This window comes from Aegilops tauschii, chromosome 7 (assembly GCF_002575655.3).
Source record: "Aegilops tauschii subsp. strangulata cultivar AL8/78 chromosome 7, Aet v6.0, whole genome shotgun sequence".
NCBI classification, from domain to species: domain Eukaryota; kingdom Viridiplantae; phylum Streptophyta; class Magnoliopsida; order Poales; family Poaceae; genus Aegilops; species Aegilops tauschii.
Genome location: NC_053041.3, coordinates 527,902,157 through 527,973,688, shown reverse-complemented (window position 1 = coordinate 527,973,688; position 71,532 = coordinate 527,902,157). Strand labels below are relative to the sequence as shown.

At 47.0% G+C, this 71,532-nt stretch overlaps 3 protein-coding genes and 1 pseudogene across 4 annotated transcripts; 3 read left to right on the top strand and 1 right to left on the bottom strand.

Moving 5' to 3' along the window:
- Positions 1-355: 355 nt before the first annotated feature.
- On the bottom strand, positions 356-5,520 carry LOC109742553 (uncharacterized). Of its 2 annotated transcripts, XM_040394509.3 has the most exons (5): positions 5,328-5,520; positions 4,133-4,300; positions 3,776-4,042; positions 3,596-3,678; positions 356-1,723 (listed from the first exon to the last, which is right to left on the bottom strand). In XM_040394509.3, the coding sequence occupies exons 1-5, from the start codon at positions 5,413-5,415 to the stop codon at positions 548-550; spliced, it is 1,782 nt and encodes a 593-aa protein (XP_040250443.1). In that variant the 5' UTR covers positions 5,416-5,520; the 3' UTR covers positions 356-547. The 2 variants fall into 2 exon arrangements, with proteins under 2 accessions (XP_040250443.1, XP_040250442.1); XM_040394508.3 differs by lacking the exon at positions 5,328-5,520 and having other exon boundaries at positions 4,133-4,642.
- Positions 5,521-15,932: 10,412 nt separating this feature from the next.
- Positions 15,933-21,442, top strand: LOC109742541 (protein FORGETTER 1). Its single transcript, XM_020301631.4, has 2 exons — positions 15,933-19,951; positions 20,924-21,442. The coding sequence occupies exon 1, from the start codon at positions 16,011-16,013 to the stop codon at positions 19,935-19,937; it is 3,927 nt and encodes a 1,308-aa protein (XP_020157220.1). The 5' UTR covers positions 15,933-16,010; the 3' UTR covers positions 19,938-19,951; positions 20,924-21,442.
- Positions 21,443-48,551: 27,109 nt separating this feature from the next.
- LOC109742545 (mitogen-activated protein kinase 12) lies at positions 48,552-53,730 on the top strand. Its single transcript, XM_020301637.4, has 11 exons — positions 48,552-49,373; positions 50,481-50,889; positions 51,021-51,148; positions 51,228-51,287; positions 51,685-51,834; positions 52,096-52,251; positions 52,339-52,476; positions 52,567-52,640; positions 52,739-52,840; positions 52,949-53,180; positions 53,324-53,730. Exons 1-11 carry the CDS (start codon positions 49,164-49,166, stop codon positions 53,399-53,401), a joined length of 1,737 nt encoding a protein of 578 aa, XP_020157226.1. The 5' UTR covers positions 48,552-49,163; the 3' UTR covers positions 53,402-53,730.
- Positions 53,731-53,799: 69 nt separating this feature from the next.
- On the top strand, positions 53,800-55,180 carry LOC109742546 (uncharacterized; annotated as a pseudogene).
- Positions 55,181-71,532: the final 16,352 nt, after the last annotated feature.

Below are 71,532 nucleotides of genomic sequence, written 5' to 3'. Positions count from 1 at the left end.
GCATAGCTTTTGTTTACCTCTACATCTATGACGATGACCCACTCCAAATAATCCCCACGTTAATCTGAATCAAAAGGAGAAGACCAGAACAGCATACATGATTTTATTCATTGATGGTTGATTTAGTAGGTACAATCCAATCAAGTGTGTCCAGCTCCCAGATTGTGTTCCTCTCCAACCTTTGAAACTCAGTTTTCAAGTTTAGCAATCCAGCATTTATTCTAAGGACTCAAATCCTCCCAAAGAAAAAAAACTTGCGTTGGATTGAATCAAAGAAATCCAGGCAAAAAGCCTGGTGCTCCTTTGTTCGAAGAACAAAAACCCTAGACTAGATAGAACTGACACACATATGGAATTATATAAAGTCATAATGCATCACAGAGGAAGATAATATGTAGAAGTCTGGAAACCGATTAACAAATGGGTTTAACCAATGCCACAGAGCACTGGTAACATGTCCGAGCATCAGCAGCTCTCCCATATATCTCCTGGGGATTTCTCCACATGAACCTTTATTGCTTATACTTCACCAGTCTTATTATTGTTACTAAAATAAAAGCAGTTCTTGAGTTGCCCCTCTTCTGGCGGGTCTAGAACGGCATGCCGTAGTCGTCGCCGCAAACTGGGGGCTCCAGACCCCGAACACGTTGTCGGCGACGCCGGACTGGTTCGCAGGATCGGACACCGGGGCGTCTCCAGCGGCGGGCTCTTCAGCCATGGGTTCGTCCTCGACGACGTTTGCCGGGTTTGCCTGCTGAAGCGCCTGGTTCCAGGCTTCGTCTACCTGGAGCAGTTCCTCTGGTGAAATGCCGTCTACCTGGAGCAGATCCACTAGTTCAAGGCCTTGCTGCTCCTGCCCCTGTCCTTCCATCTGGTTCGTCAAGAATTTCTCCACCTCTTTCCAATCCCAGTCACTGAAAGGCTCAGACTGCGCATTCTCTGCGGCGGGGTGGTAGTTGTCTATACCGTCAAGCAGGGCATTGCCTGCTAGATCCACCAGATAACCAGCGCCCATGGCTGCAGCAGGCACCTCGTTCACTTCATGTGGAGTAACTGCAGCGTGCGCCTCGTCCATGGTGTCTTTCTGCAGAGTAACTGCGGCGTGCACCTCGTTCATTGTGTCTTCCTGTGGAGTAACTGCGGCGTGCACGTCGTCATTGGTGTCTTTCTGCATGTCATCGCTCTCCAGGTTGATGACAATCTTGCCTGCTGTTTCAGTAAGACTGATCTCCTCTCTCTCCAGGTTGATGAAAATCTCGCGTCCATATCCATCAAGTGCTTTGCTCTGTACAGGCAGCACCTCACGTTTGTATGACAGGCTCTCATTATAGTGCTGCAGGCTCTCCTGGTACCAGTCCCAGATAGATTTGGTACCATGTATCAGAACTGGAGGTGGACGTGCATTAGTCTGAGAAACTCGTGCTCCAGCCGAACTCTCCCCCACTTGTCCCCACCGCTTTCCGGGGTAACTGTACCACATAGCAGAGGCTGCTGAACTTCCCTCCATGTGTGGCCACACCATCCCGGGGTACTTGTCCCAGATAGAAGAGGCAACCCCATGCGTGAACTGCGTCTGGGTTGTTGCCAAATGATTATTGGGTTTAGCACTGGGTGCCTTGTATGCTGATGACATCATCTCAGATAATTCCTTCATTCTGGCATAATGTTGATAGCCCTCTTCATCGTGAGATAACCTCTGCCTCTGCGCTCGCAGCCGGTGTTTCTGCATCACAATACAGAACAGAACATTCAAGACAGGGATCACACATCACAATATAGAAAGTGAGCGTAATGAAGAAATTATAGCGTTTTAGCATAACAACGCTGAAATAGATGAACTTGAAACTTGTGGAGTATGTTTTTTTTCTCAAACAAGCGCCCGGACGTGTTTCGTTTTGTATTAGAAGGAGAGTGCCAAGAAAGCACAAACAGTCACAACAAGGCCAAAAAGAAGCCAAAAGCCCTACTGCTAGCATCAGCTAAGGGTAGACCAAAGTTACGTCAATAAGCCCCTAATTTAACCAATAAAGGAGAAAATACCTATAAAGTAGTACATTGTTCACAAAATTCCCATTAACATGATAACAATTATTAATCAGTCGATTTGGTAAACTGGGTTATAATAATGCTTTGGATAGTCTGATTATTTACGAATTCGGTGCTAACATGCATAAAGTTTGTTTTTCCAATTGTGATTGGTTCTGTAACAAAATCTACTCCTGAAGCTGCATGGTTTGGAAATTTGAAATCTTATCTAGAGCACCATATACAAAACTTAATCTCCATGGCATGCAGAGACAGAGAGTACAGACTACTGAGTACTGACGCAGGTATGAGACATCCATGTACATGTGTTTCTTCTGGAAAATAAAGAAATAACAAAGGACACACAGTAGAGTATCACGGTGGAAACATTCTTTCCTTCCAAGTTTATTCAGTTAAAATGGAATCTTGACCCTTGTATTTAGCATACAAGCCTGCCAGTAACTGTGTGAGCTTTTACTGGGGTATGAATTAAAAGGTCAAATATTAAATAAAGTTCTCTTCCTATTTGTTTCTTCAACAGTTCAACAGTGTGCACATAGTTCTTTAAAATTTTGTGAAGTCGGACACTGTTGCCACAGAAAATTACCCAATTGATTGAACAATGCAGAACCTATATTTACACAAAATAAATAGCAGAGGGAAATGTTTTATTTTTCACACTAAGATCAAACCAATAATAAAAAATTAATTATTATGTTGTTGTTGCTATTCCAGTAGGTGTTTGTTTCTCTTTTACCTTTTTCCCTTTTGCCCAATCACTGTATGTTAATGAGCACATGAGTTGGTAAAAGGACTCATCTGCACGTAACATCAATTTCTTTGGTCACTCAGCCTCCATGCGTTAGTTACCGTGTTCCTCAAAATCTTGCCGAATCAGAAATCCGAATCCGAGCCAGATTCGGAGACCGTGACTTTGTCCGAGCAGCACTAGCTGCTGGTACTTAACGTGCCAGGGTACAAAACAGTGATAAAGGTGATGACCAAGCGGTGGCATACACCTACAACTTCAGGAATCGTGTAATGATGACCACCGTGATCAGATCTCTTGCAATTAGCTGGTTCTGCAAGATTAGTTTAGGCAATGCTGCAACCATTCTGTTGGTTAATCAATATATATGTGCAGAAATGGCAAGTGCATAGTAGCTTCCATCTCTACCAAATATTCATTCATGGGGGGATCAGGTTGGCAGTGGCAATTAATAGCCAATGGCCACGGAAGGGGGATAGTCAGCTGTAGTGGTGGGAACCAATGACTGGACAGAACAATGGCCATGCCATAGAACTTCAAGGCTATAGCAGAATGACAATATCATCTTAATTAGTGGCAAAAACAAAAGGTTTCGTTCGGGAAAGTGCATAGGATGAAAGAAAAATATAAGGCTCAAATGCCAAACGTTCAGTCAGTTTAAACTAACTAGCATGCATAGGTTGTCAGCTTCTACTACTTATGATCGTCTATTAAACAAACAAAATTTAACAAAAAACGTACATAGTGCCTATTGATGTACCGGCAATACCACAGTTGAGGTAAACTAAATCGATCACCCACCTGGAGATGGCTTGCAACATGCTGTATGGTCAAATTCAAATCCTTGGCATTCATGTACTGGTGAATGTTTTGAGCCATAGCAGCTGTTAGCCAAAAAGAAAACAGACACTCAAAGGTCATGCTTTTTCAGCTGTTAAACATAACAAACGACTAATTTATGCCAAGTGCAGATAGCCTTACACGCCCCAAGCACTTCAACAGCCTGCAAGAACTTCTCATGGAGCTCACTGCTCCATAAGAACCAACCCAGATTCTCTGAATAGACATTCGCGTTCAACGCATCTTGTTTTTCATCCTCAGTTTCAGACCTGTGATTTTTAATAGACCTGTGTTGAAGTGCTCTCATCCTCAGAAAATTGACGGTTTCAGTATCCAACGGCTTAACCACATTGAAGCATGTTCCAAGGGTCAAGCGTGTAGAGACTGCCTCATCATAGGCACACATAGCTGCAACCAAGAAACAACACTCCTAGATTAATGAGTTTGGAATGGAAGAAAATTTCTTAAAACAATACAGCTCTGAATACAAATGCTTACTGATGAGAGGCACTTTAAGTGCATTCAGGATGTGGTGAAACAGCACCAAGGTGTCCATCTCTGCATTGCCAGGATGAACTTCCGCTACTACCAAATCAAGCTCCTCATTTTTAGCAACCCCCCTTTTAAGGGAATCTAGAGCCTCTTCCACTGTTTCGAATGGAAGAACTACAAAACAGTAGAAGTTAGACTCAAAATTTTGGAGAGTAAACACCGTGTTATCATGTCCAAATATAGTTATATTAATATCCCAACCTGCACGTACTATTGCAACAAGTGAGTATCTTCTAAGGACTAATATAGCTACTTGGTATGTGATTTTTCTCATTTGACCACATAATCCAACACTTTCTGCAATCTAATAGCACTTGGAAGGGTGGCCCAGTAACTAGCAGCTAGCTACTCCCTCCGTCCCATAATATAAGAACGTTTTTGACACTACACTAGTACCAAAAACGCTCTTATATTATGGGACGGAGGGAGTATATCCCATTACGAACTACATATGCTGCCTCCGTTTAAACTGTGAAGTTCACACAATATATTACACACATATGCTATATAATCTAATGGTCAGGGTGACGCAGTACCTATATGGGAACTGCATCTGTTTCCTTTCTGTTTAAAAATGTCATAGATCTACGGAAATGCTCCACATATATATGATGGTCGTACGAGCTATACATGATACTGAGGACAGGTTCACTGCCATGTAGGGCCATAGCTCGCCAAGCTTCACGTCATGAGAAGCGTTCTATATCCACACACGAAAGCCATCCAACCGTTAATTAGTGGTCCAGATCATGATGGATAGAACGTATAAATTGTCCCACCGGACGACCGTACACCCAAACTTCACGCCAAGCAGCCGTACACCCAAACTTCCCGCCAAACAGATGTACACCCAAATTTCCAGCCAAACAGCCGTACACCCAAACTCCCCACCAAACAGCAGAAATATGAAATATGTGAAATTTGATCAGATGTGACTGTGGATAGAAGACACCAACAGATATCAAATCGTGCCTTTTATAGTAGCCCCATGAATATGCAAAATCTTGTGCAACAGATATCAAATCGTGCCTTTTATAGTAGCCCCATGAATACTACCTTTCTTCTCCCTCTAAAAACAACTTCCTTTTTGGACAGGAAGGGGAAAATACGAAATGGAGATGCTTGGGATTGAAGTGTGCACCTTTGAAGTTGAATCTAGCAAGCGTATTGGAGATGGTCCACAGGGAAACCGGATCTCGATCAAGAACTAAAACTGAAAGATTTTCCATCAGGTCAGTGAGACCCTATGGGGCGGAAACGAAATCTGCCAATGTTTGTGGTGGATCTAACCATATATGGATCTAATACCTTCTTTCGGCGTGAGACCTTCACCAAGGGCAAAAGATACACACTATATACCAGACGATGTCAGAAAAGGACAAGAATTTAAGTAGACTCCATCTAAGTTTTTATTCAAAAGCTGACCTGTATTTGGACAGGGAGGTTGAACAAGATATACTTACTTGAGAAATACAAAAGTTAACATCATTATTTTGTCCTCTTGTGCTTCTTCAGTTTCCAATGTAAAGAACATGCAAGACCATGTACAATGCAAGCCGATGCTTATCTGTAGAGAGCAGATGCTTAATTATGCACCCCTGTCACAGACATAAGCACCGGTGCTTAAGAAAAACACAGTTTGTTTTACTAAGCACCTCTCTAAGCATCTTGCATTGTACATGGTCTAAGAAGGAGTGAACCCTTCCCGTCATGACTTAATGTTATCTGTTCTCTATCACCACGCTTGCTTTTGGTGACTAGTGATGAACGATGTAATAATGATGGCTATATGTTCACATGTATTCTCAGTATGTTCATGGCTCCAAATTTACCTAAGGCGCATGTAGGGCACATGCATGTTCTCCCTAGCTCTAGCCCACAGTACTATTTTTTTCTTCTTCATTCAGTACCTAGTGTTCATATGAAAGAAACAAAGCAAGCAGGCCATTCACCTATTAATTAGCAAACATATCAATACTTCAGTTGCAATAATTAGAACTTCCAAGTCCTAAAGGGTCTCAAGTCTCAATTATCAAATTTCAAAACAAACCAAATGGTGATGTGCTGCTTTAAGATGATTCCTCAAGAAAAAGTCTGAAGGGTAAATAAGGTAATTTATTGGCCAGCTTCATTACTTATAACATGCAACAGTTTCACTGATTTATGGCATGCTGTCATGCATACCAAGAATTCTACTACAAAGAGTCCTCCTGTGGACAGGTGTCGTGATGACATGTCATATAATCAATGGGTTAATGCATGCCGGTAAATTTGATCTTCTGGTGCTATCTGGCGCATGGTTGGCAATGTTGCGAGCACGCAATCCTACATGATGTATGCATGAGCACTAATTGCACCGATGTACAAGATAACTTCACAAAAGACAAAAAAAACACTAGTTGTAGCCGCGATTGCATCACTATCTTAATGCCGCAACAGACACTCACCCTAGCCCCAATTGCATCACCACATCTGCTCTTTTTAGGCAGCAAACCTACATATCTATCCACACGATAATGTACCAACAAAAATAATGAGATGTGCGGTTGATTTCTACAAAGAAAAAAAGGTATATAACCGATTCCTTAACAAGGAAGATATGCGAATGATGTTAAACATTATGCAGCCTCTAAGTGGGATGGGACAAACTGAGGAGGAAACAACCAGGGCAAGCCTAAAATCAATAAAAACTTCTAAAAGAGAAAGTATCCACGCTACGGGCGACCGCCCTGGGTTCCAATGCTTGTCACCACCCCTATCCCAAAAGATATATGACATGGCCTGTGCCCAGTGTGGTGCATGTGTTTCTTGGAGGAACTGATTGCACATATATCATTTTTGAAGGAACTAATTGCCCATCTCGAAAACACAACACCAGGAAGAGATCCCAGACGAAATGCCCTTCAAATCGAAACCTGGAAGTCAGCTTTTTCTTCAGATAATCGAACCTGGATCCACATACTTCTAAGCAACAATCGAAGTAGGCGCGACACAGATGCTTTAATAATAACCAAACTAAATCGAAGTAGGCAGACGCTTCGGAATGGTGCGCGCTTACTGGGGGAGGGATGGCCAGGGTCGAGGGCAGCGGCGCCACCGGCGAGCGCGAGGCGTAGGAGGAGGAGTCGCGCCTCCCGACCGGGCGACGTCGGGATCCCTCGTCTCTCTCGCCGGCGGTCGCCGCCTCGCCATGCGCCGCCTCGCGAGTAGTACGGTCGTGGCACACGGGGATTCAGACGGAAACGGATGGGCCTGGCTGCTCATGGGCTCAAAATGCTTTAGCAGAGTGGGCCCTGACATGGCCATATGAGCTGGCCCGGCCATAAAAGGGCCTGGCACGACACGGCCCGTATCGTGGGCTTTTAGATTTTTTTTTTTGTGGCTCACATATGGATCGAAAGAGACGAGCCCCTAAAAAAAATATGGATCGAAATGCCGAAGGGAGAGCAACTAATCAGCGAGTACTCTTTACACACAAAAAAATATCAGCGAGTACTCCTTCGGAAGCCCCCGCAAAAGTCGCCGCCACGTGTCTTGCTCTGGGCGCTCCGTTCGAAAAAAAATTCCAGTACACCTTTTCAGCTTTTATATTTTTTTTCTTTTCGGATTTCCCCCGTTTTTTCTTAGGTTTTGCATAGAAAATCTAAAAAATTACGCGAAAAACGTCTTTTTTTCTGCAAGAGGCACAGATTTAATTTTTGTGGAGGCACGAATTTGCTTACGTGGGAGGCACAATCGTGCCTCTCGGAAAGAAAAAAAATCATTCCGCGAGAGGCTTAAATTTGCTTCTGATGGAAGTATGTATTTGTTTCTGCGAGAGGCATAACCGTGCCTCTCAGAAAAAGAAAAAATGAGCTTTCTTTTTCTCTCCGCGAGAGGCATAGATTTACTTCTCGTGGAGGCAAGTCGTGCCTCTCAAAAAAAGAAAAAAAAAGAAAGTTTTATTTTTCTTTTATGGGAGGCGCAGATTTATTTCTCAATGAGGCACTGATTTGATTTTGTGAGAGGCACAATTGTATCTCTCAAAAAAGTGGGCATGCGCATGCTTCTGTTTAGTTTTTTCGTCTAGTTTTTTGGTGAAAAAATATCGTTGAAACCTATCAACATGGGATCTAATTTTGAGGATCTCGACGTGAGGAATCCAACAGTGAAAACTGTTCGAGATTTAAACACATGGTTTAAGAGATAAAACATTTTAAATAAATGAATTTATTAAAAAAACTTTCGGGTTGCGGCAAGTGGCGCCCTGAGTACTCCTTAATTGGTGATTTCACGTGCTTAGCATCGTTTCCTTCTACAGTGATTTCATCAAAATTGTTCGTTTGAAAATTTCCCGAAAAGCTAATTATAGGTTCTTCTGTTCATCGAAACAATAGGGTCGTTATGCTTATTACTAAACTTGTTGAAGAGATGAAATAGAACCGAGGTCTATCTTTTTTATTAGAGGTTGAATCGATCATCAGAAGAAGAACTGGGCCAAAAATTAGGATACATTATCGAAAAATGAAACTTCCATTGAAGAGAAGCAAATGAAACGCTTTCATAAACATTCTCGTAGAATCGAGAATGAAGTTTTCATTCCATACATGCCAGATCATGAATTAGTAACTGCATCCAATCTCCAAAAAGTCTTGATTGTTTCGATTTCTGAAATGGGATATTTACGGAATCCTCGTGAATAGGATCAAACCTTATTGCGTGCTATTTCCATAAGATTCTTCTTTCTTATTCTTAAGCAAGCCCTCGAGAGGGCTTAGTTGATCATGATTTCCCGTAATGCTCTCTCTCATTTTTAATTTTTTGCCACATCATTTTTTGTCTAAGTGGCACCCTTAGCACCAGTACACCTTAGAGCACTAGAAGGACCTAAGAGATGATCTCTTAGCATAATATGTCTCACCATATTTTCAGGAATAGCTAGTTGTATTTAAGAAAAGCTAAAAGATAATCATTGTAGACATTTTTTTATTATCATCTCTAAATTACATGCAAAACTTAGATAAAAATATCTTATTAACCTCTATACATGCCTAATTCGTGTGTTGTGCGGGCCTGTGTCGGAACAAAGATCCATGCACGCAGGTCGGCCTTACAAACACGGCTCATATTGCCAGTTTTGAGTGGGCCGCATTTTTTTTGGGATCAACATGCTCCTCCACTGCCCCAATTTCTTTCACCAAACCCTCATGCGAGCAAAAAAACTCCATGACCGAAATCCTCGCCCCCTTCCTGCGATGGCCGGTGGCGGCGCTTCCCCTTCCCTGGCGGCGGCCGCCCCCACGGTCGTCCAGGTGCGCTGCGCCGGCTGCCGCGGCGTCCTCGCCGTGGCCTCCGATATTACCGAGTTCATCAGCCCCAAATGTCGCATGGCGCATCGCCTTCCCCCCGAGCTCATGCCCTCCTCCTCCCCGCCCAAGGCATCGCCTACCCCGTCTCCACCCCAGCCTCCTCCCCTTCCTCCTCGGCCTCACTCTCATCCCGCGCCTCCTCCTCCCCCTCTCCCTGCTGCTTCCCGCCGCTCTGGGCCATGGGTGCAGGGCGTGGACCCCACCAAGATCCAGCTGCCCTGCGCGCGCTATAAGGTCATCCTCAATGTGCCGCACGCCCTCGCCCGCTTCAGCTGCCCACAGTGCGACGTCGACCTCGCCGTCGACATCTCCAAGCCCACCACATCAATGATGATACGTGTTTTTGTCACAATTATCATCATAGAAGTGTCATAACCATGACAGAAAAAAATTGTTCGGGCCGTAATGTCACGGGTGTGTCTTTTTTTTTGTAGTGCTAGGCACCTACTTCTAAGGCAAGAGGGAAGACAATCAGAAACATATTTGCTGCTGAGAACAAGGCCGTTGTGCCTGAGAGAGAGAGAGAGAGAGAGAGAGAGAGAGAGAGAGAGAGAGAGAAGAAGAAGAAGAAGAAGAAGAAGAAGAAGCCCCAGTGCTAATGAAGCTTAGACCCAGACTGCCAGAGCATAATGATGCTCATCCTATTGATGAAAAATATGAAGAAGAGAAAGGACGAGGGATTGAGTAAACAGAGAGAGGCAGACCCCTACTCCATCAGAAGGAGAACTGCAGTTGACTATTGTTTCTACACCAAAGAGTAACAAGATTTCTATGAAACAATTTTGCTTGATAAGAAGCCCATTGTGAGTGACATGAAGTGGGTGGACTGGAATTACATTGACCTTCATGACGACAACTTCCCCCATGTTCATGAGGCTTCGGGACCATTGGTGTTGATGCATTCGTTGGGAAGAAGCTGACATCATGGAATGATGAAATGATTATGCAATTCTACTCTTCATCTCACTTTTATCCCAATGAAAGAATTGTCTGGATGACAGAAGGAGTGAAGTACCAATCCAGTGTACTTGAGTGGGCCACTTTGCTTGGTGTGCCCGAGGCTGATGAAGATGACATAGATGTCTATGCTAAGCCCAAGATGGATTACAACTCCATGGCCAACATGTACACTGAGGTACTGGAGAAGTACAAGGAATCTCATAAACTTGGCTCGGTTTATTTCTTGTTGGCAGGACTTGCTACCTCCAACACTATTATGAGGCATACCTTGATACCCAAGTCACGTGATGAGAGGATGATTCGAGGTCACTCCATCAATTTGCCGCATCACATTAATGAACATGAGAAGATCAAAGTCATGGACCTTATTGTAGAGACTATCAAGAGGACAACTGCTGATCAGAAGAGATCATGTGGATTTGCCCCTCATATTCAGATTCTTATCAACTCCAAGGGTGCAAACAAGAACCTTCTGCTGGATCGCGAGAATTTGCCACTTCGGCCAGAGTTTGAGGACAACACTATTGTCATGGATCCTTCACATCCTACTTCAGCCGCAGCTCATGCTAGTGCAGAGGCTGCAAGGGCTTCAGCAACCAGTGCCCCCTCAGCTCCAGTGCTCAAGCCAAGACACACCAGATGCAATACCTCATTCAAGCCACTCAGAGGATCGAGCGGAGCCTGGCCAGCCTCGTAGAGAACCAGAAGCGCCTTGAGAGGATTATAGAAGAAATTTTTTATGATATGGATATTAAAGTGATAGAAGTTCAGTCCACGGTGGAGAAGCTGAAGAAAGAGGTGGATGAGGCAAGGCATGCTAGCACTAATGAGGATGAACACCATAGCCCACTGCTTCCCACTACTGCTCAGTTCCAGAGGATGCCAGGTCAGCTGCAGTGCCAAACACTTCCAGAGGCACAGTTTCAGCTCCAACTGCTACTCCCTCCGCTGCTCCATCAGTTGCTCCTGCTGTCTCCACTCCTCCAATTCAGCAGACGTCATCCGAGGCATTTGCCGACACACTCATCTCGACTCCGACATCGACGCACACCGGCACTGCAAGTCAGAGGACTTCACCACCCTGGAGCTACCGGAGATCAAGCCTAGAGAGACGATTAGCTCTGTACTTATTCGAACTTTTTTGGTACTTGTTGCCAAGGGGGGGAATTTGTATAGATCATTAGGCTTCGAGTGAGCGAGTGTTTTGTTTTTCCTTGCTTGATTTTCTTTGACTTTTTGCTACAATTTGGTTTGTGCTACTTCGAGATACTATTGTGCGATGCTTGTATGAGACTACGTTATTGTGTGCTTGATCATATCGTACTTTGATGATATACTTGCGTGGATATTCATTCCATATGCTTTTGTATGATCATTCACTTGCTTACCTGGTGATGAGTGTCATTTACATTGCAATCCTATCATTTCGAGCGCTCCACCAAGATGTATGTCGCATGGAAGAGTAACCCATGGAACCTTGATTGTGCATTTGCATTCAAACGCAAATTTTTAATAATGCACAAATTTAGGGGGAGCTCTTGTTTATCACATACTTCTCAAAGCGACAATGTATTTCATTCATTATATCTTTGATCGAAGCTTTGATCTATATGTTGTCATCAATTACCAAAAAAAGGGGAATTGAAAGTGCAACTAATCCTCGGGAGGCTTTGGTCATTAATAATAACATATATGTCATTGATCTAACAAACATTGATGATAGATTTCAGAAAAGATCAATGATTGGCATGGCATGAACTAGTGTGGACCCCTCAAAATGTGAAGAACAAATTTGGCTAGCCCAAGACTCTACATTTTTAGTTTACTAGTCCAAGATCACATTGAGTCCCTTAGGAAAGCCAATACTATTAAAAGGGGGTGAGGTATTGTTGATGAGGTCGTTGCTCAAAGTGCTCAGTGAAAATGCTCCAAAAACCCTCACTCACTTTCCCAAAACACATCTATCCAAAACCCTAATTCGTCATTTCGGACCCACCGACACAATCCATTCTGGACCCACTGAGATGACCCTACTACTGCCACATCCAAAACCCTAACATTTCGGTCTGACCGAAATGGCTCTCGGTCCCATCGAGATGCCTGGCCAAGTTTCTGTGATGAAATCACTTCATCTTGGAATCACAGAGTGAAAATGATCGGAATTACTGAAACGAGGTTATGCCTTTGCCATTGCACTTCGGTCCCACCGATATGGTATAAACGGTCTCACCGAAAACGCTAACGTTCAAGTCTTTTGCAGTAATCGGGCTCACCGAGTTCATCACTTCGGTTCCACGGAGTTAGGTCAAAAGCTTGTAACGGTTGGATTTTTTATGCTGCCTATTTATACCCCTCCACCACCACTTACTCTCAGAGAGAGCCATCAAAACGAAACACAACTTCCACCATTCATTGTCTGAGAGAGAACCACCTGCTCATGTGTTGAGATCAAGAGATTCCATTCCTACCATTTGAACCTTGATTTCTAGCCTCTTCAAGTTGCTTTTCACTATAATCTTTCTCCTACCCAAGCCAAATTTGTGTGTTAGAGAGAGAGATTGAGTATTGAGGAGACTATCATTTGAAGCATAAGAGCAAACAGTTCATCACCAACACAACATCTATTACCTTTTAGAGAGTGGTGTCTCCTAGATTGGTTAGGTGTCACTTGGGAGCCTCCAAGATCATGTGGAGTTGAACCAAGGAGTTTGTAAGGGCAAGGAGATCGCCTACTTCGTGAAGATCTACCCGAGTGAGGCTAGTCCTTTGTGGACGTAAGCCATGGTGGAATAGACAAGGTTGCTTCTCCGTGAACCCTTCGTGGGTGGAGCCCTTCCTGGACTCGTGCAACTGTTACGCTCCGTTGGTTGAAATCTCCATCAACGTGGACGTATAATAGCACCACCTATCGGAACCACGCCAAGAATCATCGTGTCTTCAGTGCGTCTGAAATCTCTGAACCCCTCCTTTACTTACATGTGCAATATTTTACTTTCCGCTGCTTCATTCTTAGAATTGCATGTGTAGGGTGATACTTGACTTGCTAAAATTGCTAAAATCTGCCTACAACAAAAATTGGGAAAATGTTCGGTTTTATTTGAACAAGTAGTCTAATCACCCCTAGACATATTTTTTATCCTACATTAACAAAAATGGGTGCAGAAAAAAATTGTCCGCATGGGTGCGGCCAACATGCGACATGTGGCGGTGCTAGGGCACACCACATGATGCCCTGGGGGTACTTCGCAAGGGATGCCCCTATATTTCGCCGAAAGCGATTCTAACTTCCGACTCGGAGAAGGGGACGAGCTAGGTGGGGTGGCCCACGAGCGCGGGAGGGCATAGCCTGTTTTTCTCGGGTTTTTACGTTTTGTGTTTTTGTTTTTTGTTCCTTTTTCTACTTTTGTTTATACTTTAAAATATTATAAATTTATATATTAAAAAACACTCTATAAAAGCATTTGAAAAATGTTGAACAAGTATTTGAAAATGTTTAACAAGTATTTGAAAAATGTTGAGCAAGTATTTGAAAAATGTTGAATAAGCATTCCGAAAAATGTGGAACAAACATTTTAAAAATGTTGAACAAGTATTTGAAAAATATTGAAAAAGTATTCGAAAAACTTTAATTAAGCATTTGGAAAATGTTGAGAAAGTATTTGAAAATGTTAATCAAGCATTTGAAAAATGTTAAACCTGTATAGAAATATTGTTGATCATGTCTTAAAAAAGTGATGAATTTTTTTATCATGTATATAAAAATGTTAATCAAGAATTTGAAAAAAATGTTTAACAACTATTTGAAAAATGTTAAACAAGCATTTGGAAAATGTAAAATGTGTATAGAAAAAATGTTGATCCTATATTACCAAAATTATGAAAAAATTGAACATGTGTATAAAAATGTTAATCAAGTATTTTAAAATATGTTGAACAAGTGTTTGAATAATGTTAGCACTTGAAAAATGTTAATGTGTATAGAAAAAATGTGTACATGTATTAAAAAAATCTTGTTATTTGAAAACTGTTAATCAAGCATTTGTGAAAAGTTTAAAAAGTGTGTATAAGAAAAATCTTGGCCAATTATTCAAAAAATGTTAAGTCTTGTATTTGTAAAATGTTAATAAAGCATTTGAAAAATATTTAAAATGTGTATTAGAAAAAATTGACCATGTATTAAAAATATATTAATTTTTTTGGAAAATTGTTAGACTTGTATTAGACAAATATTGTTGACATATATGAAAAATGTACTTTGAAACCAAAGGAAACAAAGAAATATTATATGAAAAAGAAAAGAAAAACAGAGAAGAAATAAGAAAACCAAACAAGAAACAAGGAAGATGAAAAAAGCAAACGAAAAAACTGATGAAAGACGAGAAAGAAAAAAAACAAAATGGAATTAAAAAGGAAAAGAAGAAAAACCCCAGTGAAAACCAAGAAAGCAATAAAGAAAAACAACAAAAAACAAAAAAAAACAATGAAAATAGAGAAAAAGGGTGAAAAAATGAAACAAAAAACCGGAAAAACGGAGAAGAAATAGTGGAAACCCCTCTCGATTCGAATTAAGTAGGTCCGACCTACTAGTTTAGCAGGAACGTGATTCTAGCCCAGCGGCAAGCAGCCCGTGCAATCAACCATTACATTAATGTTCGAATGCCCCAGCACATTTCCTTTTCTCTTCTATTTCTTTTTAAATGCCCCCTATTTGACTGGCCTGTTACTATGCGGTTCGACGCGAGAGATCGTTTTGTCTCTAAAATGCGAGATATAGTCGTTGTGCTTCGCAAGGGTACCCGCCAGTTAATTGGTCCCGACTTTAAGGCTTGGCTTCGAGAAGCAGTCATGTTCCATGACACGTTGAGGGCATGTACAATAGCGCTATCCTAGAAGTGACACGTAGGACTATTTCTTTTAAATGACCCCTATTGGGTTGGCCTGCAGTTCGATGTGAGAGATTGTTTTGTCTCTGAAATGCGAGATATAGTCGCTGCGCTTCCTAGGGGTATCTGTCAGTTAATTGGTCCCAGCCTTAAGGCTTGACTTCGAGAAGCAGTCTTGTTCTATGACACGCTGAGGGCATGTACAATGACGATATATTAGAAGTGCCATGTAGGATAAATGTCGAGGTGGATGAGAGAGAAATCATAAGAAAAAGCTTGTCTTCTCTTATTTAAGAAATGATCTCTTAACACAATATAACTCACTATGTTTTAAGAAATAGCTAATTATTAAAAATAAGGCTAAGATATACTTTTTCCGTTTCATAATATAAGAGCGTTTTTGACATTACACTGCCTTAGGCCGGCCCGGCCTTTTTAATCGCGTGTGTTGGAACAAAATTTCATTCTCGCAGACCGGCACGGCCCGTATGGCCAGGTTTGAGTGGGACTGTGGGAGGCATATTTTTTTTCGATCAACATGCTCCTCCACGGCCCCATTTTCTTTCACCAAACCCTCCTGCGAGCAAAAAAAAAAACCCCTCCACGGCCGAAATCCTCTCCCCCCTTCCTGCCATGGCCGGCGGCGGCGCTTCCCCTTCGCCGGCGGCGGCCGCCCCCGCGGCCGTCCAGGTGCGCTGCGCCGGCTGCCGCGGCGTCCTCGCCGTGGCCCCCGGCATGACCGAGTTCATCTGCCCCAAATGCCGCATGGCGCAGCGCCTTCCCCCCGAGCTCATGCCCTCCTCCTCCCCGCCCAAGGCGTCCCCTACCCCGCCTCCGCCCCAGCCTCCTCCCCTTCCTCCTCAGCCTCACTCTCAGCCGGTGCCTCCCCCTCCCCCTCTCCCTGCTGCTTCCCGCCGCTCCGGGCCGCGGGCGCAGGGCGTGGACCCCACCAAGATCCAGCTGCCCTGCGCGCGCTGCAAGGCCATCCTCAACGTGCCGCACGGCCTCGCCCGCTTCCGCTGCCCGCAGTGCGACGTCGACCTCGCTGTCGACATCTCCAAGCTCCAGCATTTCCTTGCCGCCGCCGCCCCTGGGCCTGGCTTCGTTCCTCCGCCGCCTCCGCCCGCGCCTCCAGTCCCAATGCCGCACATGCCCTTCCTGCCGATGATGCCGCCGCCGCCGCGCATGCCGATGGCCCTGCCGCCTGAGCCGCCGGAGGAGATCAACGAGGTTGCGTTTGACGTTGAGCGAGAGGAAGAGGAAGGTGACACTGTTGGTGAAACTTTCATGGATTATAAGCCTCCTAAGCTATCTCTTGGTCTTCCTCATCCGGACCCTGTGGTGGAGACTTCATCTTTATCAGCGGTGCAGCCTCCTGAGCCTACTTACAACCTGGCTATTATGGATGAATTGGATGAGACCAGGGCATTGTCATGCTTACAGATTGAGACAATAGTGTATGCTTGTCAGAGGCATCTTCACCATCTCCCTACTGGTGCTAGAGCAGGTTTCTTCATTGGTGATGGAGCCGGTGTTGGTAAAGGGCGTACAATTGCTGGGTTGATCTGGGAGAATTGGCAGCAGGGGAGGCATAAGGCATTGTGGATTTCCATTGGTTCAGACTTGAAATATGATGCCCGCAGAGATTTGGATGATGTTGGTGCAAAATGTGTGCAAGTGCACGCGTTGAACAAGCTGCCATATTCTAAGTTAGACTCGAAGGCCACTGGGATCGCAGACGGAGTTGTTTTTGTTACTTATAGCAGTTTAATAGCATCCTCTGAGAAAGGGTATTCACGTTTGCGGCAGCTGGTAGAGTGGTGTGGATCTGAGTACGATGGTCTTGTGGTGTTTGATGAGTGCCACAAGGCTAAAAATCTGATTCCTGAGGCAGGAGGTCAGCCCACTCGCACTGGTAAATCAGTTCTTGAGATCCAGGAAATGTTACCTGAAGCTCGAGTGGTTTACTGCTCAGCAACTGGTGCATCAGAGCCTCGGAATTTAGGCTACATGGTCCGGCTTGGTCTCTGGGGAGACGGAACATCATTTCAGAGTTTTCACCAATTTCTAGGTGCTCTTGAGAAAGGTGGTGTGGGTGCCCTTGAACTTGTTGCTATGGACATGAAAGCTAGGGGCATGTATGTCTGCCGCACACTTAGTTATAAGGGTGTTGATTTTGATGTTGTTGAGGCACCTCTAGAGGACAGAATGATGAATATGTACAGAAAGGCAGCTGAATTTTGGGCTGAGTTGCGTGTTGAGCTCCTATCAGCAAGTGAGTACTATGCAGAAGACAAGAGCAATTCGGCTCAGATATGGCGGTTATACTGGGCCAGCCATCAGCGTTTCTTTAGGCATATGTGTATGTCTGCAAAGGTGCCTGCTGTTGTGAGGTTGGTGAAGGAAGCCTTAGCAGAAGAAAGATGTGTGGTGGTTGGTCTCCAGAGCACTGGTGAAGCTCGAACAGAGGAAGCTATCACAAAATATGGTGTTGAAATGGAAGACTTCATTTCTGGCCCTAGAGAGTTGCTTCTTAAGCTGGTAGAAGATAACTATCCCTTGCCTCCAAAACCTGATTGTTCTCAGCAAGGTGAAGAAAAGGTTACGGAGGTCCAGCGTAAGCGGCATTATGGACCCGATGTATCCTTAAAAGGACGAGTTAGGAAACTTGCAAAAATGGAAGATAGTGATGATGGAATGGATGCGCACTCTCCATTGGAGTCAGACCATGAATTAACAGATTCTGAAGAGGAATTGCATATGTGTCAGATCTGCAATACCGAGGAGGAGAAGAGCCTGTTGCTTCATTGTTCCAATTGTGCTACAAGTGTTCACCCTGGCTGTCCAATTCCACCATGGACTGGAACGTTGACAGATGATTGGTTATGTTATGCATGCAAGGAGATAATAGAAGGCTATTTTAAAGAGAGAGATGCTTACATGGCTGAACTATCAAAGAGATATGACAGTGCAGTGGACAGGAAGTTAAAGATTTTAGAAATCATCCGTGCTTTAGATTTGCCTAATAATCCTCTAGATGATATCATTGATCAGCTAGGTGGTCCAGAGAATGTTGCAGAAATAACTGGAAGGCGCGGCATGCTAATAAGAGCATCAGATGGAAAAGGTGTTGTTTACCAGGCGCGGAACACGAAAGAAATTGCATTGGACATGATCAATATGCATGAAAAGCAGCTATTCATGGACGGAGAAAAGTTCATCGCAATAATATCGGAAGCAGGATCAGCTGGTGTTTCCTTACATGCTGATCGAAGGGTAAAAAATCAGAGAAGAAGAGTACACATAACACTTGAACTTCCTTGGAGTGCAGACCGTGCAACCCAGCAGTTTGGGAGAACACATCGTTCTAATCAAACTTCTGCACCTGTATATAGGATTCTTTTTACCAACCTTGGTGGTGAAAAGCGATTTGCGTCAATTGTGGCAAAGCGACTAGAGTCTCTTGGAGCTTTAACACAAGGAGATCGAAGAGCTGGACCATCACTTAGTGCTTTTAACTATGACAGCAGTTATGGAAAAAAAGCCCTGACAATGATGTACAGGGGTATAATGGAACAGGATGCATTTCCAGTTGTGCCTTTGGGATGCTCTGAGAATCAATCTAGTCTCCAAGAATTCATCACTAGATCAAAAGCTGCATTAGTGGCAGTTGGAATTATCAGGGATGCTGTAATCTGCATTGGAAAACATGGAGGAAAGCTTACTGGTAGGATTGTTGATTCTGATATGCATGATGTGGCCCGTTTCCTCAACCGTATTCTGGGATTAGCTCCAAACATCCAGAATAGGTTATTTGATCTCTTCACAAGCATACTCGACGTAGTAATTCAGAATGCACGAAGTGAAGGACGGCTTGATTCTGGTATTGTTGATATTAAAGCAAAAAGGGTTGAAATGAAAGAACCACCGAAGACAGTTCATGTTGATAGCCTGTCTGGTGCTTCCACGGTGTTGTTCACTCTTACAATTGACCGTGGAGTTACTTGGGAGTCGGCTAAGGCAATTCTTGAAGAAAGGCAGAAAGATGGTGCGTGTTCTTCTAATGATGGGTTTTACGAGTCCCGGAGAGAGTGGATGGGCAGAAGGCATTTCATGCTAGCGTTTGAAGGCTCAACGGAAGGAATGTACAGAGTAACTCGCCCTGCCGTCGGGGAAGCTTCGAAGGAGATGCCTTTGGCTGAACTAGAAGGAAAGTACAAGAAGGCCTCATCGGCTGACAAAACTGGGGAAGGTTGGCAGGAAGAATATGATGTGTCGTCCAAGCAGTGCATGCATGGGCCCAAGTGCAGACTTGGAAGCGATTGTACTGTGGGCAGAAGGTTACAGGAGATTAATGTTTTGGGTGGTCTAATACTTCCTGTGTGGGGCGCGGTAGAAAAGGCCCTGAATAAGCAGGCCCGACTGGCTCACAAGAGGATACGTGTCGTACGCTTGGAGACAACAGATGACAACCATCGGATTGTTGGGCTTGTCATTCCAAACACAGCAGTGGAGTCGGTGTTAGAAGGTCTGCAGTGGGTCCAGGACATCGACGAATGATGTGGAAACTACAGGTTATTTCTCTGCACATTCTTCGGTCTGGTGTTGTGGACCAAATTTCTGTAGCTAAGGAGGTAGCTTTCGAGGTTTAAGCTTTCTTCTTCTTTCTTCATGGGGTGGAAGAGCACAGCTTGGTGTGATGGATGATGTTTAGCTCCAAAATTAGGAAAGTAAATACAGCATCTTCTGTTTATTGGAGTGTTTTTTCTTGCTCAAGTCTTGCTAAAAAACATATTCTGTCACCCACAAGTTGAAGGGCCGTCAATGAATGAAGAATAGTGATTCCCCTGTCAACGACATTTAGTAAACTGTAAAACTGCTCATTTTTTGGGAAGATATATGGTTTGGAAATTCCCCATTAGCTAAACAGTTTGGGGACTTGCACTGTTTAGTTAATGAAAAGAACAAAAGTGTGTTTGATCTCTGGGATGGGATACAGTTTAGATGTAGTACTCCTACTAAATCAGCGACAATTAATATGAGTCGGAGGGTACCTTTCTGAGAACCTTTTCAGTAGAGCTTTGAGTCTGTGGTATGATCCTGAGTCAATAGCTAAGTCTGGTTTACTTGGAACAGGAAGATTCTTTAATTATGGTAATATGAATCTAAGGGGGTGTAGTCTTTGTGTGCCATTGTTAATTTTAGAGGTGTCCAACCTATCTTTCTTCCTGTTGTGTGGCATGTGAAGGTGCCACCCAAAATCCAAGGGGTTTTTGTGGCCTCTATCCCAAGATAAAGTAGACATATGACATTATGGCTAAACCTCTTTAGTGCATCCACTGTACTGAAATCGAATAAATATGCCATCTGTTGTTTGAGTGCATTGGTTGTTAGGACAGTTTGGGATGATGTTAAGCAAGTGCTTTTGAAGTTGCCATTGTTGATTTTAAAACACTTGCTAGTCATTGATGATTATGCAACAAGAAGTTCTTGCGCTTAAACAATCTCTAGTTTCTGATTGAAAAACCTGGATCTCTCTGAAACAGGTTTGGCATTTGATGGTGGGGGCTACCTGGTGGAGTGTTGAGGGATCTATTACTGCTCAAGAACTTAAGGTCACCCCTGGTACTAGAACCATGGATTCATCTCGGGCGGCAGCCGTTGGCGATGCAGACCATGGAGTAGCTTCGCTGTAGTAGTTGATGGAAGGAAGGGATGGGGGAGACGAAATCCATGGCGTCGGATTCTAGCTGTGGCGACTTCTCCTCCCTCCCTGGCTTGGCCTTTTGGTTGAGTCTGCAGTTTACTGCCTTGCTGTAATAGTGCTTGGGTGCCCTGATTTGGTTGGCCTTTTAGCCGTTTTGGCTGCGGCCTGGGGGTAGAAACATGTATGTAGGCTTAAAGTTTGGCTGCTTGAAAACCTGATAACATCTTGCACTTAGGGGGACGTTCTATGGCATGTGGCCCCCTGATGTGACTAGAGTTCAGTGTTGCGGATGCATCCTTGACGCTGTGAGGTTCTAGTTGTGAGTTCATTTTAGATTGTAGCTGGAAACTTATTTCAATTGTGAACTCAGCGTGATACTTTAGGTGGCCAACATACATTTCGCTGGTCAAAGTGAGAGCCTAAGAATATGTGCATGAATTATAAACCCAGATAAAGCAAAACTTTTGCCCCCATTTCAAAAAATATAAGAAAACCCAGACAAAGTTGTTAATAATCAAATCAAAATCGATGATCTGTTACCGCATCCTCAGGCGAGGAACTAACGCTCTCCGGATGCAAGGGCTGAGACTAATTGCCAACTATAGCTTGAAAAACACTCTTATATTGTACTCCCTCCATTCCAAATTACTCATCGTAGAAATAAATGTATTTAGAACTAAAATACATCTAGATACATCCATATCTGTGACAAGTAATTCAGAACGGAGGGAGTAATTTGAAGCCCCCAATTCTATGGTGCATGTAGCTGATCAGCACGTAGTCCCACTGGTTCAGCCACCTCATGTTCGTGGTGTCTTCCAGTACCAAAAATCATCAATCATCTCCTTAGAGCATCTACAGCCTGACTCCTCAAATTGACTGGGCGGACGCAGGAACCACTGACCGTACAGGAGAGAGAAGCAAAAAGTAGCAAAAAGTTGACCCAACTGGACCCCTCAAAGTTTTCTTAAATGTCCGGGCTGTCTGGCAGCCCTCGTATTCATCTCATATATGGGATGAGTATGAGGAGTGCCTGGGTGTGCCCGGTCAGTGGTCTTGCGTCCGCCACATAGAATTGGGCCCGCCATAAAGCATCTTTTTTCTTTTTTTTTTGAGGGGTGGAGGGGAATCTTTTTTCTTTTTTATTATTTCTTTTCTTTCTCCCTCCTCCACCAGTCACATGTATGTGACCGGACGTATAAGAAAAAAGTGAGGGACATGGCTGCGTGAATGGAAAAATAAGGAGTTAGAGCGGACACGCCTCGACGCTGACGGGACGCGTCCGCGGACGTTTGAGGGGCCAAATTTGTTCAGTTCAGCCGTAGATGCTCTTAAGCGCATGCAGAGAGAGAGAGAAAAAAAGAGGAAAATCCACAATACACGGGGCTACGGGGAGGTTGAGAGAGTCACTGACGCGCTGGGTCGCTCTGTCAGCAAGAGAAGAGAGACAGAGAGAGAGCCCGCGGGTGAGCTGTCTAGCGGTGCTGGGCCAGCCTGGCTGGGCTCCACGCGTGTGGGAGGGAGAGAGAGAGACAGGGCTGGGCTGCCTGGGTAGGTTTATGTAGGCCTAGTGTTTTTTTTTTCTCTTATGAGTTTCCTTTTTTTATTTCAGTTTGGTTTCAAAACAAAATATGCTGTAAATTCAATTTGGAATATTAACATAAGGTCAAACATAATATATTTGGACTAATGGGAGTTAGTTTTCTTGCCAAATAAAATATAAAGCCCCCTTTTAAATAATTCCCTTTTTGTGATTTTTGGATTGATTCAAAAATCAAATCCACGTTATCAGAAGCTTAAATATTATTTTGGACTCATTAAAAATACTTTTATTCCCAACTAAATTAGTTAATTTGTCACCCTATTCTCGGACTTCAATTATTCCCTAATTTTTACGGTTCATTTTAATTTCCCAATTTTGAATCAGGGTTCAATATTGATCGTCGAGGTTGCCATCAAGCGTCAAACTCCTCAACGGGGCGCGACTTCACCAATGACCATCACCAACGAGACCTCATGTCACACATCAAAGACTCATGCCAGCCTATAATATCAGACCCTTGCAACTGACCTCCCACCATGTGTCATCACCACTGCCAATGCACCTTGTTAGTAGCTCCAACTTGACGGAGACACGGTGAAGCACAAGGGCCCCTCGAATATGAGGGATGAGACCGACTACCAGAAACCAGCCGCGGCCCAAGTCATAATAGATGTAACATTTATTATTTCTGGTGTTCGTTGTACTGTCATGATTGAAAATGAATAGATCGAAAGTTTTTTCGAAAAAAAAGCATTGTTCTTGTGTCATAATACTCATGTATAATTATCTATTTTGCGAGGGAATACTCATGTATAATTGTTTTCGATATTGATGGAAACCGTAGGACTCTGCTGTGCATTTTGCATATTTACCATTTTTGTTTGTTTGGGTGTTTGTAAAGCACAAATGTACAAAAAGATAAACAAAATTAGTTGCTTTTTTCCGTGCCCTGATTCCTGGTTGGATTTGAGAAAGACTCAAGGAAGACATGCTCTTGTTGATCGAGAGTCGGAGTCGTCGTGCTCAGATCACTTCCTGTCCGACTTCATCTGCTTCCAATCTCGAGTCGGATCGACGTACGACTGCATCTGCACTATATACGTACACATACACAGGTCTTGGCGCCAAGAGAGGTTCATCGTTGCGCACGTAGGCTTGGCTAGCTCCCAAAGTGTTTCTCAATCAACGATGATCCATCAGGCAGCGGCGTTCATCGCTCGCCACTTCGTCCGTCTGCAACCGAGCCCGACGGCCGCCGCCCACGACGCACCGCTGGTGCGGCTCTCATGCTTCCACGGCGACGCCAAGTGGACGGAATTCGTCCGGGGCAGGTGGGCGGCGGACCCGTGCGCCTACGTCGACGCGGTCGGCCGGCTCCCCGTCGACGAGATGCCGGACCTCTTCGACTGCCTCTACCGCGGCGGGCACTGCGTCGGCCTCCTCGACCCCGCCTCCAACGTCATCCTCAACGGCCTCACCCTCCTCTGCCGCCGCCGCAGCGGCGCCTGCTCGTCGCCGGAGGAGAGCTGCCTCCCGCTCCCGCCGGATCCTCGGCACGTGGGCAACTGGGGGTCCATCGCCTTCAGATCTTACAATGGCCTCCTCGCCTTCATGCACACGTACTTCCGGTACCTCACCGACGACCAAGCTCGGTTCTACCTCCACCTCTCCGGCGGGGACGTCCTCGTCGCCATCCGGATCGCCGAGCTCGAGCAGTTCGCGGCCGTTGAAGGGGCCGTTGATCAGGCCGTCGTCGGCCGCCACCCAGACCTCCTCCGCGAACGGGCCCAGTTCGCTCTCGCCGTTGCTGGCATCAAAGCAAAGCATCCCATGCCCGACGACCTCCTGCTGCTCTTCCAGCCGGCGCTCCAGGAATCGGCGGACGACATGAAGGCCGTCCTCGCCACCTTGGCCGAAGGGCGGCGCCTCGCCGTCCGTGACGTCGAAGCCATCCTCGCCGTTCTAAAATCGCAGCTGCGTCATCGCACGGTCTGCCCCGGTCTGCAACTCACCTTCACACAACGAGGACGCGGCGAGACCTTGCATTACCGCCTCAACGGCCAACATGGAGGAGGCCTGCACTTCCAGCAGTGCGCGCCATTCAGCCTCGCCGGCCTACGCTCCCCCGAGGCCGTGCGGCGCAAGCTCGAATCCTGCCTCTCGCTCGTCCCCGAGCACACTCCGCACACGCCGGCGGAGGTCGCCGACGCGCCCCCGACATGCGGGCACGTCGAGTACCTCAAGATGGGGCTCCTGGACGTCATCCACGCCTTGTACGTCGAGGCGCTCGCCAGACTGCCGCGCGCCGCGCTCCGGCGTCTCCTCCGCGGCGTCCTGGTCGCCGGGCACTGCTACGGCCCCATGGACCCCGTGTCCAACATCATCATCCATGCCGCTTGGTACAGCGTCATCGCGCCCCCGTCGCGCCCCACCAGCGAGCCGGACGTGCTCGGCGTAGACGCCCTGCTTCGCCTCGAGGTCCGCTCCCTCGCCGGCCTCGTCGCCGCCGTTCGTGCCGCCACGGGCTTCTCGGAGCACCAGGCCGTGGAGCACCTCAGCACCAACCGCTGCGACATATCTTCCATGCTTCGGAGGGCGGCGCCGGAGACACGCGGCCCAGCCTTCCGTCGTGCCAGCGAGGCCGCCAGGCACCCCCTGGGAGAGCACCACTCGTCGTTCCTCGCTTCCCTGGCCTCCTCAGGGCCGAAATTTCTGGACACCGTGAGCTCATTGCTGCGCTCCGGAGAAGACAAAGCGCCGCGCCACTTGATCTCTGATGCCAGCATCACAGAGCTGCAGAAAATGCTAGGACGCCGGTGCTCGCCCATCACCCCACTCCCAGCACCAAGTCGCTTGGATAGTAGTCTTCCAGCAAGGAGGCAATGGCTGGAGAAGAGGCAGAGGTTTCTACGGACAGAGCTTGAGCAACTCCTCCGCGGCTACGCCGATCAGCGCCCATGGGAACCAACATTTGAGCTGGAAACCATCTGCGGCGTGGCGAAGGAGAGCGCCTATCTGTCCTCCCATTGCTACCACATCAACTTCCTCGCCGCAGCTGAGTGTCTAGGAATCAGTCGATTGAGCCCAAATGAGTCTCAGTTGAGGATTTGGGCCACATTCCAGTGACCTGAGAGATCCAGGGCCACACCGGTGCGACTTCCCGTTGTCCCTTCCAACAAAACAAAGTCTAGATACAACGATGTTGAAAAGACATGCAGTTTCAGTCGGGGGGAGGGGGGGGGGGGGGGGGGGGGGGTGACACTTGCAGTCGCGTGCCTTGTGTACACATGCAACTGTCCCCGAGCAAAACAAAGTATACTTCATCGTATTGGAAGACATGCAATTGCACTAGGGGATGACGCTTGCAGTTGCAAGGCTCGTGTACACATGCAATTGCACCCCTTCTCCTGATGCCCTCCAACAAACCAGAAGTCCAGTTGCAACCATGTTGGAAGAGCCTCGCATGGCATCACATGTCCAGGAGGTGGACATGCAACTGTGGGACTAAATGAGTTATAAAACCCACCCTCTAGTGATTTTGTGAGATGGCTTGATCAAGGATCTACATGAATTGTAGTCGGGTACTGACACTCGCAGTTGCGGGTCTAGTGGCAAACATGAAATTGCAATCTACATGGCCCGCATGCAGTTACAACTCAGGGAATGGGCATGCAATTGGCATCCAACAAAAATAAAAAATAAAAATACATCCTTATTGTCACTCCGGCGGCGGTGACACACAAGACAAGCTATAACCCATATGAAAATGCAGCTCGGGGTGGACATGAATTGCAATCGGGTGCCGACGCTCACAATTGTGAGTCTTGTGGCAGACATGCAATTGCAGTCGACATGGCCCGCATGACTTAGGGAATGGGCATGCAATTGGCACCCAAAATTTTGAAAAATAAAAATGCATCCTTGTCGTCACTCTGGCGGTGGCACACAAGACAAGCTATAACACATATGAAAATGCAGCTCGGGGGTGGACATGAATTGCAGGTGGTTGCCAACACTCGCAGTTGCGAGTCTAGTGGCAGACATGCAATTGCAGTCGACATGGCCCGCATGCAGTTGCAACTCAGGGAATGTGCATGCAACTGGCACCCAAAAAATGCATCCTCATCGTCACCCCGGCGGCACGACACACAAGATAAGCTATAACCCATATGAAAAATTAAGCTCGGGGTGGACATGAATTGCAGTCGGGTGTCGACACTTGCAGTTGCGAGTCTAGTGGCAGACATGCAATTGCAATCGACAAGGCCCGCATGCGGTTGCAACTCAGGGAATGGGCATATAACTGGCCCCCCAAAAAATAAAAAATAAAAATGAATCCTAGTTATCACTCCGCCGGCGTCGGCACACAAGACAAGCTATAACCCATATGAAAATGCAGCCAAGGGTGGACATGAATTGCAGTCGGGTGCCGACACTTGCAGTTGCGAGTCTAGTGACAAACATGCAATTGCAGTCGACATGGCCCGCATGCAGTTGCAACTCAGGGAATTGGCATGCAACTGGCACCCAAAAAAATGCATCCTTATCGTCACCCCGGCGGCGGCGGCACACAAGATAAGCTATATCCCATTTGTAAAATTAAGCTGGGGGTGGACATGAATTGCAGTCGGGTGTCGACACTTGAAGTTGCGATTCTAGTGGCAGACATGCAATTGCAATTGACAAGGCCCGCATGCAGTTGCTACACAGGGAATGGGCACACAACTAGCTCCCAAAAAAGTAAAAAATCAAAATGAATCCTAGTCGTCACTCTGCCGGCGGCGGCACACAAGACAAGCTATAACCCATATGAAAATGCAGCAAGGGGTGGACATGAATTGCAGTCGGGTGCCGACACTTGCAGTTGTGAGTCTAGTGACAAACATGCAATTGCAATCAGTGGCGAAGCCACATTTAGGCTGTGTAGTCACTTGACTACACAACTCTTTGGCAAAAATGTAATGCATCAAGTATAAATCCTGCAATAAAACATAAAATTATTATATTTGACTACACAACTTTAAAGTGACTACACACATAATTTTATCCTGGCACCGCCACTGATTGCAGTCGACATGGCCCGCATGCAACTGCAACTTAGGGAATGGGCATGCAACTGACGCCCAAAAAATAAAAAAATAAAAAGCATCCTTGTCGTCACTCCGGCGGTGGCACACAAGACAAGCTATAACCCAAATGAAAATGCAGCTCAGGGGTGGACATGAATTGCAGCCGGGTGCCGGCCCTTGCAGTTGCGAGTCTAGTGGCAGATATGCAATTATAGTCGACATGGCCCGCATGCAGTTGCAACTCAGGGAATGGGAATGCAACTTGCACCCAAAAAACAAAAATGAATCCTTGCCGTTACTCCGACGTCGGCGGCACACACAAGACAAGCTATAGCCCATATGAAAATGCAGCGGGCAATTGGCGCTCCCTCTCTCTAGTTTTTAGACGTGTTGCGGTCCTTTTAATTGCAGTCGGCATAATTACGTGCAAATGTTGTGCAACAAAAAAATTAGTAAAAATGGTGAAAAATGAATATGCTCGTTTATAGACTACTACAACAACAAAAACACACAGACTTTGTCTTCCACGTCTAGTTAAAAAAAACTTGCATGTGGCCATGTGAGAGATGAACGAACTTGCATCTGGCTATGTGAGAGAGATGAACGGCCAGCACGAGAAAATGGGATCATATTGCTCGCTCCTGTCCCCAGGCAAATACTAGCACCGGAAAAAAGCCCAGCCTAGAAGAAAGCCTAAAAAGAAGAAAAGGCAAAAAAGAAGAAAAAAAGAAGACAAAGAAAACGCACACAACACCCGTCACGGTCAGCCCATGGCGTATCCCTGTCCAACACAGATGAAAAGGCAAAAAGGAAGAAAAAAAAGAGAGATAACGGGCCGGTCGCACCACTAGAACAGGCTGATACTCCAATACAAGACATCAGCGATCGTTTAAATCTGGAAACGATCCAACGAACGGGGGCATCGACTGAGACTTCGCTAAAACTCAGTCGACTGAGTTTTAGCGGTCCCCTAAATAAAACATCTTATGAGAAAACACCTCTCGGCTATAAGAAATGCCGTGAGTTTGTTCCTTTTCGTAAAATACCTTAGTCCTGTCCAATCCTGGATGTATATATCTGGCTTATTATTGTACTCCACAATTTAGCATGGATGTATTTGTTGGCATTATATTCCATGTCTCACGCACACGTGTGCCACCACTATTAGCTTCTCTACGAACAGAAGAAATACAGAAGAAAAGGGCAAACTGTAGAGAACATAGTCAACATGTTGCAATCCAACCACTCAATATGATGTGGCTTAACATATACTAGTACTAGAGGGGTTGGGTGCGCTTTACTGCGTCGTTGGTGTTGTTGGGTTTCTTAAAAAAAACTCACTTTGTTTTAAAATTTGAAGGTGTATTACTTTTTGAAAAGTCAAATCTCTTTAAGACCAAATTCATATATAAATATATCAAAATCCATAATGTCATGTCGATATCATCAGATTCATCATGAAATGAATTTGCATATTTCTCTTGTTTAATATTGCGGACCTCGATTTTTGGCTCTGAACTTGGTCAAAGTTAAAGGAATTTGACTTTCCAGAAAACTATTACACCTTATATTTTGGAGCTAATGGAAGTTTTGAGGGTGAGGCCGATGACAGAGTGTTTTTTTATTTATAATGCAGTGATTTGATGATGTGTGATTCTGTGTTATCTGCTAATCAACTAATATTTTTGTGGAGAAATTTCTGCGTCGGTGGCTGGTTTTTAGGTGATGGGAGGCTGCACGGGATTGATATGTTTCTACTGGTGTTGATTGATTTGAAAAATTGTTGGTCCCATCAAAATCGTAAAACTAAATTCAAAATTGAATATCTCAATCAGATGAAAGACTTTCAAAATTAGGGAGCACATTATTGACCCAATCAAAATCGGATGATTTAAATCAAAATTGAAGGGCTCAATTAATTACGAGGCCTTAAAAATTAGAAAGTATAATGTAGACATTAATTGATTGTGAGGCCTCGTCACCTCAAAAATTAGGAAGCATGGTGTTATTGAAAAAATTAGGCTTTGAGAAATTGTTGACATGATTAATATCAGGTGATTCAATTTCAATTATAGACATTAATTGATTGTGAGGTCTCGAAAATTAGGAAGCATGGCGTTATTGAGGATTCCTCGACATATTTAGATGGGAAACACTTCTAATCTATATTCTGATCAGAAGCACCGCGTCAGACCGATGGACAACCGTCCGTTCTAGTTGAATTCCACGACCAATACATCTTATCTATTTGGTCGTTTCCAAAGAAAGAAAAAAAGCACAACGCCTCATTACTAGCCACCCGCATCTGCCGCATAATCCCATCCCGCTAATCACTCACCCGTTCATCCATCCTAAGACCCCCTCGCATGAACCTCCCTAGCTCGCCATGGCACTACTCGCCTTCTCTACGATTGCGCTGCCCATCACCTGGTTAGATCCGTACCTCCGCTTCTCTCCACCTCACTGCCCAGATCCGTTCCACTGCTCCTCCCTTCTTCCTCTCCGTCGATGCGCCCCCGGGCAACATTGCAGGTGTGCAGGTGCGCCTTCCTGGAATTAGATGGCCGAGCCCAACTTCCCCTTCGTGATTGCTGCTTCGACGGTTTACCTCCCAGGTTGAAGTAGCACCAGAAGGCCGAACGACAAGAAGTGGACTCCGGTGTTCCCCTCTTTGAAGAGCCCCTGATCGGAGTTGAAGGTTAGTGTGTCAATCCCCCATGCAAGGAATATTTCCATTATTTTAAGCATTGTAGTTCTTGAGATCTTCTTCCCCATCTCTTGGATTTGTTCATCAGAGTTTGCTAATCCGTCACATGTTTATGTACTCTGGTTGCAGGAAGCACATACGAAGTTAGGAAGAAGCATCACATATGTCCGCATGGCAACAGTGCAAGGGACAAGGTCCTCGCACTTTTGATTGCCGTGCGTGTCACCGCGGTAGATGGTGTGGAGCTTACTGACCATCATTGGCGTCATAGAAGCAAATTCTATATTTAATTGAGACACATGATCATCACCATGGGAGCACTCCCCATGTTATTTGATATGATATAGTTTTTCTTTTTCTTTTTTAATGGAGACAAATCTATATTTGTATGGAAGCAATTCTTCTAGTCTATGAAAATAGTACATGTTGATTCGGAAGCAAAGTATATCTCTCTCGAAGCAAGGCATCGGTTTTGTTGCAAGAAAACAAATTCTGAGTTCTTTGATTCATATTCCAAATCCTATGGATGCAAATACTCATTTCTTCAGATGCAAATTCCAAATCCCGTGGAAGCAAATTCGTATTTATTCCGATGCAGATACCAGATTGCAAGGCGTCTGTGAAGGAAATATGCCCTAGAGGCAATAATAAAGTTATTATTTATTTCCTTATATCATGATAAATGTTTATTATTCATGCTAGAATTGTATTAACCAGAAACATAATACTTGTGTGAATACATAGACAAACAGAGTGTCACTAGTATGCCTCTACTTGACTAGCTCGTTAATCAAAGATGGTTATGTTTCCTAACAATGGACAAAGAGTTGTTATTTGATTAACGGGATCACATCATTAGGAGAATGATGTGATTGACTTGACCCATTCCGTTAGCTTAGCACTCGATCGTTTAGTATGTTGCTACTGCTTTCTTCATGACTTATACATGTTCCTATGACTATGAGATTATGCAACTCCCGTTTACCGGAGGAACGCTTTGTGTGCTACCAAACGTCACAACGTAACTGGGTGATTATAAAGGTGCTCTACAGGTGTCTCCGAAGGTACTTGTTGGGTTGGCGTATTTCGAGATTAGGATTTGTCACTCCGATTGTCGGAGAGGTATCTCTGGGCCCTCTCGGTAATGCACATCACTTAAGCCTTGCAAGCATTGCAACTAATGAGTTAGTTGCGGGATGATGTATTACAGAACGAGTAAAGAGACTTGCCGATAACGAGATTGAACTAGGTATTGAGATACCGACGATCGAATCTCGGGCAAGTAACATACCGATGACAAAGGGAACAACGTATGTTGTTATGCGGTCTGACCGATAAAGATCTTCGTAGAATATGTGGGAGCCAATATGAGCATCCAGGTTTCGCTATTGGTTATTGACCGGAGACGTGTCTCGGTCATGTCTGCATAGTTCTCGAACCCGTAGGGTCCGCACGCTTAAAGTTTCGATGACGGTTATATTATGAGTTTATGAGTTTTGATGTACAGAAGGTTGTTCGGAGTCCCGGATGTGATCACGGACATGACGAGGAGTCTCGAAATGGTCGAGACATGAAGATTGATATATTGGTAGCCTGTATTTGGATATCAGAAGTGTTCTGGGTGAAATCGGGATTTTAACGGAGTACCGGAGGGGTTACCGGAACCCCCCCGGGGGTTAATGGGCCATAGTGGGCCTTAGTGGAGAAGAGGAGAGGCGGCCAGGGCAAGGGCCGCGCGCCCCTCCCCCCTAGTCCGAATAGGACAAGGAGAGGGGGGCGACGCCCCCCCCCCCTTTCCTTCTTCTCCTCCACCTCCTTCCCCCTCCACTACTAATCCAACAAGGAAAAGGGAGGGAGTCCTACTCCCGGTGGGAGTAGGACTCCTCCTGGCGCGCCCCCTCCTGGCCGGCCGCACCTCCCCCCTTGCTCCTTTATATACGGGGGCAGGGGGCACCCTAGAGACACAACAATTGATCGTTTGATCTTTTAGCCGTGTGCGGTGCCCCCTCCACCATAGTCCACCTCGATAATACTATAGCGGTGCTTAGGCGAAGCCCTGCGTCGGTAGAACATCATCATCGTCACCACGCCGTCGTGCTGACGAAACTCTCCCTCAACACTCGGCTGGATCGGAGTTCGAGGGACGTCATCGGGCTGAACGTGTGCTGAACTCGGAGGTGTCGTGTGTTCGGTACTTGATCGGTCGGATCGTGAAGACGTACGACTACATCAACCGCGTTGTGCTAACGCTTCCGCTTTCGGTCTACGAGGGTACATGGACAACACTCTCCCCTCTCGTTGCTATGCATCACCATGATCTTGCGTGTGCGTAGGATTTTTTTTTTGAAATTATTACGTTACCCAACAGTCTGCATTGAGCCTAGACGATGCAAAATAAATTGTCACGTTGGACAAATTGAAATAATATACAGTTGATATGGAAGCAAATTTGCTAGCCGATGTTTCAGATTTAATATATTTGTAAGAATTTGTAACAATGGTAGAAAAGATGTTTCAGATTTCAAATTCTATGGATACAAATACTCATTTCTTTGGATGCAAATTACAAATTCTCTGGAAGCAAATTTCTATTTATTCGGATGCAGATACCAGATTGCAACGCGTCTGCATTGAGCCTAGACGATGCAAAATAAATTGTCACGTTGAACAAATTGAAATAATATACAGTTGATATGGAATCAAATGTGCTAGCTGATAGAGAAAAAAATTGATATGTTTCCACTATTAATAAAACATGAATGCATCAGATGCACCGGTTTGCCACATGTACGGTTTCACATATTGCAGATTTTGAAGCACGGAGAAAACAATCCGTAAAAAAGCACCGATGTATGTGTAGGAAGCATCGATTTATATGGAAGCAAGCTATATACTATACTAGAGACCTACGTTAAAAGGACTAGCAATCAACCTGCTGAAATCCAGCAGCGGAATCACAGGTAATCAGCATTAACTAGTTTCAGTATTGGGAACACTCAACAGAAGGTGCCTTGCTTATCCAACGGGTGCATGGGATCCAATCTAACGCCTTTCTATTGGTCTGATAAAATGCTAGGCATCAGTAGTCTGATGCCTGATTAGATTGCTAAAGAGGGAGTGCTATAAAACACACAAATACGGTTTCTTATATTGCTTCTAAGACACAAAGCCGATTCTTGTTGCTCCAAACAAGATCTAATCTGGCTTCCGTGGCCGCTTCTTATTCCCACAGCTCGTCATAATCGGACCTGAACAAGTCGTCCCGTAAGAAGACCCGTCGAAGAAGTGTCGTGACCTTGGCGACGCCAAGCATCCACCCGGCCGCCAGGACCACTCAGACCTGGGCGGCGACGTAGCTCCTATGGCGGAGGCAGAGCGCCGCGAGCACGAACACGGCAGGTGCGGCCCACACGGGTATCACCTTTCGCCTCGGCCCCAAGATGGGCCCGCCCGTTCAGGCCCAACAGTGTAGATCGGATCCGTTCGCCGCAGAAAAACTGTGTCCGTCTGATCTCGCCATCCAGCAAGCACGGAAACTGCAGCGGCAACGTGCGCCGGAGGTAGGTGGCCTACCGTCCCCGCGTGCATGCAGAGCACCGGCCGGCCCGGTGAGCTCAGGTGCGGTGCGCGACATCCTCGAGGTCGAGGGACGCAGTGGCGCAGAGAGCACGCACCCTGCCGTGTCGCACCGTGCGTGCGTGCCACGGGCTGTAGGGCACGGGGCACGGCCACCGCCCCGCGCGCCGCGGCCGCTCCTTCCTCGCTGGTCGAGTCCGATGTGCGGGGCCCGAGGAGAGCTGCTCGGGGCCACGTCGACCCCACGAGACGGCGCGTCGGGGCGGGGGCCACGCGACGCGCCGGGTATTCTGCACGTCAATTGTTGCATGCATGCGTCCTTTCTTCCGCTCCTGTCCCGGCCATGTGACCCGAGCGGATAGGGACCCGCCGATGATCTACGCGCTCCGCGGGTCCGGCCACCGGCGCGCCGCCACCCGTCTGTCTGTCTGGCTGGCTGTCTCTCTCCCATCACCGCCGTGATGTCACGACGTGAAAAGATCCCGCGATTAATTCTGTAGTAAAAGGCGGGAGCGAGGCAAGAAAACTCGAAGTGGCTTCCACGCCAAAACTACGTACAATTGTGACAACAAGTAGAGTAATATTTTCCAGTAAAAGACAACAAGTAAGCAATCATGAGTTAAATGGGTAGGTGGGTGGGACATGCAGCTTCTACGCTTGAGCTCGAATTGCGCCCTCGACAACAGTAAAATCATAAAAACTAAAGAAGAAGAATCCTGTGTGTAAATTTTGTGATGAAATTACATTTGTGGATGTCTGGGCAAAAATAACAAAATCAACGCTTTTAAGAAAACTACTCCACGAATTTTGGAGTATTTTAAAAGCATTTTTTGGGGTTATTTTACAAGCATTTTGGAGTGTTGATTTAGTTATTTTTGCCCACACACCCACTTATGCTATTTCATCACAAAAATAGGCAATAATTGGTAAATAAGTATAGTAATTATAGAAGAAACTAACTACTCCCCCCTTTCCTAAATATAAGTCTTTTTTAGAGGTTCCAATATGAAACATATACCGAGCAAAATGAGTGAATCTACATTTTAAAATATGCCTATATACATCCGTATGTAGTTCCTATTGAAATCTCTAAAAGGACTTATATTTAGAAACGATGGGAGTAATATTTTGTTGGGTTGATCTGGAGTATTGGGTTTTTAATAGATTTTTATGAGTATTGTTCTTGTATCATAATGCGCGTGTGGATATTTTGTTGGGTTCACCTCGAGTATTGGGGTTTTAATAGATTTTTACGAGTACTGTTCTTGTATCATAATAATGCTAGTGTATGATTGTCTTTGATAAAAAAAATCTTTACCTTGTGGAGCGAAAAGGTCGGCATCAAACACATGTGTGAATGCACACCCGATGGAGCACGAGATTGATGACTTAGTCTTTTTAAGCAATATATCTGGACTTTTGATTCATTAGTGACTATGAAGGACTTAGTCTGACCCGATATATTAATCATACATGAAATAATATATCTACTAGCCAAAAGGCTGACCATACTAACCTTAACGCGTGCAATTTAAACACATGTTCAATGCGTGGGGAACCATTACTTGATGTCATCGTCATGAACAACGATGGGCTGATGAACAATGGAGGAGGACGAGAAGAAGGGAAGGGGCACCAACTGCCTATCAGAGCACGAGCAGCCTCATGCAACCGGGGGTGAAAAGTGTGAGATGGTGATAATGGAGGAAGAGGCGATCAAAGGAAGATCAGATGTCGGATTGGCGCGAATAGTTTTCACGTTGGAAGGATATGCCATGGCGAGAAACCTACCCTTATGTTGAATCTTGTATTAATAGTTATGGTGGCGCGCCTTGAGCTCTCTTCAGTACTTGTAGTCATCTTTAGGTAGTATACGAATCTGGATGCAATTTTTATTATTTCTGATATTTTTTGTACTATCATAATTGAAGATGAATAGATCGGAAGTTTTTTCGAAAAAAAGTACCACCTCCGTAAAGAAATATAAAACTTTTTAGATCACTAGCAAAGGAAGTAGAAATGATTTGATAATGAAACAAGGTAAAAGCTTAGTGTGCCAACTTTTTGCATCGAACCAACTGTGAGGGATATTTGGTTGGCATGCCAAAGAAATTGGTAACTCAATCATCAAACCAAACATGCACGCTCTAGTCCTCTAATAGATTTTAGCTTGATTTAAGCTTGGTGTTATAAGTGGGTCTCAATCCTCAAGCCGTTTGCTGCAATGGTTTTGCTGATTCCAGATCGGTTTAGGTTTTCTTAACCATATTAATGATTTTTTAGAAAAGTACAGCTTGCACTTCTTTCAGAAAAGTAGAATTGGAAGGAAAACCTGCATATTGCATTTTCCATCGAATATAAATTACATTTTTCCGAACACTTAATCAAATCGCAATCGACTTAGACATAGATAGATGCCATCAGTAGATAGGTGATGATCTCCTGTGCAGAACAGAACATACTGAAAGAACAAACACCAACACTCAGTGACATCCCTCTGTACAGCCCGTACAGGTCTGTACTAATTTCTTTTGTTTAGAGCTGCGATCCGGGCTGGAGCTCATCGACCAGCGGTTGATTAATCTACTCCAGCCAATGCATACACGTCAACATGTCAGAAAACAAAACGAAAATACTCGAACCAGGTTGTCGCCATGTACTCAAGCCGATCATGTGCAGCGTTTGACCGTGCGCATGGGCCGCTTCTCGATCGAGTGTTGGGCAAATGGTACAAGTCGCGAGTATTTATTTACCTATCTATCTAGAAAAAAATAAGAAATCTATGACTTGGTATGGTTCTCAAATCAAAGTAAAGGAGAAATTTAGCATTGGTACGTGATGGGCCCTTCGACGTGACTTGTACTAATATCTTTATTCAACTACACGAACCAATCTGTGATTGAATGGTAAGAAAAACAGTGGTATCCCAATCCATGAGGGTTCAAGTCCTGAAGCTCGTATTTATCGTGAATTTATTTCAGGACCGGTTCAGTCTCAAAAAATGTGTAAGGTGGCACAATTATGTAAGTGAAACAAACACTAGCCATGTAGAGCTACTTGTGGCAAAGTTTAGCAAAGTGTAACGAAAACTTCACGGAGGTGCGGGGGCTCTCACTCGGTTGGCCATATGATTGCTTTGCGATTATGTGATTAGTCCATAATATTTGTTCGTGGGTCCATGCATCAGGTTTTTGACAGCTCCACCTGTCCCACCCCCATGTTTTTTTCTTTTCACTCTCGAATTTGAATCTATTCTATCTTTTGAACTGAAATTTCAAGTTTTAATAGTTGAAACTTTGTGATTTTTTTATAAAATTGTCATAACTTATTCAAAACTGGTCTTATTTCAAAACCCTCATCGCAAGGAACACGATATGCAAACGAAAGACCAATTGGACTTTCGATTCGAAAGATATAATAGATTCAAATTTAAAAGTCAAAAGAAAAAAGACATGGGAGATGGGATGGGTGGAACAAGGCAATCGTGCGGCCTGAACACTATGTGGTCCGGCACCTGATTGTTACAAATTCTCTACCAAAGTGTAACTATGAAAAGAAAATACCCTTGTCATTTCTTTTTGTACTCCATGATATTGTACATAGCGGGTTGGCTTCTCTTTTAAGATACCTCCTCTTTCGTGTTTTTGCTAATCTTAGGCTCTTAGCGGTCGGTGTGCATGTCTTTCCTCAATATGAAACTTGCTTTAGCAACAATGACGACTAGCGAGCGCCTTCTCTCATGGATCTTGTGTTTATGATCATATATCATGAGGTCGGCGTGCATCTATCATCTATCACCTTTTACGGTCCGGGCCTCTTTCCCCAGCAAGTTAATAATTTGCATCAATGAGATGTCGAAGAGTCAAATCTGGATTTGATCCCTGGTGGATTGGGGATATAACCACCCACCCTTCTAACATCGAGCCAATGGTAGATCCTTAGCTTTGGCTTCATTGCACTATAGAATTTACGAAGGTCAATATGAGAAAACACAAGGTTGAAGGCCACGATTGAAGGCCACGACGTTGACATAACCAAGTTGACATTCTAAAATAACAGAAAAAGGCGGTCTTGCGGAAACTGTATAACGCCTAAGACGTAGGAGGGCCAATCCGAAGATCATGCTGTCATCTATGTCGGGTAAAAGTATCCCTCGCCGTGGCCTTCAATCGTGTACACACCTCCGTAAACATGCCTTGATTCTCCACACGTTGTAGAGACGACCATAAACGTACCATTTCATGATAACCTGCAGAAGAGGGATTTAAAGAGACCGTGAATGAGAGAAATAGGAAGAAGGACCATGGACACTATGTGGGACGGAGTGTGTGTATGTGTGTGTTAAAAGGAGCGCACATTGAATTCACTTCTCTCTTTTTTTACCCAAAAGACGCATTGAATTCTTAAAAAAGAATAAACATGTTAAAAAGGCACGCCAATGCACTCTTATGATTTTTGTTTTGCGGACATTGTACATGAACTTGCTAATCTCAAACATGTTATCCAAATAACTCTTGCAATCCTTTTTCTTTTGTCAACATAACAATTTAAGTTTTAAACTTGATGAATGCCCTGTGATCTAAATATGCCCGAGCAAAGTAGTGCATGGCGGTGTCCTAACAAACACGGTACACTTTTAGTTCCTCCACGCCATATTCTCCATAGCCAACAGAGTCCCTAGACAAGTCTGGGTATATAACTCGCCTAAGTCATGGGCCCTCAGACGTGACTTATAATCTTTTTGATCAGTTTGATTAGCCGTTGTTTGTGCTCTGACGTGACAGGCAAAGTAGATGACTGAATCAACTTCACTTGGCAGTCGCACATGTTTGGTTGTCGATGTACTTCACAGGACATGTGCGCGGGGAGAAACTGTTCAACACAAATAGGTAAAGTTTGGTAGGCACAGCGTGCTGCTCAGAAAGTGTGATGTACAACAATAGTGTAAGTGAAACAAACACTAGCCTGTCTAGCCTTATAAATCTACCGCACTAGTGGCCAAGTTTGGCAAAAGTGTAACCATACGCCAAGCATATGGAAAAGTGTAACTACACCCCAAAACTGCCAAAACGTCTCTGCATTTGTGAAGGGAAGGAGTATATACCAACATACTCATAATTCCCGCAAAAAAAAAAAACACATACATATAGTCAGTTTTTATTGGGTTATCATGTTCTCTTCTCTTTTAAGATACCTCCCTAGTTACACGTCCTCTATCGCGTTTTTGCCGGTCTTGGTGGTGCCCACGTCTTTCATAGATACATCGCTTACTTTTAAAATTGGTGTCGACACAAGTGAGTGTCTTCGCTGTTAGATCTGGTGTTCCCGGTCTCGATCGCATCGGTATGGTTCCTCCTTTTGTGACTCGGGCTTCAATTTTTCGCCACTTGAATTGGATCGTCGGATCTGCGTCCTATCAAAATCAAGGCGGATCCTTAGTTGATGCGGCATCTTCTCATTCATCGGGTCCATCTCTCGTGCGCCATCGGGGTCTCCTTGCATTAGCCGATGGACATCACTTCCTATTTCAACTTGCACCTAAGTTTGTATAGTTGGCTTCTCCATTTACCCCCACCCCCACCCTCCGTATGACGAAGAAATGACATTTTAAGGTAAAGTTACATGTCTGATTGGCCTGCCATGGTCGTTGCTTGCCCACCAATTGGTTGGCACAACAAGGTCTCCCGCACCTGAGACACTATGTCTAGCTATTAGTCTTGTAAGGCCATGCAACACCTCTTGGTGGACCGCGTCTTCGCTAATACACTTGGCACGTGGTTCTTTCCTGGGTTAGATCCACAACACGCCCGTGGCCATCAATAATAGCTTTCCACAAGTTGGACGACCAGCATCTGCGCCATTGCGGCGAAGACGCACAAGGGTTCTTCTATCCCGATCATGCTCATGGTTTGGTCCATCTTGAAGGAGCGGATCACCGCAATCTTCGATAGGCGTCACCCTGGGTGTTGCTCGTTGTGTGCATTTTGTCAAGTCTGAGGCACATGACTGGGCTAGGGCTTCACGATTACACGTTTCCCCCCTCGTGGTCTCTTGTAACCTTTTTCAAGGCCTTTTTGGTCTTGTACATATTCTTTTGTCTATGAAATACATCGAGACACACTCATGCATTTTCTTGACCATTCATGCCTTTGTGTGTGTTCCGTCTATTGTATTTTGGTCCGCCGAGAGTTGGCTTATTCTCTCTCCCAGTTCTCTCAATTATGCACATTACAGAAAAAGCTAGATAACAGACAGCATGTCTCTCTACATCTCTTTTGTCCATAGACTAGAGTCACAAAACTTTAGGGTTGAAGAAGTCACCACTACAAAGTGGGAAGGAGAGCTGTGCTCAGGATGGCGACTCCCACCTCCCACCTCCCACCCCGTGGCGACTCCCATGGCGATCCTAGGGCTTAACCCTACGATCTCCCTCCGGTGACCCCTATGGATGGCCTCCTCCATTGGGACTTCTCCCCCGGCCTTAAGGTCGAGGCACAGGTGCGTGCACGGTTTCGATCTACGGTTCACTACGTCCCCAACCCCGGCTTCAAGGAGTTCTTTCTTGAGGTTTCTTTCTCCTCGGCTTCCTTTCCCCTCTCGGTGGAGTCTGTTGGTTTGGCTCTCCAATCTTGTATTGGCGGGATCAGTGATGGGTTCAATGTTATACGTTTGGGTGTTCGTCATTTTCGGTTCTCGGTGGCATCAAATCGTGTGGGTCATTTCATCTTTGGCTTACGAGACCGTATCTGGCCGGACTTTATCTGCCACTTTCATTTGCATCGTGGAGTGGTCTCTCAGCCCCGGATCCAATCTTGGTATGCGGATACTGAGCTTAATGGTCTGGCTTCTTCCCCGGGTCCGGCCATTAGATCTAAGTGGTTATCTTCACATCATAATGTGCCTATGGATCTTGCTTCGGTACCAGTTTTTCAGAAATTGGTTTTGATCTCGCCGCCGACGGACTTACATTCCGGTGAGCCTCCTGCGGAGATTTCTTTTGGCAGTTTTTTGGCTCTGGTTTCTAAGGATAATTTTCGGATTGGGACCATATCTTTACCTATCTCCTCCGATATTCCGGCCACGTTACCTTCTTTTCGAGGAGAGTTGTTCACTAAAGGTTTATGGGATTCCATTCCCGATAATACTCTGTATTCTATCCTGGATGGTTGGCAGGCTGGATATGATAATGATAGTGTCAAGCTAATGGTGCAAATTACGTCGGTCCCAACCAAGGATTATATTTATAAACGGCTCAAACATTGTTCCATTTGTGATAGACTTGGACATGTTGCAGAGACTTGTACTGGGATCTTTTGTCAATGCTGTGGGGATGTCTCTGGGGATTGTCCCTGTTTCTCTTCACGTACAAACTCTCACAAGCATGTGCCATGCAAGGTGGGCCCGGCTCCTACTGCTTCTCTCTGCAATGCTTGTTCCGCGACTGATCACACAGTTAAGTTATGCCCTAGGCTTTGTCGATGTTCCCTTTGTCACCGTCTGGGTCATGAGGCCCGTAAGCCCAGTTACTGCAAAGCTATACCGCATTGGGCTTGGATACAAAAATCACCGCAGGCAACACAATCTGAGAGGATCTTTCCTCGGGGTGAATCGGATAAGTCTGTAGTTGGTAACTCTATGGTTGTTGGTATGGCCCGCGCTATTCGGGATACGCGTGCAGGCTGGGTTTGGAAACAGAAACAGAAAATCCCACGCCTCTCGGACGGGGCCACCTCCCATTGCTTGACGATACGCCTTCCTGGTCAGGGTGTAGTCAATTCCGCCTGCCAAAAACCCCAATCGGGTGAGCGGACGCCTTCCTCGAGCTTGCCACCTCCACTTTCATTGCCATCGCCTCCGCACCAGCTACCGCTCCGCCTTCCACCGGCGACCTCTCCCCCGGCGGCTGCACACTCTCCGACATCTCGAGCTATGGCAAACTTCCCGGTGCGCCCGTTCTCCTTCGCTCCGGACGGATCGACCTTTGATCGGGGCCCTTCCCATCGAGTTCAACGCCATGTCATGGTGGTGGATGATCCTCCCCTCAACCACGATAGGTACGCCATTGTCTCCGTCGATCCTCCAGTCCCTTATCATCAAAAGGAGTTATGGCTTGCCGAGGTCTGCCGCATTATCACTGTGGATTTAGAGTATGATTTGGTGGATGATTTCATTTACCCGCTGGGCATAGGTTGTGTGGTTTTTGCGGATATGGAGAGTAGAGATGCTGCGATTAGAGAGGGGCCTCACGCCCTGACTGATGATTCCACTTTTTCCTTAGTTCCTCATGATGAAAGTATAAATATGCGCATGCCTGCTTTCGAATATGAGGTTTGGGTCATGTTTCTTGCTTTTCCTATGGATTATCAGACGGAGCACTATATCCATAAGGCCGTTTCTAATTTTGGAAAACTTCTTGTCTGGCCGCGTCCGGGTCATAACAAAGCTCGAGTCCTGGTTTCAGTGTCATATTAAGGATGTTGTTGAGGTACCTCATAGTCTCTTGGTCACGAGAGTTGGATTGTTGCCGGGTCTTGCTCGTTCTTGGTCAGTTCCAGTGTATGTGCTCAATGGCAGAAATACAATCCCCAATCTCATTGGTAATGAGGATGTTCCTCCCCTTCTGAATGCTTCACCCCACCCATATGAGCTTCCATACTACACCCTCATGCAGCAGGCAAGAATTGATGAGATGAACGCGCAAGATGCTCTGAATGAAGCTGCTTGGAATGCCCCGGAACCTGAACAGGAACACATTCAGGAGAATGGATGGCGCATGTGGCCTGTGGTTCCTCCACCATACACATGATTCAGTTTCAGAAAATTCTTCCAATATGATGGGCCGTCTTTGATGGATGGTGTGGACCCGGAGCACAATATTCAGGACAATCTATCTGATGTTTGGTCTTCTGATGCTGAGTTTCAGGCTGTGGAAGCGCTGGCAGATAGTTTTGTTCTTGGGAACCCTGCTGCACGTCTCGCGTTCGTCAGAGCGGGTGGAGATTCTGTCAATTTCTTTGTGGCTGTCGACCGTGAGCTTCTGCTTTGGATTGGGGGGATGCTTAAACGCATATATACGCCTGCACTCACTTTTGAGCAACCTGCATCAGTTATGCTACCTCTGAATCCATTCAGGGTCATCCAAAACCAACTGAATGTTATAGCTGCGGCCTGGCTTGAAGGTGTTGTCCCAGAGTTTGATATTCTGTCAGTTATTTTTGGTTCAACCTTTCAGTTGGGTGCTGCTGTCGTCCCCATTTCTTTGCTGCAGGAGTCTTGTGATATCGGGTCTGAGCTAACTGATGCTGATTGGGAGCTGTCTGCCCGCTCTCCTGGTCTCAAAGCAATCCCTCAGCTTGTATCTGATGATGCAGAGTTTCAGTCAGCCTCACTGTCAGATCAAGGTACTGCTCTTCAGGTGATTGCCTCCTCCTCTCTATACAATGCACCTCAGTCTCGTAATGTTCTGGTGCCGCTCGACACCACTGCCGTCAGAAGAAGTACAAGATCAAACAAATATGATGGCTTTAAGATCAATCAGGCTACTGACACCAAGTGCTCCAAGTCAAGGGTGAAACCCCTTGAAACCTCGTTTGTCACTGTAGTTTCTTTGGCTACTGCTCCTGTGCAGGTTGTTGCTGATGCATGTCCACCTCCTACTTTGATTGAAGAACTCCAACAGATGGGCAGCCGTTGCGGGATTGCGCAGGAAGCTCTATCTCCTGAGAAGCTCCTGGATGGCCAGCGCTCATCCTCTGGAGCCAGCGACTGATCGCTCCCTTGCCAATGAATAAATCGTGGAATGTACTGTCGTGGAATATCAGAGGCATCAATTCTGATAAAAAACTTTTGGCTCTTAGGAATGCTATTGATACTAGCGGTTGTTCTGTGCTATGTATCCAGGAAACTAAGCGTGAATCTTTTGATTTAGCGTTTATTAAATCTTTCTGCCCCAAACGCTTTGATAAGTTTGTGTTTTCACCTTCTGTGGGTGCTTCGGGTGGCCTTATTACTATCTGGAATAGTTCTGTGTTTGTGGGCACGCCTTGGTATGTTGATTCATTTGCGGTCGATGTTTCTTTTGTTGCTACTCAATCCAGTGAATCGTGTAAGCTGATCAATGTCTATGGGCCTTGCACGGGTCAGCGTAGGGTGGATTTTACGATTGGTTGTTTGATCTAAACATACCTAATGATGAAAACTGGTTGATCCTGGGCGATTTCAACTTCATTCGCTCTACGAGTAACAGAAACAAACCGGGTGGCGATGCTGCAGATATGTTGCTCTTTAATGAAATCATTCGGGCGCAATCCTTGATGGAACTCCCTGTAAAGGGCAGAACATACACCTGGAGCAACATGCAGGATGATCCTCTGCTCGAACAGCTGGATTGGTTCTTCTCATCCACCTGCTGGACCACCTCCTTTCCAAATACGATGATCCTGCCGTTGGGGAAACCGGTTTCTGATCATACCCATGTGTGGTAGCAATTGAATCTAAAATCCCCAAGTCCAATCTTTTTCGCTTTGAGAATTTCTGGGTCAACCACGAGGGTTTCTCTGATGTGGTTGCTGCCTCCTGGTCCAAGCCTTGTCATGCTCAGAATTCTGCTGCTATCATTTGTAAAAAACTTAAAACATTGAGATATGATCTCAAGAGATGGAGTAGAGGTATCTCGAAGCTGAAAAAAATGATACAGAACAGCAATGAGGTACTTGCTATGATGGACAATCTTGAGGACAAAAGATCTCTCTTTATTCAGGAGTCAAACTTTAGACGTATCTTAAAACTCCATTTGTAGACGTTGCTCAAGTATCAGAATGAGTATTGGAGGAAAAGATATACGATCAGGTTTTCCAGGTTTGCAGATGAAAACACCAAGCTCTTCCAATCTCTGGCCACTGAGAGATATAGGCACAACTCTATTGCTACACTTCGCCAGGATAATGTGGAAATCAATGACCATGTTGGCAAACAGGGGGTGCTGTATAAAACCTATAAGGAGCGTTTAGGTTCTTCTAAACCCACTAATATGCGATTTGATCTCTCTAGAATCATCCGCAGGATTGAGGGGCTGGACCAATTGTCGGCACCCTTCACCAATGAGGAGATTGACGCTGTTATTAAGGAAATGCCCAGTGACAGGGCTCCTGGCCCTGATGGCTTTAATGGATGTTTTCTTAAGAGTTGCTGGCAGATCATCAAAACTGACTTCTACAAAATGTGCCATGATTTCCAAGCTGGGGGGCTTGATATCACCAACATTAGTGAGGGCTACATCACTCTGATCCCTAAGATCTCTTCTCCAGAAACTGCGAATGATTACAGACCAATCACTTTACTGAACTGCTGTCTGAAAATCATCACAAAAATCCTGGCTAATCGGCTACAGAAAGTCATTCTTAAAATCATCCACAAGAACCAGTACGGCTTCATTAAGGGGAGGACGATCCAAGATTGCTTGGCGTGGACCTTTGAATATATCCATCAATGTCATGCCTCGGAGCGGGAGATAATCCTCCTCAAGCTTGACTTCGCCAAGGCGTTTGACACGATTGAACATGCTCCCATGCTTGAGATCATGAAGCATATGGGTTTTGATGATAAGTGGCTAGGTTGGATGGAAACGATTTTTGGTTCTGGGGTCTCTTCGGTACTCCTCAATGGAGTCCCTGGTCGGAAATTTCAATGCAGATGTGGCGTGCGGCAGGGTGACCCTCTCTCACCGCTTATCTTTGTCCTTGCTGCGGACCTCCTTCAAGCTGCGATTAATGATGCGTTTGCCAGCGGCCTTATTGATCTTCCTCTCCCTCGGGACAGTTCTGGAAATTTCCCGGTCGTGCAATATGCTGACGACACGATATTGGTTATGCAGGCGTGTGCTGACCAAGCTGCCCGTATGAAATCTATTCTGGAAGACTATGCTGCATCGGTAGGTCTAAAAATCAATTTTCACAAATCAACTCTTATCCCCATTAACATTGATCACCAGCGTGCTAGTGAGTTGGCGGGGGTGTTTGGATGCTCTGTTGGATCCCTACCCTTCACCTACCTTGGTCTCCCGATGGGGACGACGAGGTCCAATGTGTTGGATCTTATGCCGATGGTGCACGCAGTTGAGAGGAAGACATCCACAACACTTTCTCTGATGTCGTCGGGAGCAAAACTGACCTTGGTTAATTCTGTCGTGACGTCGATGTTGATCTACGTAATGTGCACAATCAAATTACATCCGAAGGTGGTTGAACATCTGGATAAACTGCGCCGCTATTGTCTCTGGGCAAAAAATTTCTGATGATGGTGTTAAAAACAACTCCCTTGCGGCCTAGGAACTTGTCTGCCGTCCAAAGCGGTGTGGTGGCCTTGGTGTAATTGATATCAGGACACAGAATGTAGCCCTGCTCTTAAAGCATATGTTCAAATTCTATAACCATGAGGATGTCCCCTGGGTGGAGCTGATTTGGAGCGCGTATTACAGAAACAAAATCCCTCATGCAACTGACACTGTTGGTTCTTTCTGGTGGAAAGATGTAATGCAGCTCAATGGGGTCTTTCGTGGGATCACCAGGGTCATCCCAGGCGATGGTTCTAGCTCTCTGTTTTGGAAAGATGTCTGGCTTGAAGGCGATGATGACGCTCCAATCATGGAAGTGTACCCGCGGGCTTTCTCCTTCTGCCTGAATGAGGATGACTCCGTTGCTAGGGTTCTCACTGCCACTGATCCGGCCACGATCTTTAGCTTACCCCTCTCGACCCAGGCAAGGGAGGAGGTCAGACAAATCCAGCAGGCCTCGATGCAGGTGTGTGTGGCCGATGGCCGCCATGACACCTGGGAATGCATGCTCGGGCGCTTCTCTTCGAAAAAATTCTATGATCATTGTTACAAGGAGATCGTGGCTGATGAGGCTTTTCGCTGGCTTTGGAAGGCCAAGAGCCCGATCAAGTTTAAAATGTTTGGGTGGTTGCTTCTGGTGGATCGACTGAATACCAGAAATATGCTTAAACGTAGACACTTTGCTGTCACGGGGAACAATTATTCCTGCATGTTCTGTCAAAGCCCCCCCGAGGAAACCGCTGAACACTTGTTCTTCTTATGCCCCTTTAGTCAACAGTGCTGGAGTAAGGCTGGATTGACCTGGCCGATCAGAGGCAGTGGAATAGCACTGCTGCATGGGGGCAGAGAGACCTGGCGACAGCCTCTCTTCATGGACATTTTCTGTTGGCTGCTTGGAGTTTATGGATGGAGAGAAACAATCAACATTTCAGAGGGATACAACACTCATTCGGGTCATGGTTGGCTAGATTCAAAAATCTCTTAGAGCTACTGATCCATAATTGCAGAGAGGACTTTCATCCTTTCCTGTCTAGTTACATTGTAAACTTCGGACATTAGTGCTGTAGCTACACTAGACCACACGGCCGGGGGACCGTTTAAATCCCCTTGTTGTAACAGCTATGTAACTGATCCTTTGTGAGTAATACAAAAGTCAGTGGGAGCCTCTCCCACTGTCGTTCACTTTTCAAAAAAGAAGAAGTCACCACTATCATCTTGCTATCGACAAAAACGTCGTTAGTCGCTAGCAGAACAATCCAATTAATGAGACACCAAGACATAAAATACAGTGTTTAAATTATTGACGGGTTGGGGATACAACAACCCCTCACAAAGATCCAACCAATGGTTGGCCCTCAACTTTGGGCTTATTTACATAATAGAATTAAAAAACAATAAGAAGAAGAAAACATGGGATTGACGAGTCACGATATGATAATCTGAAAAACTCAATACTATTTAATATAGTGAAGTTGATAGTGCACTGAAAATTAATACTTGAAAACTTTGAGGAAGAGAGAGACAAAGAGAGGGACATGAAGGGATAAGGGAGAGACTGGGATAGAGAGTGCATTGAATTTCTCAAAGGAACAATAATGTGAATGAGTCACTGGCTATAATCTTGGTGACATGGTGAATCTGCAAGCATGGCAACACGCTTATCTTCGACAACACACACCTCATCTTAGTTCACCCGCTCGATATGATCGAAGTCGAGGCCAGGTAACGGGTGGGAGGGGTCCAACGCCCTCGATTCTTGTGGTAATTTGTGCCCAGCGATCAGAGGCGTTTGGTTGTAATCGTCGGGTGTTGTTCGTCTCAAGGCTTGTGTGTTTTGGTCACGCCATAGTCGCCTTATGCTTAGTACTGTAATCGCCGGGTGTTGTCCATCTTAGGGGTCGTATGCTCTTTCCATAAACACATCAAAACGCGAGGCTTTTGCGTTTTATCGAAGAGGAAAACTGGTATGGGATTCCTAGGGAACCGCGGGCACATTGGTGCATCCTGTTTGAACTCGGTAATTCCAATCATTTTATCCACATCACTCTTATAAATCGTAAACTAAAGCATTCAAATCTTAAACTTGATGAGAACCTTTTTTTTTCCAGATTAACTTGGTGAAAACCCATACCCCTAAAAAAAAACTTGGTGAAAACCCTGCGACCCAAAGATGCCCGAGCCGACCAGTGCTCGCCGGCGGCCGAACAAAGACGGTACATTTGAGGCTCCCCCACGCCACATTTTCCACGGCCAGCAGACAGCCCCCTACGCCCTAGACGACAGTGGACTCCGGGGCTGCGTGTCCGGCTCGCCCAGAAAGATCGATGCTTTGCGCACCTGACCACAGCTGTACCGGAATTCCGGCACCACCACCCATCCATTGATCCATACCCCTGGCGCCCGCGATCCTTCCCGGCAACGGCAAGCCGGTCAATCCTCTTTCCCTCCTCCGAGTCCGGGTACGCGCCGCGCGGTTCGTTTGCCTTCGTCAACACACACCGTGTGTGAGCGAGCGTGTGCTGTGACAGCTTGTATCTGTCACCCGCACGGCAAAAAAACGCAGAGGCGAGGGCCGAAAAAGGAGAGAAAATTCCTTCCGCCCCGCCCCCAAATCGCGCCGGGCAGTATAAGAGCAGAGCAGACCCCGCCGTTTGCGCCCCGCATCCAATCCGTCCGTCCTCAGCGCCGACGACACCGCCGGGGACAGCGCGGCGGAGAGAGTGAGTGAGCTGCCTTGAGTGGCGGCGGGAGGGGGAGAGGCAAGAGGACGAGGAGGAGGAGGAGGAGCTGTGGGCTGTGGCTGGAGGAGGCGGCTAGCAGCTAGCCAATGCCGCAGGGGTAGGGAGGGGATACATGGGGGGAGGGAACGGCATCGTCGACGGCTTCCGCCGCTTGTTCCACCGCCGCACGCCCTCCGGCTCCGTGCTCGGCAGTTCCAACCAGTCCTCCGCCGGCGAGGACTCCTCCGACGTCGAGGCCGCCGAGGGCCTGGATCTCGTGGGCCTCCGCCCCATCCGCGTCCCCAAGCGCAAGATGCCGCTCCCCGTCGAGAGCCACAAGAAGGTGAGAACAGTCAGTATTCTGATGCTCTCTGCTGCTTATTCTCGATGCTTCAGTTTGGGGGTCGGGAGCTTCTGGCAGATGCTATCTCCATTTCTCGTGACCCTCGATTCGTCGTCACGGCGAGTTCTTAGCCAAGATCGGATCTTTGCGGCACCTGCTTAGCTTCGATACGCCACTACCGTACAATACTAGCTTGCCTTTCCTTTTTATTTTCTTTTCCTTTCTTTTACTAGTAGTTGACACGGCAGGTGAGCTTGATTCTTCGATCCAATTTCATATCTTCGGATCGATACGACATAGGCGCTACTGCTTGTGATCGAGTTACCGATCGACCTGCCGCTTGACTGATCTGGGAAAATGTAATGCAAAACGGAATGTTGTTTCTTCAGAGATGCGTAGCTTGAGCATCTGCTGCATAAAGCCGGTGTTCTTTTGGGCTTCTCTTCACACTTTTTTGTTGATTTTCAACTACTAAGGTTGCTTTCAGCATCCGTATTGCACTTATCCGGAGGGGCTCCTCATGTCCAATTTGTCCACTTGGTTCTACAGCGACTGAATCGGCCACTGATCAGTTAGGTTGACATGGTCTGGACCTCGTGCTCAACTGCTCATGTCTACCTCACTCTTGCACCATGGTGGCTGCTTCCTTAGTTTCTCAGTAAACCTGACCATTTCCCTGATTGCTCATTACTGAGAATAGTCCTTCACCTACCGGCCTAGACTTTTTTCCGTTTTGGGGATTCGGGCTATGTGTTCTGGTGGTGGTAGTGTAGGATTTCTTATAGGAGCCCAACGACCTGGGGACTGGAACCGGTCTAATGCATTGAGGATCCACATTGTTAAAAAAAAATTATGTTTGGTCAAAATAAATTCTAGGTGAAGATAATAAGCCATAACCAAATGTATTTATAACCTTATAGGTGTACGCATTACATTTGCTTTCCTGTCGAATTGCTTTTACTGATCAACTATTAAAGTAACCTTAGGTTATTTCACTACTAAGTACTTCAACATAATTCTGGATTCCTTCTTCAGTTTCTTCAATCCAAAATGTTCCATACATGAGTAACTGGCTTTAACTTGCTCTTGTGAATTCTGGTCTTGTAGAACATAATGGAGAAAGAATTCTTCACAGAGTATGGAGAGGCAAGCCAGTACCAAATCCAAGAAGTTGTTGGCAAGGGGAGTTATGGAGTAGTTGCTGCTGCAATAGATACCCGCACCGGCGAGCGGGTTGCGATTAAGAAGATCAACGATGTGTTTGAGCACGTCTCGGATGCCACGCGCATCCTCCGCGAGGTCAAGCTCCTTCGGCTGCTACGTCATCCAGACGTGGTGGAGATCAAGCACATAATGCTCCCTCCTTCTCGGAGGGAGTTCCAAGATATATATGTTGTTTTCGAGCTCATGGAGTCGGATCTCCATCAGGTCATCAGAGCTAATGATGACCTCACGGCGGAGCATTACCAGTTTTTCCTTTACCAGCTTCTCCGCGCTCTCAAGTACATCCATGGAGGTAAGTCAATGAATGCTAATCTCCATGGATCTGCTAGCCCATTTATTAGCACAATCTTTGAGTTGATTTACCAAATTGTGATTGGACTTCTGTTCATATTTCTGACATATTTTGCTGTTTATCTTGGACAGCTAATGTATTTCATCGCGATCTGAAGCCCAAGAATATACTGGCCAACGCAGACTGCAAACTGAAAATTTGTGACTTTGGACTTGCGCGTGTATCATTTAATGATGCTCCTTCAGCTATATTTTGGACGGTAAAGAGCTTGTCATTGTATGTCATAATTCACATTTTACTATAATTTCTTACTTTTTGCATTGTTTTTCTTTGTGAAGGACTATGTAGCAACAAGGTGGTATAGAGCCCCTGAATTATGTGGCTCCTTTTTCTCGAAAGTGAGTTCTTCACTCCTGAACTCATGAAGTCTCATCCAAGCAAGATTAATGCTTTTGGAGCACTATATGTGCAGATGCTGTCTTTATATTTATGATATATTTATTGTGTTACATTTATAGATCCCTATTGCTATTTTTATTTTTCTTAAAAAACTCTGTAATCTACAGCCTGTACTAAGTAAAGTATACAAAATTAAGGATTAAACAGTACAACAAGTTTTTGTTGTTATTTCTCATTGTAATTGTGCATACGCCCAGTTCTTCTGTCAAAACAAGCTGCAAACTAACTAAATCAGTTGAAAATTAGACTAGTAAAATTCATGTAGAGACTTAGTATACTCTCTTTGCAAGTGTCAGATTCGTCCCGTCATTCTGATAAGAGCCCATTTTTGTGCAGTACACTCCTGCTATTGATATTTGGAGTATTGGATGCATATTTGCTGAGCTTCTCACTGGACGGCCACTCTTTCCTGGGAAGAATGTCGTACACCAGTTAGATATAATAACAGATCTTCTTGGAACTCCATCATCAGAAACCTTATCTCGGGTATGTTTGTTCCCTGTCCCTTATTTTTGCTTCATTCACTCACAAGGTACTTCAACGTGATTCGTTTCACTAACAAGATGAAACAATGCATCTCATTCCTGCTGCGCCCTTAAGTAAAATGCATTGTAGGCTGCTAGAGCAATTCCCCAGATTCCATCTAGTTATATATTTTTGATATATGCTGGCCTTTCAGCTGCAAATTTTGCAATGGTACATTAGGTTACAGGATTAATAATTTACAGCTGTCTATGCCCATTGCAGATTCGAAATGAGAAGGCCAGGAGGTACTTAAGTTGCATGCGAAAAAAACACCCTGTACCCTTGACTCAGAAATTTCCTAATGCTGATCCATTGGCGGTTCGCCTACTGGGTCGTTTACTTGCATTTGACCCTAAAGACCGGCCTTCAGCTGAAGAGGTAAACTCTTCTACATTTGTGTAACAGTTTCACAAACACATATGTATCTTGATATGCTATAATTTTGTCGTGTCCGTAATTCTTCAGGCTTTAGCAGACCCATATTTTGCATCTCTTGCCAATGTGGAGCGTGAGCCTTCAAGGCATCCAATTTCGAAACTTGAGTTTGAGTTTGAGAGACGAAAGGTGACAAAAGATGATGTTAGGGAATTGATCTATCGAGAGGTAAGGAGGCATAGTTTGGGTTCCCTATTTTGTGTTAATAATATATTTTATGTCTCTCGATAATTGATTATTTGTTATGAGAACAAACAGATTTTGGAGTACCATCCACAGATGCTGGAGGAATACATGAAAGGTGGAGACCAGATTAGCTTCCTCTATCCAAGGTGTGCAACGCGGACTTGCTTTAATTTTGATACAAGTTATCGGACTTAATAAAATACGGAGCTAACATATCTTTATATGGGCTATTATGATGCTCCAGTGGTGTTGACCGCTTTAAACGGCAGTTTGCACACCTGGAGGAGCATTACAGCAAAGGAGAACGAGGTTCCCCGCTGCAAAGAAAGCATGCTTCTCTACCAAGGTACATATAACACCGCAGCCATCAGAAATCCGAAGTGCCGAGCTTCTTACCCTGATCACGGTTAATCGGTTATTTGTGCTGAGTTCTGCATTGACTTGTGTGTAACAGGCAGAGAGTAGGTGCATCAAACGACGGTAATAATGAACAGCATATTAGTGATCAGGAGATGAGTGCAGAGCCTGATGCCCATGGCACAGTGAGCCCTCAAAAGTCACAGGATGCAGCCGGTGTTGGCCAGAATGGTCTGAGCCCTACCAGCTTGAGCTCGCGGACCTACCTCAAGAGCGCGAGCATTAGTGCTTCCAAGTGCGTCGTTGTCAACCCGAATAAACAGCCAGAGGTACTAGTGCTGTCCAACCTGAATTCTTCGTTGATTATTGCAAACGACTAGGCATGGCATAGCTCTGCACTATCGACGAATAAGAAAGGATGGTGGTGCAAGTTGAACTCAAGCACTGACTCTTTGTTTCTATTATTGTTCAGTATGACGACGCGATCTCTGAGGAAACGGAAGGGGCCGTCGACGGACTATCCGAGAAGGTCTCCAAGATGCATGCCTAGTGCAGCAACAACGACGGAAGTCGGCACCACATTTCTCATTTCTGTCAGGTACACCGGATGCTGATAGCAAAGCAGTGCACTGCAAGTTGGAGATGGTTTAGCGAGTGCATGTTCCTGTCAAGCGTCGTTGCTGCACGCAGGGGCTGGCCCTGCATGGATTGATGTATTTTTACACTCAAGCTCGCAATGTAACACCGAGATTTGTTGTTCTCTAGCATCTACTACTATACGTGATTGCAACGAACGGACCAAGACATCTGATGAACACTTGTCATGTTTCCCTGTCGAACATCCTTAATATATCAAGAAGCGTTGCTGCTCTGCATCTATATCAACAAGAAGTGCTGAGTTTCATTTCCTTTCTTTCGTGTTTGGATAAATGTGGCAATCAAGCTGAACCCTGAGTACAGATTTAGAAACATCTAGTAGTGTATTTCTCAAATTGAATGATGTTTCCCCGTCATTTGTAGCCTAGTTTCAGCATCGAGGTCGACGGCATTTGCCAAGGAAGTTGCCGCCTCTTGGTGCGTGATTCTTCCGAGACTGATGATGACGGGGGACGACCAGACCAGTCTCAGTTCCTCCCGGACGTGTGCGATATGGCAATGCAATTGTTCTACGGTCTACAACATACACAAGACAAGTCCAATGGATTCTCCAGCTGTGATCATTCATCTATTTATTGCAGGTCTCGTTGTACTGTACTCCCCAATTTGTCTCGACTCTTGGATCAGTTACTTGGTAGTAGTACATCGGTGAGTTCTCTGAAGCACCTCCACCCGCCGCCGGTGAGTAAACTGCTGCCTTGTTTGTTTTACGTTGTTGACACGAAGCTTGGAGCAGGCGCCGCTGAGATTGATGACGGCTTATGCTATGAAGAAATCCCTCCTCTTGCTGCTGCTCCTGAACTCCTGCTCACCGTCGTGCTCCGGCACCGGCACCGGCTCCAGCTCCGACGACGAGCCCGACGTCCGCTGCCTCAAGAGCTTCCTGCGCTCTGTGGTTGATCCCGGCGGCGAACTGACATCCTCGTGGAATTTCGACAACGCCACAAAGGGCTACATCTGCGGCTTCACCGGCGTGACGTGCTGGTCCGCCGACCAGAACAGGGTCTTGTCTCTGCGCCTCCAAGGCCCCTTTCCCCGGGGCCTGCGGGACTGCGCGAGCATGACCGGCCGGCGCCCTCGACCTGTCGAGCAACAGTTTCGCCGGACCGGTCCCGGCGGACATCTCGCTGCAGCTCCCGTTCATAACGTCCCTTAACCTCTCGTACAACGGCTTCTGGGGTCCGATCCCGCCGGGCATGGGGAGGATGGATCTCCTGAAGCTCGTTGACCTTGGGCACAACCAGCTCAGCGGCGAGATCCCGTTGGAGCTGTTCAGGCTTCCTTATCTGGATTCGATGAGTGTCGCGGGCAACTCGTTGTCCGGGCCTATCCCGTCTTTTCTGCAGAGGTTTCCGGCGGCGTCCTTTGCCGGCAACGGCAACGACGGGCTCTGTGGCGCTCCGTTGGATCGTCTTTGCCCCGCCTCCGCGAGGAGTGGAAAGCAAATCAGCGGCGGGTCGAGTGTCGGGGCGGCTGTCGGGTTCGTCCTGGGCTTTGTGGTGGCCTTCTACTTCCCGCAGTGGTTCGTTTTCTCCCGGAGGCTCCACCCCTACGTCTACCGCTTTCTCTGAAGCTTCCTCGTTCATGGAATTCCAGGAAGCCGGATGGGCACTTTGGACTATGGTTTCAGCTTTTTTCATGGCGGCAACGTATATAGATTTGTCTTCATACATACTATGTGAACCTTGGCACTGCGTTTCTGTCAGGCACAACCCAAGAAGCAGAGCAATGCACAAACCGCAGCACACAAGCATCGTTGCAGATGGTTTAGCGACCATGGGAATATATGATCTTGATTCCCATTTCTGTCGACCATGGGAATATATGAGCGAGTGGCAGATGGTTTAGCGACTGCATGTTCCCGCCAACGCCCAGCATCGTTGCTGTACGCAGGAGCTGGCCCTGCATTGATTGATGTATTTTTACACTCAAGCTCACAATGTGACACTGAGATTAGCTCGTACATCTATCATCTATGAATCATTGTAACGAACAGAGCAATGCATCTAAACACTGTCCTGTTTCCGTCGGGAGTCCTTTATAATAGATCAAGAAGCGTTAGGGCTCTCTGCTCTGCTCTGCTCCAAAATACTTTCGTGCTTGGATCAAGTACTACCTCCCTTCAGCGGAGTAATTGACAGAAAACTATCACATTTGAGGTCCGACTGAACTACCACTTTCAAATAAGTGACAAAAACTACTAAATTTTTTAATTTTGTGACTAAAAGTTACCACTTTCAGATAATGGCCAGTATAGACGATTTAAACGCATTTATGATATTCGGAACCCATCCGCCGGGGCTGACGTGGCGGAAAACCCAATTCCGTCGGGCTGACTTTCCCGCCATGTCAACCCTGACGGATGGGTCCCGCATGTCATAAATGTGCTTAAATCGTCTAAGCTGACCATTATTTGAAAGTGGCAGTTTTTAATCACAAAATTAGAAAATTTTGGTAGTTTTCCGTCACTTTTTTGAAAGTGGTAGTTCAGTGGGATGCGAACCCCAAATGTTGTAGGGGGGGGGGGGGATGCTAGGCTCTCCCTGTACATAGTAAAAGTGGGCTAGATGTAGGTGATGCCTTGGGTGCACTTGTCGTCATGTTGTACAAGTGTTTTCCATCAGAGATAGCGAGTGGAGGATGATGGATACCCTCCTCCCTCTCTAGTTGTCCTCTAGGGTGGAGGCGCATGTAGAAGATGTACCTGGAGGAAGCCCTAAGTTGAGGCTTTCTCTACCTTCTCTCTTCGTTGTTGTGGAGGCGGAAGGGGAAATGGTGATGGAGTCGTTCTTGGCTCTTTAGGTCACGGGCATCCAGGGATTTGCGAACTTTCATAGGCAAGTATTGTGTTAAAAAACTTGCATAGGTGAGTTTCTTCCTTCTTCTTCCGCTACATCGACCTCCGCCACCGGATCTATGGTTCAATTGACAAGAGATCACTGGCGATCGATTTGGGTGGCCAGGAGTGGAATGCTACTCACTAGATGATGCTCCCGCAATTCCCTATGCCCACTCTTTCAACCCCCGAAAATAGAAGCCCCCTTCTCCTTGCCCATATATGGCAAGGCCATGGTCGGATATGATGAAAAAAGCATCTCCGACGGGGTCACCGACAACCCTAGGACTTGATTGTTTCCCCCTTGACATCTTCAGGATCCTTTGTGCAAAAGGGAGTACATGTGAAAACTGGACTTGCTCCCTAGGGTTTAACAAAACACTCTTGGGGTTTGGTAGTACAAGAAGGAATCATCACGGTGGTACACGAGAATACCTTTGTTTCTGCCCCTCTTGATATTAAAGGATGTCCACTCAATGTGAATCTTGGGTTCACCAACCAAAAATCTAAAGATTATATTCTAATAGCTTGAGGTAGACATCACTTTGAAAAGTTAAGGTAGGGGGCATCATTGATCTTCCACTAGCACGAGGACATAATTTCTGAAAGAACTTGATAAACACATTAGTCCTCTTGGTTGTTTTGTCATTAACCATCAAAACTCAACAAGGGTATCTAAGAGATTCACTTTTAGTATTGCCGATATAAGATGATCCCAACATACGCTATCATTTGTCATGAACGTATGATTGGTCAATACACATATCTCCAATTAAATTTACATGTCATTGGTAGTTGGCTTTGAGAGGTGGTACCAGTGAACTATGAACTCTGGTTCAATTTTCTCCGTAAGAAACCTTCTCAAACCACTTCTATATGCACTTTTATTTCTAGTTATTAATTAATTCTAAAATACAAAAAACTTTTATTACCATTATATACTCATAACTTGTTGCAACTAGCAAGGTACTGAGATTGACAACCTCACTAGAACCATTGGAGGCACTAGTGGATCTTAATTTGTTTTGCGATGTTGTTGATTAATGCTAGGGGTGTTATTTCTATGGATTGTTACCTCGATTCTCAACCGAGGTGAGAGTTACCAATTGCTGTAAGTCCTTGCACTTGGGTCCCCAAGAACTTGGATCTAAGATATATGTGGAAACAAGTAGCCAATATTCACTATGGTATCATGGGATAGTATCAGCCGGGGTACCAACCTAAGGCAAGCGTTTTCTTAGGCACCTAATGTGGTAAGGTTACTGTGAGGAGTGTTTGCTATCAAGCTCACCCTGATTACTGATGCGTCTCCAACGTATCTATGATTTATGAAGTATTCATGCCATGTTTGCAACAATTTTATATGGTTTTGGTATGATTTGAATGGAACTAACCCGGACTGATGTTGTTTTCAGCAGAACTACGGTGGTGTTGTTTTTTGTGCAGAAATAAAAGTTCTTGGAATGGATTGAAAATTTACGGCGATTTTTTATGGACCAGAAGAGACCCACGGAGCACCGGAGCTGGACCAGGAAGTGGCCGAGGGAGCCACAAGCCTGGGGGTGCCCCCCTAGGGCGCGCCCCAAGCTTGTGGGCCCCTCAGGCACCCCCTTGACGTGAGACCGAAGCCAAAAATTCCTATAAATACCCAAACCCTCAGAAAGAAGCCTAGATGAGAAGTTCCTCCACCGCAAGCCTCTGTATCCACGAAAACTCAATCGAGACCCGTTCCGGCACCCTGCCGAAGGGGAAAATCATCACTGGACGCCATCTTCATCATCCCAACGGACTCGATGATGAAGATGGAGTAGTTCACCCTTGGGGCTGAGGGTTTGTATCAGTAGATATGTGTTTGATCTCTCTCTCTCTCTCTCGTGTTCTTGATTTGGCACGATCTTGATGTAAGATCATATGGTGTTTTCCCCTCTCTATCTTGTTGTGATGAATTGAGTTTTTACCTTTGAGGTTTCACTATTATTGGATTGAATACTTCTATGGATTTGAGAACACTTGATGTATGTCTTGCATATGAATGCCCATGGTGACAATGGGGTACTATATTGATTCACTTGATGTATGTTTTTGCACTCAACTCACGGATTCCCGAGGTGTCATTGGGGTAATTTATGCATAGGGATTGATGCACGTTTTCTTCCTACTTTCTTCGGTAGAAATCTTGGGGCACTCTTTGAAGTTCTTTGTGTTGGATTGAATATTATGAATCTGAAGTTGTTTGATGTGTATCGAATAATCAACTCACGTATACTTGTGGTGACATTGGGGTATCTAGGTGACATTAGAGTTCGTTGATGCGTATCATATGGTGTTATTTTGGTAAGAACTCTAGGGTTGTTTGTGACACTTATAGGGATAGCTCAACGGACTGATCAGAAAAGATAACTTTGAGGTGATTTCGCTAGATAAGAATTTTGGAGTGATTCTTCTGTTGGGGAACATAGCATGCAATTTCAAAAAAATTCCTACGATCACGCAAGATCTATCTAGGAGATGCATAGCAACGAGAGGGGGAGAGTGTGTCCACGTACCCTCGTAGACCGAAAGCGGAAGCGTTAGGTTAAGGCGATCGATGTAGTCGAACGTCTTCACGATCCAACCGATCTAGTACCGAACGTACGGCACCTCCGAGTTCAGCACACGTTCAGCTTGATGACGTCCCTCGAACTCTTGATCCAGCAGAGGGTCAAGGGAGAGTTTCGTCAGCACGACGGCGTGGCGATGGTGATGGTGATGTGATCCATGCATGGCTTCACCTAAGCACTATGACGCTATGACCGGAGGAATAAACTGTGGAGGGTGGCACCGCACACGGCTAAGAGAACAATTGTTGTCCTTTGGGGTGCCCCTTGCCCCCGTATATAAAGGAGGAGGGGAGGAGGCGGCCGACCTAGAGGGGGCGCGCCATGGGAGGGGGGAGTCCTACTAGGACTCCACTCCTAGTAGGATTCGCCCCCCGTCTTTTTCCTTTCTCATCGGAGGGAAAAGGGAAGGAGAGGGAGAGGGAGAGGGAAAGAGGAAAGGGGGCCGCGCCCCCTCCCCTTTGTCCAATTCGGACTCCCTTGGGGGGGGGGCGCCATCCTGCGGGCTCCCCTCTCTTTCTCACCTATGGCCCATGAAGGCCCATTACTTCCCAGGGGGGTTCCGATAACCCCTCGGTACTCCGATAAATATTCGAAATGTCCCAAAACCATTCCGGTGTCCGAATACTATACCTCTCGACCATTTCGAGACTCCTCGTCATGTCCGTGATCTTATCCGGGATTCGGAACAATCTTCGCTCACCAAAACACATAACTCATAATACAAATCGTCATCGAACGTTAAGCGTGCGGACCCTACGGGTTCGAGAACTATGTAGACATGACTGTCGGTGTCAAAACCGACCGATCTCGGGTAGGGGGTCCCGAACTGTGCGTCTGAGGATCGAAGGTAACATGAGACAGGGGACACGATGTTTACCCAGGTTCGGGCCCTCTTAATGGAGGTAATACCCTACTTCCTGCTTGATTGACTTTGATGAGTGGTTACAAGAGTTGATCTACCTCGAGATTGTAATGGCTAAACCCTAGATGTCTAGCCTATATGATTTGTGATAGCCTCTATGGACTAAACCCTCCGGTTTATATAAACACTGGAGGGGCCTAGGGTTGTACAGGGTCGGTTTACAGAGAAAGGAAACTACACATCCGGACACCAGGCTTGCCATCCACGCAAAGGAGAGTCCCAGCCGAACACGGGGGAAGACCTTCTATCTTGTATCTTCACGGTCCATCAGTCCGGCCCATGTCAAATAGGCCGGATGCCCGAGGACCCCATAATCCAGGACTCCCTCAGCAGCCCCTGAACCAGGCTTCAATGACGATGTGTCCGGCGCGCAGATTGTCTTCGACATTGCAAGGCGGGTTCCTCCTCCGAATACTCCAAAGTAGTTGAATAAGAGAACTATACCCAGCTTTGTATAACAGTTACAACCCTGAACCACAAGGGCAAAAATACTTAAACAAAATAAGTCATGTCTATTGACAGCTTTTCCGGCGAGACGTTACGTCTGGCCTTATTATTATTTTGAACCGTTTTGTGGCCTCCCGCTTCGCATTTCTAGGCGTGACCTCTATTGACACGTCTTGTCAAAGCAGAGATCGTGTCCCCTTATTACGGGATTCTCATCAATACGGGCTTGGGTATTCCAACCGTGCCATTCGCACGACCCTTTGGGAATAGGCGAGTTTTAAGGCTCGTGAGGGGGCGCTTGATATTCACTGCCTTTATATAAGAGGATAAGGACCCATCTTTTTACCCCACGCCTTCTTCCTCAGCCTTCCCATCCTCGAGCTCCAGCGCCCAAGTTCCATTTTTTCACACCACCACCAACTTCTCTAGCCATGGCCGGATCCAGCTCGCAGGGCAAGTGGATGGCCTCCTCCGTCATGGAGAGGAACGTCAAGGAACTCCGGGAAGCGGGATACTTGGCCGCGAACATCGCGCATCGGCTCCCTCCTAAAAAGCAGATCATCCCTACTCCGGAGCCCAACGAGAGGGTGGTGTTTATCCCCCACTTTCTCTGCGGACTAGGGTTTCCCCTCCATCCTTTCGCCCGCGGCCTCATGTTCTATTATGGGCTAGATTTCCACGATCTAGATCCAAACTCCTTCCTCCATATTTCAGCATTCATTGTCGTGTGCGAGGCACTCCTCCGCACCCCCCACTTTGGCCTATGGCTTAAGGTCTTCAACGTGAAGTCGAAAGTGGTCGACAGGCAGCATGCAGACTGCGGCGGCGCCATGGTGAGCAAGCTCCCCAACGTCACCTGGCCAAAGGGGGCTTTTGTGGAGACCTTGAAGGGATGGCAACATGAGTGGTTCTACATCACGGAACCCCGCGACACCACATGGTCCGCCACTCCTGAGTTTAAATCCGGACCTCCAATGCGGCTTGCATCGTGGATTAACAAAGGCTTGGATTGGTCATCGTCCAACGAAGTGATGATGCTGCAGAAGCGCATCAAGAATATGATGGAGAAGAACACCAGTCTTGCTAATGTGATCCAAGTGATGCTTTTTCGCCGGATTCTCCCCTGCCAGCGCCGGCCTCTCCCCATGTGGGAGTTCGATCCAGCTGCCCCTCAGACCCTACAGAGATTCTTCGGCACGATGCACAAAGATATCTAGAAGCTTCTTTTCAAGGCCCAGAAGTCATGGCCAAAGACGACTGAAGATATTGGCCTCGACTGCGCTCATCTGGCCACTCCAGTAAGTTTTATGATTTCCGAACATAACTTCAACCTGTAAACCCAAGGGGCATGCTGAGTTTTCCATTCTTTCCTCAGGGCTGGACATAGAAGGCGGAGCAGATCCGATGTCCGGCTCCGCTACCCGAAGACCCAGCCATTCCTCTGCTGACGAGGATGCTGGTCCCGGCGCCGGAGAAGAAGGCCAAGAAGAAGGGCAAGGAGGCCAAAAGTGGCCTCCGCCGTAGAGGTACTTCGGACGCGATGTCCAGAGATACCGAAGCTCTCTCCTCCCACGAGGGAGATGAAGACGAGGAGGAGGAGGAGGAAGAGAGCAACTCTCCCCTCAAGGAGGAGAAGAAGAAAAGGGCAGCCTCCGTCGATCTAGAGGGGGAGGTCTCCAAAAGGGGGAAGATAACCCTCTCAGATGGCTCGGACCCGGATGCCGAAGCCAACCCCCAGTGGCGCCCCAGGGCGAAGCCCCTGGCCGAATTGTAAGTATTTAAATATACTATGCATATGTTTGGCCTTTTGCAAATGGTAGGATAACATATCATTTATGTATTTCAGTCCGACCCGTGATCTCCCCCAACAATCATAGTCCTCGGGGAACTCTTTGGCACTGGAGATGATGGAGAGCGAAACGCTTCCGCGAGCCTCCCCGCCACATGCCGCGGATGACACCGAGGTGTTATCCCGAAGGACCTCTCCGGGCCAGGGAGAGGTGCGGAAGGCCGCTGACACGGCGCCGGAGGGTAATGCCTCGGCTGCTGAGAACATGGGGGGCACAACCCCCATGAAAACTGACGACGGGGGCCCGGACCAGTCCGGTCCCCAGCCGAATATCATTCCGGAGACCCACTCGGCTCCGGAATCGAGCGAGCAAACCCCTTTGAAGGAGGGGGGAGTGCCGATTCCACCGGCGTCCTCCAACAATCTGGAGGCGCCGGACACTTTGAGGAAAGCACTTCGCAGTGCTTCCGTCGTGGAGGAGCACCGCACCCTGATGGGTACGGTGGTTGAAAAGTTTCAGCCCGCAAAAGGCGGGCTGAACGAAGCCTTCACCAGCCTGTTAACATGCTTTGAGGTATGCGACGTAATATTCTTAGCCACTTTTTCATATGCAAAAATATGCATGTATATAGATAGTAGCCCCTGAGACTCTGTTCGGTTCATGGAAAGGGGGCCGAACAGAGGATCAAATATTCGCCGGAGATAACGTACTTGTCTATTTTGATAAACAGGCTTCATTGTTAGCGGCTTCAGCCAAGGATGCTAAAGTTTCCGAACTCAAGTGGAAGCTGAAGCTGTCTGATGATGAAATGGACCGCATTAACAAGCGGTTCGAGGAGGCACAACATATGCTTTTTTTAAAAGATCCCTTACAGGCCTGAATTGTGATGCAAACTTAGAGTTTAAGCTCATGTGCTGCTATGAGTATGATTGTAGGCAGCGCGACCGAGGTCGAAGCCCTCAAGAGTGCCCTTGCCGAAGCCAAGGAGGAGGTGAAGGCGAGCAAAGCGGCCGCAGACAAAGCGGCTGCGGATTTAAAGGCCGAACAGGTCGCCCGCCGCCAGTATGAGGAGAGGGTGACCGAGGTGGAGCGAGAGCTCAAGGACGCCGCCGACAAGTGCGAGTCCTTAGAGGAGCAGAATAAGGTCGAGACAACCAAACTTGCCAAGGCTCTACAAGAGGCCAAAGAGGCGCGAACCGAGTCCCGGGCGGCTCGCGAGGAGAGCAAGCAAGCTGAACAAATAGCGGCTGGTAAGCCTTTTCTTTTACAGAGTATATTTGGCGGACGAAGATATGCTTTGCTAAATCGACCGTGGAGTGCTCCAGACGCCTTTGCGGATCTCCCGAGGAGTGCTGCCGACGCCGCACAGTATTTCCAGGCCCAAGACGGGAACACGGCGGAGAAGCCCTTTTGGTCGTAGTACCTGGAGCCGGAGCGGCCAACGCTGCTGAACAATCAGATGATGCAGCTGGCGGAGCTGCATAGGATGTCTGGTTTGGCCATGATGGGCATCATAGTCCGGCTATGGCCAGCCGGACCCATTCTGAGCAGCTACTTCGGCCTAGTCAAGCAACTCGGCGACGCCTTGCCCCGAGTTGAGGCTGTGAAGCACTCGGCGTGCATAGAAGGTGCGCGGATGGCCTTTGCCCGTGTCAAGATGCACTGGGCAAAGATGAAGGCCGCCGCCGTGGCAGTTGAGGGTCCGCCCAGAGGCAAGGACCACCGCAAGCCGGAGCGCTATTTTGAAGACGTCCTAGAGGGTGCCCGTTTGATAGAGGGCCAATGCTCGAAGGATATTATGTTCGAGTGAATGTATCCAGACGCTTGTATTATAAACCAAAGCTTTATAATGTATCTATGCTTTTTATCTTAAAGTATTTTTCCTCTGGTGCGGCCGTTTGTATCCCTCAGAGTTTGCCAGTCATCGGCTTCAGCCCCCACGTAGATACTACGGCGGTGTTTGGAATAGCACATGACCACACTTGAGCCAACACTACAAAAAAAAGACATCCGTGACATTTTAGGCCGAACAATTTTTTTTCCTGTCATACTTATGACACTTCTATGACGATAATTGTGACAAAACCCGGTATCATCAAAGATGTGGTTGGGTCCTACTTCCATGACAAAAAATCATGAAAGAAAACGGGCTTTTCGTCCTGGGCGGGCCGAAGACGCAGCTGCATGACATTTTTTGGGCCGTCCATGACGGAAAAAACCATGGTAGAAGCAAGGGCGAGGAAAATATCGGGGAGTTCCCGGTTACGGTGGGTGGTCGGGGGCCGAGCAATGCACGTTTCTCTCATACGTACGCGCGTGTGTGCGAGGCGTTGCGCTCTAACTGAACCCGAGCGAGGCGTTGGGCTCTAACTGAACCCAAGCGATTGCACTGCAGGCTACGCGTTACTGAACCCGAGCGATCGGTCGATCCCTTGCTGTTAACTGAACCCGAGTGATTCCTTCACTACTGCTGCTAACTGAAGCCGATCGAACACTGCTGCCTCCTTCCCTTGATGAACAGTGAGCGTTGTTGGGGGGGTTTGGATGAACAGTTCCCGGTGGGGGGTTGGATGAACAGGACCCCGTGGTAGTAGAGGCCGATGCCGCTGGATGAACAGGACCCCGATCGATCGAGCCGGTGGATGAACAGGACCCCGTGGAGGGCTGGATGAACAGGACCCCATGGAGGGCTGGTTGAATAGTAGTCGGTGGAGGGCTGGTTGAACAGTAGCCGGTGGAGGGCTGGATGAACAGGACCCCGTGGAGGGGTGGTTGAACAGGACCCCATGGAGGGGGCTGGTTGAACAGTAGCCGGTGGAGGAGCGCGTGATGGAGGTTGGATGAACAGGAGCCCGTGGATGAACAGTCGCAGGTGGAGGCTGGAGGAGGTCGATGGTGGATGAACAGTAGCCCGTGGAGGCAGTCGACGGTGCAGATGAACAATATCCCATGGAGTCCCGTTTTGCGGTACGCCACACCCCTCCCGATGAACAGGACCCCCGTTTCGACCGTAGCGCTCCAACACAAGTCCGTTTCCTCCGTTTTGCGGTACGCCACACCCCTCCCGATCAACAGGACCCCGTTTCGACCGTAGGAGGTCCGTTTCCTCTGTTTTGCGGTACGCCAGACCACTCCCAGTGAACAGGATCCCGTTTCGACCGTGGCCGGTCGAACACAAGGCCGTTTCCTCCGTTCTGCAGTACGCTAGGCCTCGTTTCCATCGTCTGTTCCGTCCAAGTCGGTTGGCTCCTGATGAACAGCACGCGTTCCGTTGCCTCCCGATGAACACAACACATTCTGTTGCCTCCCCATGAACACGACGACGACGTAGTTTCTCCGTTCCGACCCAACCATGTACACGAGCCCTGGCCGTACGTATGCACGAGTAGGCGTTCGAGACCCCGCCTGTATGTACGTACGTGGCCGTATTTTCTTTCTTGCACCCTGACCGTTGTACGTACATGTACATGCTACGTGTGCGCCTCTACATCGACCAGTATGTACGTACACGTTCGCAACCAAAATGACAACGCTACGTACGCTTCGACCAGGTGGGTCCCGACTGTCAGGCATTTCCTTCCGTGTGAAGATGTAGCCGGTGGGTCCCAGCAGTCAGGGGGCGAATCATTTTTTTTGCCCGTAATATGGACGCACTTCCTTGCGTGCGAAGATGTAGCTGGTGGGTCCCAGCATTCAGGGGGAAACATTTTTTTCACGAAATATGGTGGCCCGTCTGGTGGGTCCCTGCTATCAGGTGGAGGAATCATTATTTTCCACGTAATAAGGAGGCACTTCCTTGCTGCGGCCGTGGACCCAGCTGTCAGCCTCTCCACGTACAGTACTCTTCTGATGGAAGTCGTTCCTTGACCACGTTGACCACGCCGCGCCGAGAGCACTAGGGCGGTGGACGACGGCGAGGCCTAGGAAGGGGACGACGCGGAGCCGGGGAAGACGCGGCAGTGGTTGCCCACGTGGAGGGGAGTACGAGGGTTCACTGGTTCAGCTGCGGTGTGAGGCTGCTGTCACCGTAGAATAACAGGGGGTGTGGGTGAGTAGAGGGATGGCCAGGCCATCAGTGGGAGTAGTAGGGGGCGGTGAGGCCTCCGCGACATCACAGCCGGCCATGGGAGGCAGGAGCACGTGGCACGACCGGTGCTGGTTTGGGCGGCTGGAGCAAGAAGACCAGAGGTTGAAGAAGCACTAGGGCCGTTGGATGGACATTGTACGGTCACTGGAGCTAGAATCATTCATATTGACTAAGTTGACAAAGCCCTCCGTCCCCGTCAACTTAGTAGGCCCACAAGTCAGCCTCCCACTATGGTGGGTCCCAGCTAGCTGGGGGGGGGGGTATTCATTTTTGTGTGTAATAAGGAGGCACTTCCTTGTGTGCGAAGATATAGCTTATGGGTCCGACCTGTCAGCGGGGGGGACATTTTTTCACGAAATACGGAGGCCCTTCCAGTGGGTCCCAGCTGTCGGGTGGAGGAATCATTATTTTGCGCGTAATAAGGAGGCATTACCTTGCGTGCCACCATGGACACAGCTGTCAGCCTCTCCACGCACAGTCTACTTCCGATGGATGTCGTTCATTGACCACGTTGACCACTCTGCGCCGAGCGCATCCAAGGTGGTGGACGACGGTGAGGCCTCGGACAGCAACGAGCCAGAGATAGGAAGACGTGTGAGTAGAGTCGCAGACAGAGAGGTGTACGAGGGTTAACTGGTTCTGGTGCGGTGTGGTTCGGCAGTCGATGGAGAAGAACAGGGGGTGTGGAGGGGTGGAGGGATGGTCTGGCCAACGGTGGGGTAGCGCTTCACAGCGAAGCGTGCTAAGTAGAGCTGCTAGCAGCAGGAGGCGGGAGCAGGTGGTCCTGGCGGCGCTGGAGGAAGAAGACGAGAGATTGAAGATGGATGCCGGTCGTTGGATGTAAATCCAACGGCTAACGATGTCAGAATCATTTGTTGACTAAGTTGACAACGACTTGCGTTGGCTTCGACCTATTGGCCCACATTTCAGCCTCAAAAAATGTGGCACATATTCAACCCATTTTTTCAGAATTTACAGTCAATTTGATCTTTTTTTAGAATTACAGTCCATTTGCTGGGCTGGGTGAACAAATAATGTAGCGTCCATGCGGCTTATTTTTTTCTTCCTAAAATACAAGCCATTTGCACTTTCTCAAAATACACGATTTTGCTGGGCTGATTCTAATTATGATGTTGGGTTGGGCGCAACAATGTTATCAAAAAATAAACAGGGGCTGAGCATTTTGTTATAAATATATTTAAATAATAAGTGATTTATTATTACATTGGTCCTTAAATCTTACCAAGCTTTTGTACACAATCACCAGGATTTTCATTGCCAAAAAAATCCAGGATTTTATTGTTAAGAAATTATTTTTATAAGTTAATAAGATGTGGGATATTGTTTTCTTACATATGTAAGTATCTGTTAAATATATGATGACAATAACAATAATATATAATAACATATAAAATAATTTAAATCTATACCTACTAATAAAAGAAATAGGTATTCTTAGTCCGTTTTGCTATTTTATAGAAAACCCCCAAATGTTTCTGACATTAAATCCGCAGTACATATTGTTGAGGATATAGACCTTAGAGTCACCCGCCAGGAGGGGCCGGGTTACTCATATGGTCGTTGCCAGAAGCCCGGAGCCAAGCTGGAAGACGATGGGCCAGGGATGGGCTTAAGACCTGGATATGGCTCAAAGCCCGTAGTTACAATCATTATTATGGTAGAACTTGTAGTGTAAGGAAAGAATAGTTGAGAGTCCGAGCCGGACACTTTTATGAGCCGGCCGGGACTCTGAGAGCTGCTGGGCGTTAGCCTCCCTATATAAAGGGACGACCCGGCAACGGTTTAAGGACAAGTACGATCTCATCGAGAGCCAGGCATAGCGGTTTAGCTCCCTGGTGATCGTAACCCTAATCAATACCACCTCAAACTGGACGTAGGCTTTTACCTTCACCGTAAGGGGCCGAACCAGTATAAACCCTCGTGTTCCTTGTCCCACTTAACCCCTTCAAGCTTCCTAGTTGCGATGGCTCCACGACTAAGTCCTAGCTCGAGGACATCTGCCGTGACAATTCCACGACAGTTGGCGCCCACCGTGGGGCCAGCGCACGGTGGATTTGAGTTCTTGAAGGGCAGCTTCGAAGGGCTCAAGGGATACGCTGTGGGCCGGATGACCAAGAGTCGTCGCGGCAAGCTCTACATCGACGACGCAAACTGGGGCCCCGACGCCGGCTCAATTGAGTACGGGTACCGGGTCCCCTTCGGCGGAATTCATGTTTTCATTGGCAAGATTGGTGAGCCGGGCCCTGAGCCGGATCTCTGCGCCGATCTCATCGAGGTGGCCCAGCGTGCACGACCCGCCCGGGCCCGGCCTGCCTTAAGGCATGCTTTTGTGGGGTGTATCCATGGAGGACTCTCTGATCGATCTGGATCTGGTGATGAGACGGCCGCCGGCTCTGACGGCGAGTCGGCCACCGATGAGTCAAACTCGTTGTATCAACTTCAAGATGGCAGGCTCATGGGTTGTTCCGATGGTGACAGTATTCCGGACCTATTTGAGCCGCCAAGCCGGGTTGGGATCTTTATGGCCGGTGCGCAGCCTGTTCAGAACCCCGCTGCTGGAGCAGGAAACCCGGTGCCTTCTCCGGCTCAGGTGCTGATGGATCTCACGGATAAGATGACGGCCCTGTTAACCGCCACGGTTGACCCGGCGGATCAAGCTCAGCATGATGCGGAGGTGGCACAGTTAAAATTGGATCTAGTGAAAGCTAAGGAGGATCTTGCAGCGGAAGGGATCAGGATGGCTGCGGAGAGGGCGGCTCTCGATGCCCAAACTCAGTTGATCCAGGCGCAGTCCTTCCAGCTCACGATGGATCAGAACGCATCCAATGAGGTCATGAGAAGGAGGTATCAAAAGACCCAATCTCGACTCCCTCCGGTTTACGATCCACGCAACCTCTTCAACACGCCAGGTGCAGGGTCTAGTAACCCGCCAGGGGTCATAGTGCCCGGGTCTGGAACCCCTATTCAGCCACAAGTGATGGGGCCTCCCCAGGTGCCCCCTGCCCCGCCTCAGTACGTACCAACACCCCTGGGTCATTATAATAACCCGCTGGAGAACATGGTCGCCGCGGCAGCACGGCTGGCGGCTCTCCCAGTTGACGGCGACTCTCCAACGGCTATTGAAACCCGCCGGGTCAGGGAACTCCTTCAGACGGCATTGGCGCAGCAAGAGGCGTACTCCTACAGCCGGGATAGGATCCACTCGACCCCTCGTCCGGGCCGGAGCCCGAGTTACAGCAGGCACATGGTCTCAGCGACCGGCTCAAGTAACATCCGCCGCCATGACCCGCCCCCTGGCCATGGCCTGGCTTATAACGGAGCCTGTCACGCAGCAGACCAAGATAGAGTGCGGCAAGAGGCGGAGCAGGTGCCTCAATTGACGGCTTACCAGACCCCCCCGGCTTATCCGACGACTTCCATCAACGTGGGTATCCCTACCAGGACGGGAGGTGTCCCCTGTTTAGTGCCGGCTATCCGCAATGAACGTTTACCCAAGGACTTCAAAGGCCCTAGGAAGGTGCCCAACTACACGGCTGACTTACAACCCGCAGCCTGGATTGAGAGTTATGAGATGGCCATGGAACTACTGGAGGTCAGTGAGGCGGCAATGGCCAAGTACTTCACCATGATGTTGGATGGGACTGCCCGCACTTGGTTAAAAGGGCTACCACCGAATTCCATCGGGTCTTGGGCTGAGCTGAAAGCCCGGTTCATCCAAAACTTCAAAGATACCTGTAGGCAGTCTATGTCAATTGTGGATTTGACTAACTGTAAGCAGCAGGAGGGTGAGTCTACGACACATTGGGTTCGCCGGGTTAAGGAGATCATACACTCGTCAGACAAGATGGATGCCGGCTCAGCAGTTTTAATGCTGGAGCAGAATTGTCGTTTTGTGCCCCTGAAGATGAAACTCAGGCGGCTTAAGCGCGACTGCAGTGATATGGGTACACTAATGGCGGCTCTTGTCAAGTACGCCGATTCTGATGGTACCAAGGATCCCCCTTCAGATGATGAAAGGACAGGGAAGGGAAAGAAGAATGGCAATGGCAAGGGTCCTCAGCATAACCCGGGGAACCAAGGAGGAGGCAAGCGCAAGGCAGATGGCAGCCTAGAGTTTGTAGCCAACGCCAGCTCACAAGGGAATAACCAGCGACGTAAGGGGAGACCCCCTCCCCGAGGCGGCGGGTCAGGCCCGACGCTGGAGCAGCTGTTGAATGAGCCTTGTCCAAGGCACGGCTCTAGAGAGAAGCCAGCGACTCATCTATGGAAGGACTGTGCAATCATGAAGGCCTTTAAGAATTACAATGGCCCGGGCGGCGGCTCAGGCGCCGGCGGTTTTCATAGCCCGGGCGGCGGCTCAAATTCTAATCCTCAGAACGGTCAAGGGGGCTTCAATCAACAGTCTGGCCAGGGTCATCAACAGCAGCAGAGGGGTTATCAGACCAATCCAAAGCAGCTAGCGGTGGACAGTACCATGTGTTTACCACCAGCCTGTGTAAGCGAGATCAGAAGCTTCATAAGAGGGCTGTGAATGCTGTTGAGCCGGCAGTTCCACGCTACTTGCGGTGGTCTGAGCAGCCTATAGTGTGGAGTAGGGAGGATCACCCTCCCCGGGTGGATAACCCGGGCCACTTGGCCCTAGTGGTGGCTCCTCAAGTGGGAGGATATAAGTTCACTAAAGTGCTCATGGATGGAGGCAACAACATCAACATCCTCTATTATGAGACGTTCCGTCGTATGGGGTTGATTGATAAGAACCTCAGCCAGTCCAATACTATTTTCCACGGTGTGGTACCTGGTAAGTCGGCTTATCCAGTCGGCAAGATCGAATTGGAAGTGGCCTGTGGAGATGAGAACAACTACAGGGTGGAGAAATTGACCTTTGAGGTGGTTAAGATAAGAAGTCCGTACCATGCTATATTTGGGCGGCCGGCTTACGCCAAGTTCATGGCACGGCCGTGTTATGTGTACTTACAGCTCAAGATATCGGGTCACAATGGGACCATTACGGTTCACGGCAGCCGGAAAGTGGCTCTGGAGTGTGAGGAAGGCGATGCAGCTTATGCAGAATTTGTTTGTGCAACAGAGGAGTTGAAGTTTTATAAAGACAATGTTGACCCAACTGATATGACCTCCCTGAAAAAGCCGACTACGGAGCATGAGCCGGCAATGAAATTTAAGTCAGCTGATGAGACTAAACTTGTTGATTTCGTTCCAGGAGATTCATCTCAGCAGTTTAGCATCAGTGCCAATCTGGATCCAAAATAGGAAGGCGCGCTCATCGAGTTCATCCGTGAGAATAGGGACATCTTCGCATGGAA

Bases quoted from the DNA above. Each gene is read 5' to 3' on its own strand.
- LOC109742541 (XM_020301631.4), top strand. From the start codon at position 16,011: ATGGCCGGCGGCGGCGCTTCCCCTTCGCCGGCGGCGGCCGCCCCCGCG.
- LOC109742553 (XM_040394508.3), bottom strand. From the start codon at position 4,460: ATGAGAAAAATCACATACCAAGTAGCTATATTAGTCCTTAGAAGATAC. The intron at 3,679-3,775 runs GTAAGGCTATCT...TTTGGCTAACAG, and splicing joins TGTTGAAGTGCTTGGGGCGT to CTGCTATGGCTCAAAACATT. The intron at 1,724-3,595 runs GTGGGTGATCGA...ATTGTGATGCAG, and splicing joins ATGTTGCAAGCCATCTCCAG to AAACACCGGCTGCGAGCGCA.
- LOC109742545 (XM_020301637.4), top strand. From the start codon at position 49,164: ATGGGGGGAGGGAACGGCATCGTCGACGGCTTCCGCCGCTTGTTCCAC. The intron at 52,477-52,566 runs GTAAGGAGGCAT...GAGAACAAACAG, and splicing joins GGGAATTGATCTATCGAGAG to ATTTTGGAGTACCATCCACA. The intron at 52,641-52,738 runs GTGTGCAACGCG...ATGATGCTCCAG, and splicing joins ATTAGCTTCCTCTATCCAAG to TGGTGTTGACCGCTTTAAAC.